The sequence below is a fragment of the Lissotriton helveticus genome, chromosome 5_1, assembly GCF_964261635.1.
Source record: "Lissotriton helveticus chromosome 5_1, aLisHel1.1, whole genome shotgun sequence".
Lineage (NCBI taxonomy): Eukaryota > Metazoa > Chordata > Amphibia > Caudata > Salamandridae > Lissotriton > Lissotriton helveticus.
This window is the reverse complement of record NC_136065.1, coordinates 356,584,184-356,656,272: the sequence shown is the minus strand read 5'-3', so window position 1 is coordinate 356,656,272 and position 72,089 is coordinate 356,584,184.

The window sequence follows — 72,089 nt, the reverse complement described above, 5'->3', positions numbered from 1 at the left end:
TGCGGTGGACCGGGGCACCAAGCAAAAACAGTCAAGTAGGTGTTCAGGGCAGTGTTTAAAAACAATGCAATAGATTTTTTTTTAAACGAATGAGCCCTCCACCCACTGCTGTCACGAGGTGTGCAGGAACTTAGGTGTTACTGTTTGTCTCCCGTAGCAGCAATCAACGAACTAACTGCTGTTCAAAACAGTGTGGACGCGTTTCAATGCAATTTAAATAGCAAGAACAACTAGACCGCCGACCAAAATGGCGGGTCAGTGCGCGCTACCGGAAGTGAGTATTCCGGGGCTCGCTCCTCTTTCAGCCCTCCACATCAATCAGCCACAAGGCTGCGGTGGACTGGGGCACCAGAGCAAGCAAAAACAGTCAAGTAGGTGTTCAGGGCAGTATTTAAAAACAACGCAATAGATTTTTTTAAAAACGAATGAGCCCTCCACCCACTGCTGTCATGAGGTGTGCAGGAACTTAGGTGTTACCGTTTGTCCCCTGTAGCAGCAATCAACTAACTAACTGCTGTTCAAATGCTGAGGCGTAACAAAGAGAATTATCTTTATTTCTCCTCTATTTTCCTCTTTCTATGTGTGCTGCATTCTGCAGAACACTTAGAAAGAGGAAAATGCAGCAGAGGATTTTTTGTGTAGGAAGGTACCCCTTCCTGCACACAAACAATCCTGTCTGCAATGCAGGCACCATGGTGCAAGGGTTCCTGCATTGGTGCTAGGCAGCCGTTTGTGCACCAGTGCAAGGAAAGGATGGGAATGCACCATAAAATGTTAAATATGGCACATTCCTGCCCTTTCCCTTTCACACAGCCCACCAAGGTGGCTAGCTGCTCTGCGTCAAAGCATGATCACAGGGATGGTGACCTGCTGCTGTGATCAGCAGACCACCATGTTTATGATTGCTTTTTAATTAATAAAACTTTTTTATTTTAAAAGGCAGCCCGTTTTCCTTAAAGGAAAAGAAAATGCATGTAAACTTTGAAGTTTATTTTTTATGAGTCGGCAGTGGTCCCCTGGACGACTTACTGCTCTTAAAAATATTTATTTCAACATTCACAAAGTGGAAGGGATCCAATGGGTACCTTTTTCCCATTTGCGAATGGTTAACACCAGTGAGGTGCTGGTAAAAAATGTATGTTTTGCAATCCTTATTTAGTAGCAAAACATTCAAGCATACCATTGCAATTCGGCATTTAGGAAGGGACACACTAAACACTAACCCTGGGCGTAGTGGGCGTAGTGGGGCTCCGCGGAGCTATGCGGAGTGGGCGAGAAGCTACGCCCACTCCCGCACTCCGTGTAGCCCCACTACGCACCTCCCTCCTGCTCTTCCCTACATACATTATTTAAGCAACTAGCCTTAATAAAAACAATTTTAAAGCACTTACCGTGTCCAGGGCTCGTCCGGGGCTCCCTCTTGGAATAGCGTCCTTTCCTGGATACCAATGCGCATGCGCGGCCGCCCGCGCATGCGCATTTCTCCCGAAAAATGCGCATGCGCGGGCGGCCGCGCATGCGCATTGGTATCCAGGAAAGGACGCTATTCCAAGAGGGAGCCCCGGACGAGCCCTGGACACGGTAAGTGCTTTAAAATTGTTTTTATTAAGGCTAGTTGCTTAAATAATGTATGTAGGGGAGGGCGGGAGGGAGGCGGGTGGCGGCCGACTCGGCTACGCACACGGAGTGGGCGTAGTGTTGCCGGCTACGCTGTCTATGCAAAATGCGTAGGAGGCAACACTACGCCTACTCCGTGGGCGTAGCCGATTCGGACATCCAGGGTTACTAAACACGCCCCTTTCAAATATTGAATCATTAAACATAAATTGTGATTCGGTAACATGTTACTGACTCATGATTTGTGTTGTGAACATGTGGAAAAGCATTATTGCGGTGTGGTAATGGCCTGATTCTGCAAATGGGGCTGTTTTCTAACGCAAAAATGCTTTCGTATATATGTCACCTAGAAACACTCAAATAAAATTAGCATAAACATAGCATAGCCTCATCGCCAGAACATTGGATCATACAGTACCCACCTGGGCTGTGAATGTTATATACAAGACACCATGTTGTGACCGGGCAATAGCCAATTGTGACAAAACGGAAAAGTGCTTTTCCACACCCCTACATATAAAAGTCGTGTTACTTTCACATTGCCACAAACCATTTAGAAATGTAAAACTAAGCAAATGCTCTATTAATCACACATACAACACCGACATACCCTTTTAAACAATGGGTCTTCTGGTTGAGCGTCATTCCATAACAAAAGTTGAACGCAATGTAACACGTGTCAATAACGTAACATACAACATAACACGTTTAACCTGAAGATGAGCTTTAACTACGATGACAGCCCTGTGCAACCGTGTGTTTTCTTTCTAGAGTGAAACTAGAGAATTTGTTGGCTTCTCTAACAAGTGAACACTGTTTGGAAACGTACTTGTGTTTCTCTGGTTCACGCTAGCCAAGTGATTACGTCATGTGTGACACCCTCACCATGCCTGGTTTCCCCCCAAAAAACTCACTACATTCTGGGAGCTGCAGTTTAACATATACTCCCTCAACCCCAGTATAAGTGCCCGCTTGAATTCCCCATGAATTAAAAAGGCTGCCATTGAAAGAAACAGGACTGAATTATATTGTCACAAATTCCTGGGCGCCGTTTTGCCTTTGGTGAACTGGCTGGTTTTATGAACATTTCCGACAGCAGCATTTCGAATGTAGCTTTCAGCCCGAGTGGGCTGTCTGAATATTCTTTTAAAGGATTGTATCTTCAGACTTAAAGAAACTGACCTTTGTAAAATCAGAGATTTCACTGTCACCGCAACTCACAGAATTTCCAAAGGGTTGGATACTTTGCAGTGCACTAATTAAAATGTTTCAGTTTATCTGACTTATTTATTTTTTAGGTTGTTTTAATTCAGATACATGAAATGTGTAAAATTCTAAAGATTAAATATTATAAAATTCCTGTTTTCTTGGAAAAATATTTTCCTACTGAAAGACACTGCTTGCTAAATGCTGAGATGTTGGAAACTGTGAGCTGCAGTCTCTCATTCAGTGAACTTTTAACTTCAAGATGATGTTTTGGCTATTTTAATGTCGGATGTTTCGCTTGCTAATTACGCATGAATGTGTTTGGTATAGTTATGCAATTACGCCCTATGCATCGCTATTATAATGAAAAAACACATGCTTTCACATGGGTTAGCTCACCAAGAGGCACATGTAGGCTTTGAACACAGCTGTCCACACATGAATGGGAGAAAAGCTGTCACTACTGAGAGTTGCATATCTCCTTTCATCCTATAACATACACACCAGGATTTTATAATTTTGTATAATTGGCCAACATAAAAAATTTACAAGAACATTTTTTAAAAGCCATATAGTTCCTACCATATTATACGTGACCCACGCCGATTGGACACACCACATAAAAAAATGCAGGCCTTTATGGGCGAGATCTGGTGTGTCTGAGAGAAGTTGGACTTTTGTAATATTAAATGGCTATAAATCTTGTAAGCGCATTTTGTTCGGCTGTAATAAGGTAGGTTCTCAGATTTCAATGCACACCTTATACACAGCCCATTCTTTGCAGGTTCTCAAGTTGCCCCCACTCTACACCCTCAGGCCAGGAGACCAAATATTCATTGCCTTTCGAGCCACTTCTTGTTCCCCCAGGCTTTGAAAGAACATTACCGCTGCACACTTCCCACTTGCTTGCTGCTCTGACTTCGCTAATGCAACCCACAAGGGGCTATTGAGCGAAATTAGCTGCCGACGCACCAGTTAAAGCTGCTCCCAAATCAAGACTGTTCCCTTTTATGCGAAAGTCTTTCACTTGGGAACATAGAGCACGTATTCACTTATGTGGAAAACAAAGATGTTGACTTGTGTGGAATCCTGTAGAATATTAAGCAGCATTTCTTATAACTTCATTTTTTATTCCGGTGGAGGAGTTGAGGGTCGTATGTGTGCTGTTTCTCCTCTTTCTTCTGTGAGTTTGTCTAGTTTCCATTTCTGAAAGCACCAAATTTATATAAAGTTTGATGGTCGTTCTGACGTATAAAAATGTTTGACAATGAAGATTCTGATAATCTTGTGCGAACTACCTATTTGGGAAATAAATGTGCTTCCAGGCTGGCATATATACGTAAATTGCCAGTATGGTGATGGGTACACTTTTTTGGCCCCACCTCTAAGTTATGTTGAGTTTGTAGGTTTTTAGTAGAATAAGTATAATGAGTGGCCGAATCCTCTTTAATGATATCTGTAGACATTGTCTTAATAGAAAGGCATAAAAATACATTCAACCATTTTACGTGTTCTGATGGAAGCAAAGTCTACAATTAGATTCAAAGGGGCCATTGACTGTATTTCAGAATACCTATCACAAAACTATTGTGCTAGAAAAATATCGTAGCAAGAATATCGACTCCAAATATATCTTGAAGGAAAGTATGTAGAGTTAAGAATGGATTGCTATATTTAACTCCACATCTATGTATCTTGACAATATACCTGAACAGCTTAGGTGAGAAGTTAAGTATAGTCTTTACTTATACCTTCACAATATTTTTTGATGTCTATGTTCTTTCTATGATATTTTTGTCCCACAATATTTATAACTCGATGGTAAACCCGACCATTTGGTCAGATCAAGGGTCAAACCAGAGTTAAAAAAAATCTAGAGTTGTACACCAGGCACGGAAATTGACCAGGTAGATAAAATGTGTCTGCTAGCTGGATATGTGTGTCTTCCCTAGTTTTGAAATTGCACCAAACAAGACAATGCACATTCAACTCAAAGGAGGGTAGATGATTCCGAAGGATATTCAAGCTAGTGAGCTAAGATTTGGTAAAGCCCTCTGTCGCAATGTTTTAACCCCTTGCGTGCTAATGACGGAACCACGCCGCCATGAGCCACAGGCGGCGTGTGCTCATGATGGCGTGGTTCCATCATGCTGCTCCTCCCACGCAGCACAAATTCCCCACCTGTGGGGGCGAATCAATGAGCGGGCAGTGTCATGACGGAACCACGCCGTCATGAGCACATGCCATCCGTGACTCATGACAGCGTGGTTCCGTCATGAGCACCGCAGCGATGTGCTCACCCCTGAGCCCACTGCACCGTGGCGGAATTTGTGGCGCAGGGAAGGGGTTAACATTGAAGTGATACCTCACAGCGCAATCAGTAACAAGAGCACCATACCGGAAACGTATCATCACAAGTGGACTGAGACTTCGATTCTATGATGGAAAGATAGGAAAAAACTCTTGACAACCAGTAGCGTTGCAAGGACATAATAAAAGTAGACTTACAAATACCAAAAACATAACCTCACATTGCAGATTGCATTGGCGATTCAATGTAGCTTTTGGTGCGTGAGGGATATCAAGTCTGTTTGGCTATTGAATAGACGTGAAGTACCTTCAACTTATCATAGAAAAGGCTTTGGAACTTCACCCCTGGGTTATTGGCCCTGGTGCCTGCACCTCAGATCTCTAGCGCAACTGAAACTTGTTATGTTCGGCCATAGATACTCCCTGTCTCATACTAGGGATAAAATATGGCCAACAAGTTACCCTGTAAAGTATTTAATACTGAGTCTTCCCTTCTTGTTTTGTTAAACCTTGATTTAGCTGCAAGCTGTTTTCATACAGCACAAACTCTCCATATTAACAATTCCAGTCCTATGAGGATTTTCTGTTGTTCTTCCTGAAATCATTATATTTTTACCTCTATGCATTTTAGGCATACAAAATAGTCCCAAGTAAAATATACTTCTGCCTCGTATGACACATAAGACAGTAGGGATGGTGGTACACCACCCACATGTATCTGCACTGCTTCTCCAAATGATAACACGGCCGCCCCACCCCCACACCCAACTGGTTCTCACTAAATTTGCCTGTTTTCCTTTTCATCACCTGTGGCGAGCAGGATGTGGACAGGTCACCTGTATCATCTACCACTATGCTTTCCTGTTCACAAGTGTTGTTACATTAACAAAGGCCCACCCCGTTTGGCAGGGGAATGGGAATGTTTTCCTAACACCAGGGCCTACCTTTCAGGAACCTAAGATAGCTCAACTTGTTACTTTGTTTATAGTTTCTTACTTTATAAACTCATGATCTACTACTCCTATGCAATGTTGTAATCTACGCAGGAGATGCGGATATTGGTACCACAATATGTTATTTACTGATCACGACGTACAACCCCTATAATCACCTTGTCATTTCAACATATAATGAGAATTTTATGGGAGTCTCACGAATGACTGTTGTATTGCAATAAACATGCTCTCAATAAAAAACATAAATAAAGACAGCAGGGATATCAAATGTTAACGTGTTGTACTTGTTCATTTTAAGAAGTCCTGTGTGAGGATCTTGCTATTGTTTTGCCACAAGCTTAATATGCTTGATACTCAAAGCCTTTTTACACCTCTTGGTTCAAATAGGTGTAAAAGCATTACATGCATGTATGAAGCTGGCTCTGTATATACAATACCAAAATGAGGTATAGTGTGCACAGAGTCCAGTGGAACCCCAAAGGTAGGCAGAGGTAAAAGTGGATAGTACCGTACTCTCTATTTGTAGTAGTGTGGGCGAGCAGTAAGGCTTTATCAGAGTGTAGTGTTCAACATTTGTTGTACACACTCAATCAGCAAATTATGTCACTCACTCAAAGACTTAACTCAGACCAATTTGATTTGTATAAAAATATTATTTAGTTGTATTTATTACCTAGAACCAAGCAAGCCTGACACAGGTAAGTGTTTTTGATAATTTTCAAGGCAGGGTGAACAATACAAGCAAGCTGAATGAAAATGACTTTGTTACAGGTTTGTAAATGCTTTCAATACAGTGGAAATTACTGTCAGATTACTTTGAATTATTTTGCAGATTACGTTCTGGATTACCTTTTCTTCTCAGTGTAATACACCTAGATATCACACTTGGACATTTCCTGGAGAAAAGGTAAATAAGCAATTTTTAGTTCTTTGCAATTTTCCTAAAGTTCAATACAATACCAACTCCACACAACATTTTTCAAGGAAAAACAGTCAATGTATCCCTACGGAGAGAAATTAAGTTATCGGTTAATAGGTAAGATCTTTGTTGTGGCAGTTGGTATTCTGGGGTTAGAACCAGGGTTCCCCCAATGTCAAGGATGCACTCTCAAAACACCTTCAGTAGCACTAGGGCGGGCGGGTGCAGAGTGCTGAGGCCCAGTGTTATCCAATGGGGATAGGGGGCCTCTGGATGGTGGCTGCTGCTCACGAGCAGGCCACAAGGTTGTGGGAGCAAAGCTCTTGAAGTTTAGCTCAGGGGAAAGGGGGATCCGATCTAGCACCCAAACTACATCTAAAGTACATCTGCAGTGGTGCAGGGGTAGCTGGGTGCAGGTTGCTGGCTAGGTGTTGGGTGCCCCTTTGATTTCAATTGGGATTCTCCGGTTTCAACAAAGACTGCAGGCTTGGGGATGAAGGTCTTCTGGAGGTGAACACCGGTTGCGATGCCTGGGGATGCTGGAACACCGTCGGTTGGGCCACCCAAGGCCGTGGAACTTCGGGTGCAGGGGTGTCTTTAGGCATCAGTTTTCCTACCAGCTCTGGTCGTGGTCTGAGGGATCCTCCAGAAAGAGACTGCAGGAATCATCAAGAGTGTTGAGGCAGGCCAGAGAACACCAGATCTCAGGTCAGGATCCCTGGAGAGACCTCCTCATTGTGTTGGTCAACTCAAACTCGGGCTTTGGGCGTCGGTGCAGAGTGGTGCAGATTCGCAGATTTGGCTGGAGTCTGAGTCTGTTGGTGAGCAAATACGGTGCTCACAGGAGACAAAGTCTTTTCAGTGGAAGGCTGGCAGGTCCTCAGGGTTCTTGAGGCTGTTGGCTGCAGGACGCATGGGAATTCCTCTGGAGCAGGTTCGATGTGGGACAGGCCGGTAGGGCTGGAGCCAAGTCAGTGGGTGTCCTCCTCTTCTTAGTTTCAGCACTGCTCTTCGGTCCTTCTTACAATTTTCTTCTTAGTCGGTTCTTGTCTGGGGAGGCAACGTTCAGGGTGGCTTCTAAATACTAGATTTAGGGGCGTTACAGGTAGGTAAGGGTTGGGACCAATGGGTCCCTTCCTTGTGGCGGGGATATCCCCTATAATTTTATTTATTTACTTAATTAATTTTATTTAATGTGATTTTATATAGTGCAAACTTTACCAGAAGGTGTCAGAGCGCTTTACATAAGAACCAGTTGCAAAACATAAGGATTTAGGATTACATGCGTTACATAAAAGATACAAACAGAAAAAATTGCACATGTACAAGATGTAAAGTCACACAAGGAAGAGATACAAACAGAAAGAAAAATTGCAAATGTACAAGTAGTAAAGTCACTCAAGGAAGAGATACAAATGGATATACTCTAAGAGTCACATAGGGATGGTAGAGAGTACAAAGGTAAAAAAAAATCAGGAGAGCAGAGTTCCATTAAGTGGGGTCGGAGGGGGGACGCAGTCACAGCACCAAGGGAGGGTGGGAGGGATACAAGGGTATGGAGATAAGACAAAACAGAAAAGGGAAGAAACATTTGAGGATCGTCAAGGGGGAAACAAGAGAAAAGGGTAAAGGATGAGGGAATAGACAAGATGGTGGGTCAGGGTCCAGAGAAAGCGGCCAAGAACAGCAGCAAAATGGCAGCCAGGACAAAAGAAAAAGTAAAGAAGTCCATGAGAGTCTGTGGCGGGACAGGCCGCCCCGATGAAGAGTGTTCTCTGGGGGCCTGGCGTGGGTATGTTCCGGAAGGGGCTGCAGTGTGCCCAGCAATGTAGGTCGGGACTGGAGGGTAGACATGTCCAGGGTTAAATTGCAGGACCGCCATCACTTACTGCAGGCTCCGGTTTCCAAAGGCTCCAGTTTCCAGCCATGGATTACACTGGAGCTGTTCCTCGCAGGCTACTCGCCGCAATCACCACTCCTCCTGGTCGGAGGGGGGAGAGCTGCCAGCTCAGACTCCACAGCAGAGAGGCTTCTCTGCCAAACCAGCGGCCATGTTGGTAAAAGCTCCATGGGTGCTCCCTCCAGAAACTCGGAGGGTGCAAGCAGGCCATCCGAATTGTTCCTGGGGTCCGCAATGTGAGGGTAAATGGGTGAAATCCTTGAGTAGGGTGGCGGTCGGATGGGGAGAGCCACTAGCTTAAACTTTACAGCAGTGAGGCATTCCCGCCGAGAAGGTGGCCGTGAGGGTAGAGGCTCCGTGGGCACTCCATCGAGAAACTAGGCAGGACGGTGGCAGTGTCTCTCCCGATCCGTTTTGCGCTACAACAGACTGTAAGAGCTCTCCTTGCTTGTTGCTAAATTTTAAACATTTTAAACCTGAAACATTACTGTGTGATAATTGAATTTTAAAAATAGCGACCTGTGCCTTATTGGGAATTTAAAGGGGGGCCTGGCACTCACTTGCTAAGGAAGCCTAGGCTCAGTGTCTGCTCCTGCCCGCCCCGGTCCGACGCGGTAGTCAGTACCGTTGCATGAAGGGCGGGACAGGGAGACCCAGGTTCTTCCGCTTTACCACTGGAGCGGTTAGCGCTCTAGTTGCAGGAAGAGAAGGGCTATTTAGGCGGAGTGTATCTGCAGGCGCACTGCGGTAGGGAGGACGGTGGCAGTGTCTCTCCCGATCCGTTGTGCGCTACAACAGACTGTAAGAGCTCTCCTTGCTTGTTGCTAAATTTTAAACATTTTAAACCTGAAACATTACTGTGTGATAATTGAATTTTAAAAATAGCGACCTGTGCCTTATTGGGAATTTAAAGGGGGGCCTGGCACTCACTTGCTAAGGAAGCCTGGGCTCAGTGTCTGCTCCTGCCCACCCCGGTCCTACGTAATAGCCAGTACCGTTGCGCGGAGGGCGGGACAGGGAGAGCCAGGTACTTCTGCTTTACCACTGGAGCGGTTAGCGCTCTAGTTGCAGGAAGAGAAGGGGTATTTAGATGGAGTGTATCTGCGGGCGCGCAGCGTTCGCGCGCAGCGGGAGCACCGTCAACGCGCCAAAGAGAAGCCCGTCTGCGCCCGTCCGCGGCCAACCTGGGCCAGGGGCCATAAACCCTGGTTGTCCGGTTAGAGATTATAATTCAGACAGACGCCATAGTTATACAATACAGAAGCTACTGAGTCTGCAGACAGTACCTATTCCAGGTTGTGCCCCTGAAACATGGCCACATCTGGAAGGCTCGTTCTCATGCCGGCACTGTCAGTTTCAGGCTTCTTATGTAAGTCATCCCAAATCTTCCCCTATGGAAACCACACTGAGAGGGTGGAAGAACTTGCCATACAATATTCGATCTTCGCCCAAACTTTATGCAGAGGTATGGGATCTCATCTCCACTGTTCAGCCTGAGCTATGTTTCTTGACCAAGGCTTGGCTGGAGCCACACTCGGTCCCGGCAATCACCCTGGGTATTCCAGAGAGATTTAAAATGCTGAGGCTGGATAGACCTGTTAAAACTGGAGGTGGTATTGCCATTATTTACAAGAGTGGGATTACTGTCTCCATACTGGATCAGAGTAGTACTGCCAGTATGGAAGTAATGCTCTTTAGGATCAATACTCCCTCAAAGGCCTGCTGGAAGGGGCACTGGTATACCGTCCACCGGGTCCAATTACTAATTTTGCTATCTCGTTAGTCGAAATGTTGGCCCCACATATTAAATCCGGCAATTACTTTTTATTGTTAGGGGATTTTAATGTGCATAGTGATTTGCCGGAAAACCCTGATGCTCAGTCCCTTCTGGCGGACCTATCCCTATTAGGACTAGTGCACCATAATAAGGGCCCTACCCACTCAGCTGGCCATACACTGGATATGATTCTCTCCAATTCATCGAAGATTGTACGTAACCCTCCCATGCAGGTGAACTGGTCGGACCACTCTGTTATTGAATTCGCCATGCACGGCATGGTAACATCCAGTAATTGGACTCCAGCTTCATCTTCCTTGTGTAGACAGTGGTACAAAATTACATTGGAAAGTTTCCAAAATGAATTAACCGAATACCGAATTGAAGCCTCAGAAAACACCGAGATGGCTTTATCTAAATATAATTCTGCTATCATCACTGCGGTTGACTCCATAGCTCCCATGAAACCTGGAAGGAAGCGTCCCACACAGTGCCAGGAAGTTTGGTATACAGATCAACTACTCTCGCAAAAGCAATCATGTAGAAAGTTATTAAAGGTTTGGAGGAGAACTCACTCTGAGGAGGACAACAATTGCTATCAAGTCGCCCTGGCCAGTTACCATAAAAACATCAAACTCGCCCGAAAAACCCATATTGCCTCACAACTAACCGAGGCTGGTAATTCTTCCAAGGTATTGTATCAGATTTTACAATCCTTTACTAAGCCTAAGGCTTGTGAGAGTCTTGATTTGCCCTCACAACAACTATGTGATGACATCTCTCTATATTTCACCAATAAGATAGAGATGATCTATGATAAGATCACTAGGACGAGCAATCCTATGAGCTGCCCTGCGTTGTCATCAAAGAATTCTAATTCTACGGCTACTAATCCCATCTTGCTTACTGCGTTTCCTGCTATTAGCCTGGGTGAGGTTGAAGCTTCAATTGGCCAAGTTAAGTCTGTCTCCCCCTCAGACCCTATCCTTGAAAGAGTCATCCCATATTTGGTCAAGTTACTTGGTCCCATGATCCAGTCCCTTGTCAATCTCGCCCTCTCTGAGGGCCAGGTACCACAGGAGTGGAAGGCGGCTCAGGTGAGACCTGTTCGTAAGAACTCTAGCATCACCTGGACAGAATTGTCTAACCTCCGACCCATCTCTCTTCTTCCGTATTTGAGCAAGCTAATGGAGAAGCATGTTAACATCCATTTGTCGAACTTCATTGAGCTAACTGGAGGTTTAGATCATTTCCAGTCCGGATTTAGGCCTAACTATAGCACCGAATCAGCGCTCCTCTCGGTGACTGATAATATCAGAATGTCCCTGGATAAAGGGAATTCTATGATCCTGGTTCTGTTGGACCTGTCCGCTGCATTCAACACGATTTCCCATGATATTTTGCTCAGTCGTCTGGAAGAGGTGGGGCTCGGGTGCTCGGCACTGTCTTGGATAAGTAGCTTTCTATCTGGCCATACGCAGAGTGTCAATATTGGCTCATTCCACTCTGCACCTGTGGAGCTGACCAAGGGGGTGCCGCAGGGCTCCTGTTTGAGCCCCACACTTTTCAACATTTATGTGGCCCCCCTTGCTAGTCTTATGAGGTCATACGGTTTCATCCCTGTGTCGTATGCTGACGACACACAGCTTCTCTTCCCATTTAGGACATTAACCACGGCGGTTAAACAGTCCTTTTCCAACGGTATGAGGCTGTATCACAATGGATGGCCTCGAATTTCCTGCAATGTAATGTAGGGAAAAGGGAGGTGATGCTTTTTGGGGAAGCCCCACTGTTGTGGACTCCGGACTGGTGAAAAACCTGGGTATTTGTCTGGATCAAGGTTTAACCCTAAAAGAGCAAGTTAATCAAACAGCTGGCTCCTGTTTCCATGTGATTGGATTACTACGAAGAGTGTTTCCACTACTTCCGGACTCTACCAGGAAAACCCTTGTACAAGCTCTAGTGCTCTGTCGCCTGGGTTATTGCAATGGGCTACTGATCTCAGCGAATGATAGCTTACTTAGCAGACTTCAGGTGGTCCATAACATTGCTGCGAGGTTAGTTTGAATGCACCACCCAGATTGTCATCGCGACCCCTTTTGGAAAAGCTCCATTTGCTGCCCATCTGCCAACGGATTAAATTAAAAACTTATTGTGTTATTCATAAGAGTCTGCAAAATCTGGGCCCCACGTATTTGGCGGAGAAGTGTGTTCCTTACATTCCAGCACGTGCTCTTCGCTCCAGCAATCAATCCCTTTTTCAAGTTCCCCCCATCAGAAGGGCAAGACTGGGAGGAAAGGCTTTTTCCTATCTTGGCCCCTGCCTTTGGAATAAATTCCCTGCCACTCTCAGGTTGTGTACGGATCACTTCACTTTTAGGAAGCTGTTAACAACCTTTCTGTTCCAGACTTAGTAACTCTCTAGGACCTCAGGACCTTCTACTCCTCCTCTGTTGATTGAGCGCAGAGATACTCTTTCGGGAGTCGATTCTAGCGCTATACAAACCCATAAATAAATAAATAAAGTCTGCAGGTGTGTTGCAGGCTACCCGGATAGGTCCATGAGGAAAGGAAGGCACTGGAGTGCAGGCACAAGATCCACCGTTATGCCACCCTCCAGTGGGAGGGGGGCATATACCTCACTCTGGTTGACTGGGTCCCCCCATCTGCAAGAGGGCATGGACTGGCAGTTGTGCTTCACCTCGCATCGCCCACCTGAGAGGTGGTGTTGGCAAAGGTGGGCACACCTCCCTTCATCACTTGAGTTTCCTGCCGATTCTCCCACCGAAAGAGGGGGTCAGTACTGGTGGGGGCCAGTTGCTGGAAGCAGCAAAGGCCTGGGGAAGCTCACAAAGGTGGCAAGCCTTTGAAGCTTCCCATTCGTGGACCCTGCCCATCCTGGGGAGGAGATTTGGCACCTCGTCCCTGAATGTGCATTGGTTCAGACCCCCAAGAGTAGCAGGCTCTCGACCCAGGGGCCCACAAACATGTCTGGTGGTGACAGCTGGTGAGCAGCCACTTAGCCTGGACACCAGTGTTAAGTTGTTTTTCAGGGGGCATCTCTAAGATGCCCTCTGTGTGCATTTTTCATTAAATCCCACACTGGCATAAGTGTGGTTTTAATGTGCTGAGAAGTTTGATATCAAACTTTCCAGTTTTCAGTAAAGCCATTATGAGACTGCGGAGTTCGTAATCACAAACTCCCAGCACCATATACTCTTAATGACATTACTGCACTTACAATGCCTAAGAATTGACTTAGAAACTGTAGGGGTATAGAGCTCATGCACCTGTACCTTCACCACTGGTATAGTGCACCCAGCTAGAGGGGTGGCTCACATATGCCAGGGCAGTGGGTTGTAGTCATGGCACACAGGGATGTTCACTTTGTTCTGCACCAAAACTCGCAACCTGCAAAGGCAATGTGTGTGTAAAGGTTTAGGTCCTCTAAGGGTGGCACAATAAGTGCTGCCGCCCTTGGAGGCCTTCCCTGGCCACAATGCACTTGGTACCCATGGTACCATTTACAAGGGATTGACCTGTGACCAAAGAGTGCCAATTGGGTTTTGTTTTCAATGCAGTCTTAGGGAAAGAACAATGATGTCAAAGAACATGTCATCATAGATGTAACATGTGTTGGCCATAGGGCCTGGCCTTAGGGACCCCATCACTGAGGATGTTTGTTTTTTAATTAAAGGCAGAGGGGGTATGAAACCCCCTCCTCTAGCTTTGTTAGGCCCGGGGAACACCATCCCCTAGGGACATTTCTAAACATAAATGGGATTGAGGCCAGGCCCCACTCCCCCTGAGCTGTTATTGGTTCTGTGGATCTCATCCCCCCGTGGCCACTTATTTAAATAAAGGGAAGGGGGCCCACATGGTACTCCCGGGGACTCCATTACCCAGGGTCATCTTTAAAAATAAAAGGGTTTGGGGCCTCACTCACATAGCCATTACTGGCCCACAGACTACATTCCCCGGGCACACGTACATAAATCAAGGACAGGGGGGCACACAGTCTCCATCCCGAGCCTCTTTAGGCCCTGGGGACCCCATACCCCAGGACTAAACATAGATCTAAAAAAAGAAGGGGAGGGGCACATGGCCCCATTCCTCAAGCCTTGTTAGGCCCTGGGGACCCCATAACCCAGGGCAGCTTGTTTTTTAATTATAGGAGAGGGTTATGCAGCCCCCCTCCCCAATCATTGTTAGGCCCTGGAGGCTCCATCCCCAGGGCTATTTCTAAAAATAAAAGTGGATCGGGCCCCCTTCCCAAGCTATTATTAGCCCCGGGCACCCCATCTGTATGACCTCCCCCTCCTTGAGCCTTACTATACCCTGGAGACCCCATCCCCCAGGGCCACTCTATTAAATAAAGGGGAGGGATTGCATGTGGCCCCATTCCCTTGGCTAATTTTGGCCCAGGAGATCTCATCTCCCAGGGCCTGGAATAATTTTTAGGGGGAGGGGGGTACACTGCCCCCCTCGGCCGATTTCATCTCCAGGGACCCCATCCACCTGTGTCATTTTCGGGCAGAGGGGGACATGTGGCCCACCTCTCCAGGCTGATTTTGTTCCCAGAGATCCCATCCCTTGGGCCCGAAGTATTTGTTAGGGGCAGGGCGGCACACGGCACCTCTACCCAGTCAGATTTTTGTGTTTTTTTTTGTTCCAAAATGGGATCCTGCACAGTTAAAGGTGGGTGCCCTTGTGCCCACACACGGCAACCTCCACAATATTTTTGTGGGCTACGAGGGGCTCCAAGGCTCCTACAGCCCCAGCCAACTATCCGCATTCAGCGGGAGCCAGCATTGCTCCTGCATACAGGAAGAAGCTCCTAATGCTTCTCTCCCTGGGCCGGAGCAATATTTTGATCTGTTTCCTGGCCGCTTCTGTGTGGGCAGGTAAACAGATAAAAAGTCTGCACTCAGTGGGTGGGAGCATTTTCAATGCTTCCGCCTGGTGGGAGCGGACTTTGTGTTTGTTCCCAGTTGGTAGGAAATTCACAAGTGTTTCTGTCAAGTGAGAGCAAACACAGGTTTCCTTGCCCATGCCACTAAGAGCAGGGGAAACTGCTAGGCCCCACGTGCTGCACTCCTTGGAACATAGCTTGAAACCTGGCCTTGAGGGATGGGGTCTATGGGTGGGTGGAACTGGTGGTGTTTCATTCCATGGCATTCCCCTGAATTACAATAAAATTCTGTGGAATTTCAGGAGGGGGCAGAGTGGGCACCGCTATGTACAGTGTATACTCTTTGGTACCCTTACATATGTGTGTAAGGGCACCAAGGGGTATGCAGGGCACTCCAAGGAAGTGCATACCCCTCAGTACCCTTGCATACTCATGTAAGGGCATTGAGGGATATGCAGTGTACTCCAGTGCAGTACATACCCCTCGGTGTCCTTACATAAGTATGGAAGGGCACCAAAGGGTTTCCACTCCAATGCGCACCCCTCGGTACCCTTACATATTTATTGAAGGGCACTGTGGGATATGTGCACTGCAGTGGTACTTAAACGGGGTTGGAAGAGGGAGCCGTTCCTCTAAGTTTAAAAATCACTGCATTTTAAAGTTTAATATGCAGGGGTTTTTAAAATTGGAGGGATTGCTTCCTCTCAGCACTGCTTAAGTATCATTACAGTGCTGATTAATTTCTGCTGGCTGACCAGTCAAATTAATTAGTAATTCCACATTACAGAAGTAACGTGCAGTTACTAAGTTACTCCAATTCCACTGGCAGAATTACAAAGTCAACTCACCCCAAATATGGTCCCCTGGGCCTTTAATAGCTCAGTGACGGGGTTTCCCTTAAAGTAACCAGTCCCATGGGAGGACTTCTGGGGGTAGTTTGAGGCTCAGGGAGAGGGGACCCACATGGCACCCCACCCCATATTAAGTAATTTCAGCCCCGGTGAGCCCACACTGGGGCCTGTGGAGGCTCGAGATGGGGGTCCACATGGCCTCTCCCCATATAAAGGAATTTTGACCCTGGGATTGAGCTCTCCAGTGCCTTTGCGGGCTCAGGGAGGGGGTCCTCTCAGCCACCCTCCCATTTATGAACATAGCCCCGGGGTGGGTTCGATCCCATGAGAGTCTTGCAGGATCACAGCATTGATTGCCAATTTTCATTTTTCTTTTTGCCCCATTGACACCCTCTGGGTTTCCCCACATGGGGCATAGGAAGTCAGAGTATCGCTTCCCTGCCCTTTATATTAGTTTCTTTTTTAAAGAAGTCTATGGAAAATGTATGGGGATTTTGTGTTTTGGGACCTTCTTTTTTCTCATCCCGGCATGGCGGTTGACCCCCTGAGATGTCATCAGTGATGTCATCAGTGATGTCACTGACCATGTCATGAGTGATATAACATGTGAGGTGATAAGCAGTGGATTGCCCTGGCGTAAGTTATTGTTAGCTCAGGTAAGTATTACTTCTGAATTTCACTGGTTGTGTATGAGTGAAATCTGAACCTAATTATAACGTCCCTGTAACCTTTGTTTTTTTCAGTGAATTTCTAAAGTGTTTTAAATTTTATCTCCTAACTATAACTTCCCTTTAACCTCTGGTTTTTTCAATGATTTTCGACTTTTTAAAATGTCCATTCCTCACTATAATGTCTGTGTAACCTTTGTTTTTTTTGTGAATTTCTGTTTTTTTCCTGTTATTTCCTGCCTATAACGCCCCTGTAACCTTTGGCATTTTAGCAAATTTCAAAGATTTTTGTAATTTTATTTCTTACATGTAACCTTTGTGAGTGGGTGTGCAATTGGCTGTATGGGTCTGTGAGTGGGTGCCTGAGTGATTGTATGGGTCTGTGAGTGTGTGTGAGTGGCTGTATGGATCTGTAAGTGGGTGTATGAGTGGCTGTATGAGTGTGTGAGTAGATTTCTGGATGTGTGAGTGGGTGTGTGAGTGGCTGTATGGAGATTGTAAGTGGGCTTATAAGTGGTTGTATGAGTCTGTGAGTGGGTGTGTTAGTGACTGTATGGGTCTGGGAGTGGGTGTGTGAGTGAATGTATGGCGTTGTGACTGGGTACATAAGTGCTCTTTAGATGTGTGAGTGGGTTTGTGGGTGTGTGAGTAGCACTATGAAATATCTCCACTGGCTTCCCGTCAACAAGAGAGTAACGTTCCGTCTCCTCACCCACGCACACAAGGCCCTCTACGACCTAGGACCCGAATGCCTCAACAAACGACTGCCCTTCTACTCACCCACCTGCCAACTACGCTCATCCAATCAAGCCCTCGCCGCAATTCCGCGCATCAATAGATCCACCATGGGAGGAAGATCCTTCTCCTACTTAGCGGCCAAAACCTGGAATTCTCTCCCCACTCACCTCCGCCTTACACAGAACCACCTCTCCTTTACAAAGCAGCTAAAAACCTGGCTATTCTATAAGTAATGCACCCACCCTCCCCCAAGCGCCTTGAGACCCTCTGGATGAGTAGTGCGCTATACAAATTACTGAACTTGAACACTATGGGGCTCATTAGGATGGCGGACGGAAGAGCCACTGTGGCCCTGGAGTACGCGGAAAATGCCTTTTCCGGGTCCGCCTCCCGCGGACACTCCGTCCGCCATATCAGGATAGGAAAACGCGACGGAAAAGCACGCACCGCCGCCGAACTACACACGACCACGCGGCGGACGGAACACATCCGGAGGCTCCGCCGTACCTACTGACGTCTAAGACCGTCCCCCAAATCAAGATGGCGGAAAATACACATAAAACCGCTGCGGAAAAACAACCTGTCTGAACACGGCGGATTCCCCACAGCGAAGAAAAGATACATAGCAGAGAGACCCACCACAAGCTGCTCGCCACCATGGACCCAGCGCTACACGCTTTCCCGATGCTCTTCGCGATCCACCACGTCCTAGTCTTGGCCCACCATCGACGCCGGCGCAGGTAAGGCACAAACCATTGGCTGCATGGAGGGGAATACCTGCAAGGGTCGTGACGTAGGGAGGGGGAGTGTCATGTTACCGAAACCACTGATGAGAAGCAAATAGAAATACACATTTGTAGTACGCTAACATGAATGACAACGACAAACCACGAGACATGATGGACTACCTTTATTCCACATAATAGGGGTATAATCACAGTGTATGCGTGAGCATGGGCAAAGTGGGCACCAGAGCATGAACATCAGAGGCAGCACACCAGAGGGCAGAATGCAGTATCAGAACATCAACAGGGCATTGTGGAGTACAGAGCAGGTACATCAGAGGCAGCACGTGAGAGTGCAGAATGCAGTATCAGAACATCCACAGGGCATTGTGGAGTACAGAGCAGGTACATCAGAGGCAGCACATCAGAGGGCATAATGCAGTATTAGAACATCAACAGGGCATTGTGGAGTACAGAGCAGGTACATCAGAGGTAGCACATCAGAGGGCAGAATGCAGTATCAGAACATCAACAGGGCATTGTGGAGTACAGAGCAGGTACATCAGAGGCAGCACGTGAGAGGGGCCAAGTGCATCAACAGTCCATAGCACTGAACATGTCCATCAGAGGCAGCACGTGAGAGGGGCCAAGTGCATCAACAGTCCATAGCACTGAACATGTCCATCAGAGGCAGCACGTGAGAGGGGCCAAGTGCATCAACAGTCCATAGCACTGAACATGTCCATCAGAGGCAGCACGTGAGAGGGGCCAAGTGCATCAACAGTCCATAGCACTGAACATGTCCATCAGAGGCAGCACGTGAGAGGGCAGAATGCAGTATCAGAACATCAACAGGGCATTGTGGAGTACAGAGCAGGTACATCAGAGGCAGCACGTGAGAGTGCAGAATGCAGTATCAGAACATCAACAGGGCATTGTGGAGTACAGAGCAGGTACATCAGAGGCAGCACGTGAGAGGGCAGAATGCAGTATCAGAACATCAACAGGGCATTGTGGAGTACAGAGCAGGTACATCAGAGGCAACACATCAGAGGGCAGAATGCAGTATCAGAACATCAACAGGGCATTGTGGAGTACAGAGCAGGTACATCAGAGGCAGCACAAGTACGTGTCCCAACCAACCCGTCCCAGGGACCACAAGAGTGCAACGCAGTTCTCAATGGACAATGGACACACCATGTGAAATAACATGTGAGTGAAGTGATCAGCACCTCACATCACAGAATCAGGTGGACTGCGTGAACTACCTGCCTCGGACACACTGCCAGCACCAGCACCAGGAATGTGAGACACAGCCACAGCCCGAGTGACAGACACATGGGCCACGGACCCAGACACACTGCCAGCACCAGCAACAGGAGTGTGAGACACAGCCACAGCCTGAGTGACAGACACATGGGCCACAGACCCAGACACACTGCCAGCACCAGCAACAGGAATGTGAGACACAGCCACAGATGTAGTCACTGACACGTGAGCCACTGACCCAGACAGACTGCCAGCACCAGAAACAGGAGTGTGCAACACAGCCACAGATCTACTCACTGACACGTGAGCCATAGACCCAGATACACTGCCAGGACCTGCAACAGGAGAGGGCAGAACTGAGACTGTGCCACAACATGATGCATGACAGCAAACAACAGACACAGTGCCACTATCTGATACATGAGAGTCAACTGCACCTGCGCCACTGGGACCACTGAAATGATGAGCCACAGGGCTGTATGGGCCAGGAGGCAGGGTGGCCCTGGGAGCTGGGGATAGCTGACCTTGAGCGACATCGGTGTGGGCAGGTGTCAATGGTGTGTGTCTGCGTTTCTTAGGGATGTGTGAGTGCACCCTGGACTGGCAAGTGGTGGTGACTCTAAACAAATATCACCCACCATAGGTGGAGCATCTGCAGCCGGGGATCGGGTTTCTGGGGACGTGCTGGAGCCTGCTTGTCGTTTGCTGTGTGCCTGCCGTCTGGACTCAGAATCATGTGTAATGGGGGATGCAACAACGGGGGACTCCCTCCTCTGCTTCTGACTGGGCTGGATGGGAGTGGAGGTATGGGGGGACTCCGCCGCGGAGACATCTGTTTGGCGTTCAGTCGAAAACATCAGCCTCAGTGCAGCCAGGGGTGAAGTATGCCTGTCCTTGATTGCCATTGTCCATGGTAGAAGCCTTGTCCGTAGGATGTGCCTTATTCTTAGGTGGAGGGTTGTCTCTGGATTTTGCCTGTGCCCTGGTCGGCGCCCTGTTCCTGCCAGCAGACTTGTCGTCTGTGGTGTACCTGTCTCCAGTAGACACCTGCTCTCTGTATGTGTCCCTGGCCTTGGGAGATGGACCTTGCTCTGTTGTGTGCCTGCCCTTGGGAGTCTCCCTGCTCTTAGGAGGTGCCTTTGTCTTTTGACTGTCCTTGTCCTTGGGAGGGTCCCTTTCCTCTGTTGTGGGCCTGCCCTTGGGAGTCTCCCCGCTCTTAGGAGGTGCCTTTGTCTTTTGACTGTCCTTGTCCTTGGGAGGGTCCCTTTCCTCTGTTGTGGGCCTGCCCTTGGGAGTCTCCCTGCTCTTAGGAGGTGCCTTTGTCTTTTGACTGTCCTTGTCCGTGTCCTTGGGAGTGGCCCTTTCCTCTGTTGTGGGCCTGCCCTTGGGAGTCTCCCTGCTCTTCGCACTTAAAGCTCTTACCAGAAAATAACTATTTTCCAAGTGATTGTAACTTGTTCTGTAATTGAAGCTTTAAATGATGTACATATTTTCATGTATGCGCCACTTATGCTGTTTTTAAAAGCACTTGCACTTTTCATTTCACTTAAAACTGTATATAGCACCTTGCACCAAGTGCCACTGGGTTGTCACAAGATCTAATCTTTACAGTGCTGTCTTAACTGTAAATGCATTACCCCTTGCCCTTGGTGAATAATACCACCCTTTTTTCAAACCTTTGACTCCTTGTGTTCTGTTCTTAGTAATGCCTGTGGCATACTCCTTTGAAACAGTCTTTTAAATAATACCTGTTGGGACCTGTTTTTGTTTACATAATACACCCATCCCAACGTGGTTTATGGGTTACCTCCTGTGCTTCCTACAACTGACGTGCTGTCTGACGCTGCTTCTAGTGCAATAACCTGTATTTGAGTCCTGCTCAGAATAATCACTACCCCCTGAGACATCCAGTGGTGTAGATGGGGAAACAGAAGTAGCACCCTGTCCATGCGACTGTACTATTGCAGACGACACACTGCTTGCCAATGACTGCACTGTCCTGTGTAGACCAGCAAGATCGCCATGCATCCCTTCCATGAATGCCACCACCTGCCCCAACTTCCTATCATGGTCTTGGAAAGCATTTGTCATATTGGTCTGCCCCACACACAGCTGTCGCAGCAGATCAACGGCCTCAGCACACAGTGCATTTTGGCTCACCGTGGCAGGGGCAGCGGTGCCTGCACCGAACGCCACTCTGCTCCCCCTACTCCTGCGGGCACGAACAGTACATGGTGCAGTTGGCGGAAGTGTGGGCCCTGTGTGCTGTGTTCCGACAGAAGGTGATGATTGCCCACTCCCAGTCTGTGACAACAGTGCAGGCTCACCAAGATTTTCCGAAGATGAGGACGATGGTGTCTCCACATGCGAGTCCTCAGGGACGGTCCTGTCCCCCTCTCCGGCGCTGCCCTCCTCTGTGTCAGTCTGCGTGTGTGCGAAGTCTGACCCGGACTCATTTCCTCGACTAATCTCCTCCGTCTGTGGCTGAGTGTCCTCTGTCATAGCTGAAATGCACATAAAAGAGGTGTAAGTCATGGGCACACTCACGTACAGAAGGACAAGGATTCCCAAATTCCATAGCTGACAAAGTTCTTGTAGCACCCATCCTGCACACGGCCCACCTCTACCAGTCATCCTCACATTACATAAGCGTTGGTGGCCGTGACACATGTACAGCATGCGGACAGGGCAGGAGCACGTACATCTGCACACATTTCCTGCCATGGGGCCACGGACCACTAGGGGATGTGCTTCAACACTCAACTACTAAGCAAGTGGCGTGTCAACATGGCGGACCTGGATGTCAAATGACACCCACCCAATGGGACCAACATGGCATCACAGAGATACATACGCACCACGGAACTCAATACTGTGTCTGTGCACCAATACATGCATTGCACTCACAAGTGTCCTACACAGACAGTATGCTCACCACTAGTTTGCTGTTGATCGACACTCAGATGTTCGGACAGTTCAGGATGCGTCACTGCAATGATACGGTGCATGAGAGGGGTCATGGAGCGTCGGGCCAGACGTGGCGTCCTTGGAATCATCCCCAGTGTCACTTCCGCTACATTCTTGCTCAGCCTGGAAATGTCGTCCCAGCGTTTGTGGCAGTGTGTATGTCGTCTGTTGCACACCCCCAATGCCCGTACTTCACGTGCAATGCTCCTCCACACAACCTTGCCAAGGTGCAGCTTGACCTACCATGATGGGAGACAAAAGGGTGTAAGTCAGTGGACAGTTGGCCTGTCACACACATAGGGGCAACACGTATCTGTCAGCAGCCATGCACAATCCGGAACATATGTCGAGCCCACACTACACAGCTAAGATTGCAGTAGGCAGGATTATTTTGCCCCCTCATGCACACCAACATGTCCCACACTGCACTTACCACCTGTCCGGGTGCGCCGTAGAGGCGTCCATAGTTGCGGAGCACACCGTCCACGAGGACATCAAGCTCCGCGGCGGTGAAGGGACGAGACCGGATCTCTTTGCCTCTCGACATGGCAAGATCACGGAGTATGGCACTAGAGCAGCAGTCGGTGGTCAGCTCAGCAGCAGCAGCAGGTCGAGGTGATGGTCACAGGCAGCAGTCGGTGGTCAGCTCAGCAGCAGCAGCAGGTCGAGGTGACGGTCACAGGCAGCAGTCGGTGGTCAGCTCAGCAGCAGCAGCAGGTCGAGGTGATGGTCACAGGCAGTAGTCGGTGGTCAGCTCAGCAGCAGCAGCAGGTCGAGGTGATGGTCACAGGCAGCAGTCGGTGGTCAGCTCAGCAGCAGCAGCAGGTCGAGGTGAACAGGCAGCACTGGTCCCCAGGGTAGGATGTGTGCTTTTGGACAACACACATATATAGGGCCCTCAGCACGTGTCAGTGGCATACGTCGCCAGCAATTGGACAGCCCTGGATGCGTGTTCGTGAAATGGGCCAATGACTGGCCCTGGTGTTGCGGTGCACTGCTTCCGCTACTTTTGATTGGGCATATGCGGCCAGTGTCCCTCTTCCCATTGGCAGCATGTGCACGGACCGTCACGGGCACACATCGGCAACCGCACGTGCAAGCTTCAGGCACGGATGCTTCAGTTGCAACAATGTTCTATCACTGGCGCCACCATGGCGGTGCACGTACTCAGCGGGGGAGGTGCAGGCATATACACCCTTTAGATGTACTCAATGGACATGCCAGTTCATGTCCCCTCTTACAGTCACATTGTATCATCCACCGTACACCGGCCGGAGCGGCCGGGCCTAGGACGGCCGTGCCGGCCATGTCCACAACCGCCGTGCCAGGCAGGGCCTAGGACGGCCGTGCCGGCCATGTACACAACCGCCGTGCCAGGCCATGTCCACAACCGCCGTGCCAGGCCGGGCCTAGGCCGGCCGTGCCGGCCATGTACACAACAGCCGTGCCAGGCCATGTCCACAACCGCCGTCCTAGGCCCGGCCTGGCACGGCGGTTGTGGACATGGCCGGCACGGCCGTCCTAGGCCTGGCCGCTCCGGCCGGTGTACGGTGGATGATGCAATGTGACTGTAAGAGGGGACATGAACTGGCATGTCCATTGAGTACATCTAAAGGGTGTATAGGCCTGCACCTCCCCCGCTGAGTACGTGCACCGCCATGGTGGCGCCAGTGATAGAACATTGTTGCAACTGAAGCATCCGTGCCTGAAGCTTGCACGTGCGGTTGCCGATGCGTGCCCGTGACGGTCCGTGCACATGCAGCCAATGGGAAGAGGGACGCTGGCCGCGTATGGCCATTGGGAAGTAGCGGAAGCTGTGCACCGCCATGGCGGCGCCAATTATGTTATCTTGTCAGACGCTGCACCGTGATGTGTTGTCTGCAGTTGCGTCATGAGGGTTGTGAGCGTGATAGGGAAAGTTCATATGTCATACACTATTGCATGTGTGTCCATACTATGCCCATCGGTGGGCACACAATGGGCAACAGATGTGCATTTGGACGTGTTGACGTCGGGTGTAACCCTACAGACGTTATTAAATCTTCACAACTACACAGTACATCACGGCTGTATGGCCAAATTATGAATCTGTTGTCAGTGTGTGGTTCTGGCGAGGTGACTACAATGGTGGTGGTACACATGCATTCAGTGTATGTGTTTTGGACGTTGTGTCACCATGCATGTAATTACTGTATGCACAACATTATTGGTGTTGGCATTGGTGCATGATGACATGGTGTGTGTGTATCATTATCGTTTGTGTGCATGCACTTGCATGTGTGTCTGTGATGTGGCTACTAAACATTAGGGTAAAGACACACGTATTGTCAGTAAGGTTCACATGTGACTACGTTGCGTTGTACGTGTTGACACACTTCCTGTTGCAAGTGGCTGCACTTTGTTAAAGGGCCACTCCGTATTGTATAGACTATCAGAGATGTCACACATATGACCATTCTCCCTAGAAAATTTGTTGTTGCTAATGTTGGCTTACATGTGATGGAGTTGCACACGTATGCGTCGTTTGTAAGTTGACTCAAGTTACATTTCTCTCCCACACAGGAGGGCTCCAAATGTGCATCGGCCATACACTGTGCTGGAGGATATGGTTGACGAGGAGGTGATTAGGAAATTCCGGCTGGATCGACGTCGGTTGATGGAGCTTGTTGCCCAATTGTCTCCTCATCTGCAGCCACGTAGGACGTATCCTGGTTCTATTACACCCACTGCAAAGGTTATGGCGGCACTACATTTCTTTGCTACTGGCACCTTTCAGTACACAGTTGGACATGCCGGGGGGATGTCACAGGCCATGTTCAGCACGGTACTTCGGGATGTTTTAACAGCTATGATGCTGTACAAGAATGACTACATCCATTTCCCACGGCCGGAAGAGTTGCCAGCAGTCAAAGCAGACTTCTATGCACTGGGCCACATACCACACATTGTGGGTTCAATTGATGGCACACATATCGCTATCATTCCACCACGGGCACGTGAGCAGGTTTTTAGGAATCGCAAACACTTCCATTCGCTGAACTTGCAGGTGGTGTGCCTGGCAAATAACATCATCTCCCATGTGTGTGCAAGATTTCCTGGCTCCGCACATGACGCCCACATCATGCGGAGCAGCATTGTCCCCCAACTGATGGCAAATCTGCGACCCGGTCAAGCGTGGCTTGTTGGTGAGTGTGCAGTGGGGACTCTTGTGATCTCTGTGTGGCATGGGGTACCCACCATATCTTGTTGTGATGTTTGTGTCTGTCATCCCCCTACATAGGCGACTCGGCGTACCCAAACCGGCCCTGGCTCCTCAGTCCAATACGTAATCCTACTACAGCGGGTGAAATGCGCTACAATGATGCACATGGAAGGACACGGAGAGTGATTGAACGTACCTTTGGACTGCTAAAGTCTAGGTTTCGGTGCCTGGATAAGACCGGAGGGGCCCTGCCTTACTCACCAGGAAAAGTATGCAGGATCGTGATTGCCTGCTGCATGCTCCACAACCTGGCCGTGCGCAATGACATTGAACTGCTCTTGGACCCTGAAGACGAAGAAGTTCCTCGGCCTCCCATCCCACCCATGTCGACTGATGAGGATAGTGGTGAGGAGGAAGGTGTGGACCAGAGGCGCCAGCTCATTGATCGCTACTTCCCTTGAATGTGAGTAACTACCTCTTGTGCCAGTTGACAATGCCTTATGTATGTTTGCTGGTGTTGTGTGGATGTGGGGTGCATCAGCTGTGTGTTCTTGTTTGTGATGGTTGCATATGTGTGTCTTCATTTCTTTGGACATACAAGTCTCCATGATGTGTGTCCTCTCATCCCATGCTTTTGTGATGAGTGTAGTTTGTGTAATGTTGCTGTGCAGTGTGTTGTGATGTGTGTGAATCTGTTTCCTGACGTGTGTTTGCTGTCTCTGATTTTCCCTAGGTCACTCCCGCAGCACCATGATTTTGTACGACTAGGATCCCTGAACCTGTTTACTTCTGTTTCTGAAGGCAATCATGTGAATAAACATGGAGGCAAAACATCATTGAGTGTGTAAGTGACATTTATTTACAGGTTGCGCATTTGTGCTGGTGATTATTTACAAGTAAGTGGGGGGGAGAGAGTTGGAGTTGAAGGTAATGGCAGATGAAATGTCCGTGCTGACACCACATTGGGGGGTGTCAGGCTAGTCCAGCAGACCAGTGGCAATGATTGTCTATGTGGGACAGGATACTTTGCAGGGTGAATGTCTGGCACAGGCAGTGACAAAGTCATTGGCGGCCCCTCTTGGAGCGTGTGGATGGCGCTCCAATACTGCTCTCACCTACTTCCAGCCTCGGCCGGCCCCTCTGTCTCTTAGGTGGAACAGAGTCAGCTGGGGGTGCAGGTTGTTCATGGGCCACATCCGTCGCCAGGGGCACAGGTGGTGGTGGTGGTGGCGGCGGCGGTGGAGGCGGAGGTGACGGTGGCGGTGGAGGTGGAGGTGACGGTGGCGGTGGCGCTACGACAATTGGTGGAGGGGAGGTTGTTCCGGCCAATCCATTCCCTCCACATTGTTGTCTGCTGGCCCATGATGTGCACTATCTGGCCAAGGTACCCCGAAATTTCCCGCAACATGTTTGTGTTGTCCACCGAGTCCTGGTGTGCACGATCTGCATGTTCCTGGGAACGGTCGTATGAAGCCTGGCACCTGGCTAGGGCTTCAAGGGACTGTGCCACAGGATGGGGTAGGTGTCCTTCCTCAGTGCGGCGGAGTGTGGGTCGCCTGATTGCCTGATGTGCCGTCATCTCTCTCCTTTGTGGCCCACTCACCCTGCTTGGGTGTGAGGCCGATGGACCTGCGTCGTGCGCTGGGTTAGGCAGGGTGGCACAGGCAGGAGTCGTGGTACTGGTGGTACTGGTGGTACTGGTGGTGGTGGTGGTGGTGGTGGTGGGGACTCTGCAGATCACTGAGGCAGGTGTCGCTGGAGCCACACATGCGACGGTTGTAGGGCCCGGGAGTCCCTGTGAGCCAGATGGCCCTGGCTGTCTGCTTGGGCCCGCTCCATCCTCCGCACCGGAGCTGCCTGTGTCATCGTCACCAGAGAGTCCGGTATGTGTGGGAGGCGAGGCTTGCGGCCGGGTGCTGGTTTCCCCAGTCAGTTCACGATCACCTGAGGGACAAGATAGAGCTGGTCAGTAATGTGGACATTACATGTTCATATAGATTTGTACACATTTCTGTGTCCTGTCGCACACACCCCACACACCCCATCCTCCACCACCACCACCCTCCCCGTGAACATGGGGGCCTGTTGGGAGTTGTAGTTGTGAGCTCTCACACACCCCACCCTCCACCACCACCACCCTCCCCGTGAACATGGGGGCCTGTTGGGAGTTGTAGTTTGGACCTCTCACACACCCCACCCTCCACCACCACCACCCTCCCCGTGAACATGGGGGCCTGTTGGGAGTTGTAGTTGTGAGCTCTCACACACCCCACACACCCTACCCTCCACCACTCTCCACCCACCACCACCACCCTCCCCGTGAACATGGGAGCCTGTTGGGAGTTGTAGTTTTGACCTCTCACACACCCCACCCTCCACCACCACCACCCTCCCCATGAACATGGGGGCCTGTTGGGAGTTGTAGTTGTGAGCTCTCACACACCCCACCCTCCACCACCACCACCCTCCCCGTGAACATGGGGGCCTGTTGGGAGTTGTAGTTTGGACCTCTCACACACCCCACCCTCCACCACCACCACCCTCCCCGTGAACATGGGGGCCTGTTGGGAGTTGTAGTTGTGAGCTCTCACACACCCCACACACCGTACCCTCCACCACCCTCCACCCACCACCCTCCCCGTGAACATGGGGGCTTGTTGGTAGCCATGTACATGTTGGTGAGTAGGTGTCCGACGTGCATGGGTTGGGGCGTAGGAGATGTGTCTTCTCAGTTGTGTGAGCCTGACCATGTCGCACTGATCGTGGTGCTTGGTTTGTACTTACCAGCCTCTTCTCCTTCATCAAGTCCGTCTAGGCTCTCTGGGTGAAGTATCACCAGCACCTTCTCCTCTCAATCGGTGTAGGGTATGGGCTCCGGGGGTGTTCCGCCGCCAGTATGATTGGCTCTTGCATAGTTTTTGACGCGGATGCCTTTCACCCGGGTCTTCAGGTCATGCCACCGCCTCTGAATTTCATGCTTCGTCCTCGGCACGGTCCCTGACGCATTCACCCGACTGACGATCCTGTCCCACATGTGGTTCTTTTGCGCCACGGACGTCTGCTGGACTTGGGCCCCGAAGATGTGGGGCTCAACACGGATGATTACATCTACCATTACCTTCAACTCGGTCTCCGTGAATTTAGGTTTTTTTTTGGGTGCCATGGTGTGTGGTGCTCAGTGTGTGGGTTGAGTGAGTTGGGGGTGCAGGTGTGTGGTGTGTGATGTGTAGGAATGGTGTGGTGGGTGTTTGTGTGGTGGGTGTGGTAGGGTGGTGGTTGTGTGTCTTCTATTTGAGTAAGCTGTATATCGATTAGGGCCTCTTGCTAGCAGCAATGCTGTGATGCAAAGGATTGTGGTAGTGTGTGGGTGTCATTTTATAGTCGTGTCTCAATGGTTGTTGCCAGTCAGGTGGTAGGTGGGCGTGTTGACTGGTGTGCATTATCGGGTACTTGGGGCGTGTCATGGTGGCTTGTGCTTGGTGTTGGTGTATCGGGGGGGCGTTGTCAATGTTCGTATGTTTGCTTTGTACTTGCGGTACACTTTCTGACATTTGTTTGACGTTAGGGATGTTGTGCGTGTTGGCCTTCCGCAGTGATGCACTGTTTATCGTTGCATTCTTTCCGCCGCGGACGTGGATGGCTGTGCGTACCGTGGTACAGGCGGATTTATCCTAATTGCGGACACGGAGTATTCACAGGTATGGCGGTAAATGTGTCTTTTTCCACGGTCATTCCCGTCCGCGGCGGTGGCTGTTCATTAGGCTGCGTCCGCCGTGGACGGAGTTAGATGTGTTCCGTCCACCGCGGACGGTGTTTGTTATGATCCGTCCGCCGCGGTCGGAGTTTCGTGACATGAATATCCTAATCGCAACCGCGGATTCTCCGCGGCGCAGTCGGGAGTAAAATTTCCCAGACCATGGCGGACAGTACCCATTTCCGTCCGCCATCCTAATCGACCCCTATGTGTCTGTTAGTCTCATACTACTAAGGAGGATGAAACGGGCCAAATGGGCAATGCCTCCAGGTGATTTTGCACTTTTGCATACTCGTAGTCATTTAAAAAGAGAACCATAGAATCTGCTCTCACCAGGAGAGCCCAAAAGAGGACCTTCTCCTCACAGTCACTACAGATTGCACTTTGATAGATCAACAACGCATTCACCTTCACCAAGGATTTCAGATCGTTTTTCAATGTGGAATTGCCCAGAAAGCACACTTGGTTTGCCTTTCTCCAAGCCCATGAAGTTAGGATCATTTGACTTTTAAAGAAGTGGAGCTTCAACTGAGGCACCTGTTATATTTATATTTGTTAGTGTTTCCTGTTGAAGTTGAATCTCTGTGAAATGAGCATCAGGGCCAGAAAGGAGCCTCACCTGACCTTTTATCCAGCAAGCGTTCACAGTTTTGCACAACATGTCTACCCAACTGATGTAGTTTCTACTGGTAACTTAAGAAGTGCTACGTAGTTGGATAAAAGTATAGGACGTATTCCACACTACTTCTGTGTAATGGACCACAAGGAAATGTCCCCAGTGAACTTGTATACATTTTGCCAATGTGACTGTTCCTCATGCATCTTCATTGAGCAATCTGTGATAAACGTGAATCCTCATATAGGGAAAACAACAAAACTACAAAGAGGTGAATCTCCACCAAACAAGGGTACTTCCTCTTAGCTATATGACGCAAGTGCTTCTTAGTTTGGTGGAGATGGTCTCATATTCTTTGACATCAAGAAGTCGTTACAAAAATTGTCAGGAATCCTGCTGGGTGGCTTTTTGGTGAGGTATCCATCATTCTAGTAAATGGTGGGAAGACCTTTGCAAACTACTAACGTAGATGGGGCGAGGCTATATAGGCAGAGCTTCAGGTGATTTTGCACATTTGAATATTTGTAGCCTTTTAAAGGGATAACCATGGACTCTGCTCTCACCATGAGAGGGTAAGAAAGAACCCATTCATGACAGTCACTACGAATTACAATCTGATAGATCAACGATGCACTCACCTTCACAGAGGATTTCTAACTGTTTTTCAATATGGAACTGCCTAGAAAACACACTTGCTTTGCCTTCACCAAGCCCAGGAAGTTAGGGTCATTTGTCCTTTACAGAAGTGGAGCTTCATCTTATGCACCTGCTTTTCTTATATTTGGAAGTGCCTTCTATTGAGGTTTAATTTCTGTTAAATGAGCATCAGGACCAAAACGGAAAGGGCAAAATTTAATTGGGCAGAGCATCACGCTGCCCCCCTCCCGGACCGATTTTGACCCTGGGCATCCCATATTCCGGGGCACGGCCAGCACTTAATAGGGAGAGGGGTGCATGGCCCTCATTCCTGGGCTGATTTCAGCCCTGGGGCCAGCCCTGGGGCCAGCCTCTTTTCCCAAACAGATGAAAAGTCCACTCCCACCTGGTGGGAGCAGTTTTCCAGCTCCCACCCACTGGGAGCGGACTTACTGTTTGTTCTCGCTTGGTAGGAGCTGTCAAATCTCCTGCCAAGCAAAATCAAGCTGCTATCTCCTGAGGGTGGACACCTCAGGAGATAGCAGGAGCTGACCCTGGTGGATGGTGATCCCCAGGGCAATTAGTGGTTCCATGAGGGGGGCTGCAATCCTCCTCCTTTAATTTTTAAGGGCCTGCCCCAGGGAGATGGTGGTCCACGGATCCCTTAAATGGCAATTGAAGGGGGTCCACGTGTCATCTCTCCAATATGTTTATAAAACCCTAGGGAGGTGGTGGTCCCCAGGGAGCTTAAGAGCCACCGTAGGGGGACTATGCGGCCCGCTTCAATATATTGATAAATTCCTCGGGAGGTGGTGTTTCCCTGGGCTCTCAAGAGCTGCAGGAGGGATGTCACATGCGCCCCTTTCCCATTGTTAAGTGTGACGAGACCCCGCTTCTTTCTTTTTAGCAGCAAATATTGCGAATTTTCACGATTTAGCATGAAAAATAAAAGAATGCTTTTTGCCCCTTGTGGGGTCCCTGGGGGACAACAGCACCAGGGCTAGAGGTCAGGGTATTCCTACCATGAACCTTCTTCTTTATTTTTTACGTTTAGTTTTCGTACTCAGCTGAGTCCAAAGATGGTGGCCAGAACTTACTGGTTGAAGTGTTGGGAGCCAATCGATTCTCTGCACAAGATCATCAATATTCGTGGAGGTGTTGCAACCCAATATATACAAATTTGTATTTTCTTTAATATCTCCAAAACTACTGAATGGATTTATTCCAAATAACAAAAGGGCTCTTTCTGGAACAAGTGCTAGCTTTCTGCCAAATTTGGTGTAATTCCGTCCAGCTTTAGGGAACACACTTTTTTTAGCCTCCTTTTTCTCGGCCCCTATTTGACGGATAACCCCAAAACTTTCCATGCACAACAAGACCCACTGCCACACTATTTCTGGAAAATGTTGTGAAAGATTTGTGATCTGGCATCCATACAGGTAAGTCAAAACACACTTTCCCTATGGAAACTAGGTCATAACTATAAGGTGACATATATATATACATATATATATATATATATATATATATGTATATATATATATATATATATATATATATATATATATATATATATATTCACTGAAAAAACCATAGGTTATAGACCATATATAGTTAGGAATTAGCATTTACAAAACCTTGAAAATTCACTGAAAAAACCATAGGTTATAGACCATATATAGTTAGGAATTAGCATTTAAAAAACCTTATTTTACTCACACAAAACCATTGAAATTCCATATATAGTTAGTTGCACTAACTATATATCGCGCACCCGCAATCCACTGCTGATGATGTCACATATTACATCATTCATGACATGGTCAGTGACATCACTGATGACATCACTGATGACATCTCACTTGACATCAATGATCACATCACTGATGATATCATTCATGTGATAATACAATGCATCTCCTCACACTCTAATATAACCTCCGTTACACCCAGTGTTAAATAGAGAGTATCATTTTTGAAACCATTGACACACCAATACTAGTTACTACATACGCACTCACTGATTCCTATGTCTACACACACATTCACTCATACAATCATTCATACATACAATCACTCATCTTTACAACACTATCATATGCACTCATACACCTATACAGACACTCACACTCTGCCACTCATCCATGGAGTTACTCACACACCTAGTCAGTCCTGAAAAGAATCAATCACACTTCCATTTTCTCATCTATACAGTTAAACACAGAACACCTTACATTTTTGAAACATATACTAACACATAGTTACTCTCTTATAGAATCACTGATACAAGTACACATTGATCTGCACAGAGTCACACACCTCCCAGCCAGCCATACACACACTCAGTCTCCCATACAAATACTTGTGCAACCAATCAATAACCCATATAGCTACTTATATAGCTACTGATCAACACATGCAGCAGCTTGCACAACAACAGACATACTGATGCACACTTTTAGACAGTTTAGTCACTAACCCGTGCATTCAGTAAGACGCATTTAATCACTCACTCATACAGTCAATCACGCACCTACTAAAACCTTCATTCAGACACTTATACATCCACTCATTCTTCAATATGTAAAACATATTTAAACTTTACAGAAACACATAATCACTGGATGTTGTCATCAGTGATGTCATCAGTGATGTCACTGACCATGTCATGAATGATGTAATATGTGACATCATCAGCAGTGGATTGCGGGTGCGCGATATATAGTTAGTGCAACTAACTATATATGGAATTTCAATGGTTTTGTGTGAGTAAAATAAGGTTTTTTAAATGCTAATTCCTAACTATATATGGTCTATAACCTATGGTTTTTTCAGTGAATTTTCAAGGTTTTGTAAATGCTAATTCCTAACTATATATGGTCTATAACCTATGGTTTTTTCAGTGAATTTCATTGGTTTTTTAACAGCTAATATCTGTAGCTGTAAAATGTATTCTTCTTTAAATCCAAAAATATATTTTATATGTTTATTAATAACTTTTTTTTTAAATATTTTTTTTTCTTCGTTCCCGCTTCGCGAATCGGGAAGCTTCCCGTTAGCTGACCTTGATGCCGCGAAATAGACCGCGAGCCGGTAAACGTTTCTTTACCGCAAGTGCCGCGTTAGAAAACAACATCGTGACGCCTCCCGTCCGCATGACGTTCCACGTTGTCGCGTGATACGTCATATGACGTGCTACGTTAGCGAACTGGTACGCGAAGCGAGTGCCAAAGCGCAGGTTTCTGGAAGCAAACCGGGAGGCCCTGCAAAGCGCTTAACGTAAACACAGCAAGTCATGTGACTTGGTAATAACACTTTTCATTGGTTCATTTCACTTTTGGTTTCCTAATGATGTAAGACTAGGTCATATAATCTAAAATGAACACTTTTGATTGGTTGAGAACTCTTGTTTTTCCCAAATGATGAAAATCCCTCCTTCTTTCCTCACTCTGACTTTCATCATTGTGAGAGAAAGACCCTTTGTGATCACTGAGCAATGGCTTCTTTAGTAGCTTCAGCTGGTGCTTCCCCACCACCTCCACCACATCCAAGGAAGAGTGGACCACCTGCTCAAGTTGTAATTCAACAAGAAGAAGAAGAAGAGGAACAGGAGGACGAGCACGAAGAGAGGCAGTTTTTGCCTGAGCAGCCCAAGACGTCTCACCGGAAAGAAAACTTCATTTGGCAATTTTTTAAAATTCCCAAAGGTCAGAAAAAAGTAAATGCAAGATACGTTACTTGCCTTATATGTCAAGATAGACTGTCCAGAGGGACCGACAAAAAATACAGTTTCGGAAACTACACAATGCATCGCCATATGACTAGGTGGCATCCTAACAACTACAGTGCTGCACAGTTTCGGAACGACCTAGATAATCTCCCTATTATGGCCAGAAGATCTGTTGTACCGGAAGTAACGGGACCAGAGGGCAGGGAGATGGTGCCAAATATACAAATGAGATTTGGTGAAGTAAAACACACCTGCGTATTTTGCGATGGATTCATTTCCTACGGAGAAAGAAGCATCACTCTGATCAACAGAGCTATTGACTATCATATGCAAGTTTGTCCGAAACGCCCAAAATAATAAATACTTCTTTTTTTTGTTTTGTTGCTCCTGTTGAGCCCTTTACAATGAATCGTTTTCATTGCCCCCTCCAAGAAAAACCCAAAAAAATATAAAACTGTTCCGAAAAATTCAAAAACATTAAAAAAATGTTCAGAAAAATAAAAAAAAAAGTTCTTTTCAGAACTACCTCCCCGTTATTAAAAAATTGGTACAATATTTGGAACTGTGCCAACCTCTATTTCTCTTAGTTCGCTTCCTAGTTCGCTCGCTGGTACGCGAACTGGAAGCGAACCAAAAACAGTAAGTATAAGGGAAGGAAACACACACTTATGTTAAAAGAAAGACAGCTATAGGGGAGTAAACTAGAGATACTATTACCCATAATCCACTACTGATGATGTCACATATTACATCATTCATGACATGCTCAGTGACATCATCAGCAGAGGATTGCGGGTTTTTTGGCAACATGCCTTATCCACGGTTTAATAACGCTGCCTTTTGCTTTATATAAGTTTTCAAATTGTATGAAATATATACCAATAGGTCTTTATGAACCTTTAGGTAGTGCTTTTGTTCATGAGGTCTGGTCGCTTCCATACACATACAGATGTTTCAAAGATGATCAAGAAGTTTATCTGAATGGAGAGGAATGCACTGAGACGCCAGATCATTCACTAATGTGTAGGCACATACAGTTACATGATTCATGCAACAAACACCGACCAAATATGGCTTGCGTGTTGCAAGGCACGCCAGTTCCTGCTATCATCCCCACGTTCAAGTTGTTGGAAAATGGTAGTTATTTGATGCTCAATAATGAAGATTGTTCTGAGTTAATTAAAAGTATTCCTTTTATCGTAACAGTAAGTGAACGGGTTATTTGCTGCAGAAATGTTCTATTTCCTCCCACACATGAACATAGGGAGTTTTCAATCTGGCCACAAATACCAACCTTGGGACACGTTTCAACGGCATGACAAGAATAAGAGCTCTTTTGTCTCAGAGAGAGGTGGCCTTGAGTTCGGCCCGTGAAACTTTCGTACTTCACATAGCGAACACCCGTACACAGATTTGCCTTTCAATTTCAGCAACATGTTTCCGACTATCTTTAACGCATCCTCCACAAAATCCCTGGCACACTTTTTTAAAGTTGTTACCAGTGGTCTCGTAACTTCATTTGAGAAAATCTTTGGAGTCATCCCTGCTCCCTTTCATTCCATTTTCTCCACTCTGGTTCGTGGATTGCATTTTTACTTGCATTACCAGCGGACGCTCTTGTGCTTTTTTACATTTTTAAATATGGATGTCCCTCCTATGCAACCTCCGACCCTGCAGCTGCTGACACTGTTCCGCAATCGCATGCTAGAATATTATGGCACAATGCCGTTGGCGATATTAAGCACGGCATATGGATTATCTTTTCGGTTCTCCTACTTCACCTGTGTCCAGCCTGTATTTCACTGCCTGACCTGTGATTTCGATTGGGCCATTGATTTGTGTCTCTGCGGACCGGTTTCTCCTGACGTCGACTTTAATCAGCTGATGACTCCTATCATTACTCACGAGTTGATTTGTCCTGGCGAAAGGATTATGGCTGTGGCATTGATGCATGGACTACTTGGTCCCTGGAATTTACTGGCGGCAGCACAGTCTTTCTTGGAACACAGCTTTCTTGAAAACCCACCGAGCTGTCCTCTGATGGTGATAGAGGATCCGGTGCTGGGAGAGCACGTATGTTCTTTTCCGCTTTTAAATTGGATGGCTGAACTGTTTTCGGATGAAGACGGTGACTTCCTGTTGGAGGCTGTTGCAGCTTATTTTGCATACACAGTTATGTCATAGACCTTTTTCATGTTTCATATGCTGAGTACTAGAATTTCATTGACAATTCATTGACTTAATTGTCAAGTTTTTATTATTTACCTTGCCTATTGGCTTAAGACTCGATAAAGTACTTGGCTGTTTTATTTTTCTTTAGCATTGAATTTTCCTAGTTTTTAATGCTTTACCTTGCGGACCGTCCACATATAAACTTGCAATCTGCTCTCATGAGATGGCACTTCTATTATCTTATTCAGTTCGTTTCCGGATCATGAGGAGGTGTCATCTAGGTCCTGGATATCTTTACACCGTGTTAAGTTAGCATGGGCTCATTACCGGTTTAAACGCCATTTTTCCTTTTTTGCAACTTCTGCACACGACATTTAGTTGTTGCTTTAGCTTTCCACCTAGTAGTTCATCGTGGTTTACATGAGAATAATATGTTATTGGTCTACTATCTGCTTTACTTGTTAAACTATATCTGTACAGCGAGTGCTAAAGTTTCAAGAACAACACGATACAGAATTGTTATGAGGTCTGATCTCCACGACTTCATACTCATAACATAAGTGCAACTTCTGCCAATTCTGGGCATGAGGCGGGTTTTATATTGCTTTGCCGAACACACATACACAACAGTTGATGCGGTTCACATGAAGAGAGAGCTGGTGTATGCTGATGTGATTCCTTCAAATCTAAGACACTAAAGTATGGGCACGCCCTAAACCAACACAAAGAGACCTTCTTAGCAAATAATATAATATGTGTATTAGGGAGGGTGAGATATAAGCAGCCGCGGGCCGTGGAGGGAGTTACGGTGAGGCAGGGAGGCGGGGAGGGGGAGAAGCAGGGTGGAGCCCTCTCTACCTTGCCCCTCCCCCTCCCCGCCTCCCTGCCCCACCGTAACTCCCTCCACGGCCCGCGGCTGCTTATAAGTGTTGCTAACTCTTATTCATTTACAGCATGTTAACATACTGTCACCATTCGCTTTTTATGTACTAGTAACTATGCTGGTAATTTTGCTACTGATAATATGTGTACTTGTATTCTCCACCCTGCTTCTCCCCCTCCCCGCCTCCCTGCCTCACCGTAACTCCCTCCACGGCCCGCGGCTGCTTATAAGTGTTGCTAACTCTTATTCATTTACAGCATGTTAACATACTATCACCATTCACTTTTTATGTACTAGTAACTATGCTGGTAATTTTGCTACTGATAATATGTGTACTTTTATTATCTAAGGTACTACGCCTGAGAAGACGGCATTAGTAAATAAACATTTCAAATACACATGTGTTCTTCTTAACTCCATGTTCTGGTTTCTAAGAAATATATAACGACCGACTGTTCATGAGTTCCACGTATCCTGAGGTACTATAAGTTCATATTCTGGATTGTCTAAACATTGAGAGTTTGTTATATCCAATGTGACACTGTACCTAGCTTGCTAAATAGTTTTTGATTACTAACGTGAGTTTTGGGACACCCTAATTCGCCGAGGTTCCAATCCTCTGTCCACAGTTCTGTGTGAGAACAGAAACCCTGCGACAGGGGCACCCCCGACCCTTGCTGGACCTTCATCACACTTGCGATACAACTCCAGCAATGCGCCACCTTTACGGCACAGATACATCACGCATCTGTGCTGTTTTTGCCCCGTGATGCGCCGCATTGTAAATGCAGCACACCATAGGTGACGGAACAGCGGCACAGAATGACTAACACATCCCTGGTGATGCGCCAGTCATCATAAATCTATCCCTATGCTTCTTATCTTGTTAGAGATGAACCGCCATATGTATCATCAAAGTTATTTGCATTTCCTAAATAGCGAACTTTAAGGAATAAATAGCGATTCTTTACCATTCCTAGTTTGCGATGAGCTATTTGCTAATTAGCCGAATGTAGCCCAATGAAGCCCAATGTAGCCCAATGTAGCCCAAAGATGGCCGCCAGACACACAAAAAAACAAATGTAGCCCAAATATCAGCCAGATGTAGCCCAACTATAGCCCAGTGACAGAATGACCAATCAGCTTCGCAAACCTCCGTTACGCGAAGCGGAGCGCTGTTACAGATATATATCTTTTTTTGAACGTTAATTTCTCAAAATCCACTGGAGCACATATATTGAGACCTAGCAAAGGCACATCGGGCTACCAGTCCCTAATATTTTGCCAAGTTTCGTGCAAATCCATTCAGCCGTTCAATTATTATTTTTATTATTTTTTTTTGCCCCGCGGGGCCCTTTTAAAACCTCCACATCAAACCTAGGGGGTCAGCGAGGATCTACTATGCCCCCTTATAGTTATTTCCCCCTTTGTTTTGACCTCCTCTTGTCTCTCGATCCTACCGAGAGACAAGATGGCGGCCGCTACGGACTGTTTGGAATGTTGACAGACGCCGGAGAACCAATCAGCTTCGCTTCACAAAGCTCCGTTGCGCGAAAAGTCCGCGAACCAGAGCGCTAACCGGTCCGCTGTTACAGATATATATCTTTTTTAAAACGTTAATTTCTCAAAATCCACTGGAGCACATATATTGAGACCTACAAAAGGCACATCGGGCTACCAGTCCCTACAATTTTGCCAAGTTTCGTGCAAATCCATTCAGCCGTTCGGGCTAAAAGTGAGGCCAACCGCCCTATGGAAAACTCAATGTTAAAAACACGTTTTGGGACCCCCCTTTTTTCTCGGCCCCCACTGGACGAACCCCCCCCAAATTTTCAAGGGCTGCTCAGAAACAAAATGTGCCATTTTCCTGAAAATTTCAGCCAATTCCGTCCACAAACGCCAAAGTTATTAGACATAGAATTTTCAAAAAACCCATAGAGAAAAAATCCTAACTATATATACCTACTGGCGACCGCCAGTAGGTATATATATATATATATATATATATATATATATATATATATATATATATATATGCTTCACCAAAGGACGCCAGAATAAACACACGCACTCCACGGACTTCGAAATAAACGATTTATTTCAGTGCCATTTCCCCTTCACCAACGCGTTTCACCCGACAGGGTTTGTTCACGGTGCAATCTATCAATAGTCCATTGTCTCTTTTTACATTAAATACATTTTTCCACAGTTACACATTAGGATGCATTGTGGGATATGTAGTGTCAAGTGTATACACCCAATTTGTGAAAAATTAAATTACTTATTTTTTTCTTTTTGTTTTTTCATTTCTAAGTTATACAGTTATACTTGTAATTCACAATGTCATTTAGGGGTAGAATTTTATGTTTTATATCAGGTGTTCTAGTTAATGTCCACTCTATTATTCTGTATATTGTCTGGCCTCCTCGTAATGGTCTCAGTGACCCATATATTCGTTATAGGATAAACAAATGTCCGAATTTTCATGCATCCATTCTTTTGGATGCATGAAAATTCGGACATTTGTTTATCCTATAACGAATATATGGGTCACTGAGACCATTACGAGGAGGCCAGACAATATACAGAAAAAAAAAAAAAATATATATATATATATATATATATATAAATATATATATAAAACACCAACAAGTCCTGGATCTTCCATGGGTAATAAAACACAGGTACGGACAGCAAATGTGCATATTTTCAATAAAGTGCTTTATTGTGCCAATTCACTCAGCATGCTTAAAAACGGTTCAACTCATTTAAGTACAATGTAATAATAAATACTAAATAGTAATTATATACTATATACATTAAAATACGTAAAATCACTAAATAGCATAATAAAAGCAGTATATCAGACAACACGTGTTGATTGATTTAAAGCCAAGTGGCTACAATTATGCATCATGTCATACGAGAGAACCATTACTAGACAGGAAGCCCTTGTCCTAATGAGACCAAATATGTCTGAAATACAGTGCAACTGCAAAAGAACAAAATAGGATACATCTGTGCAAACTGTGCAGAATTGTCCCTAAATAACAGATATTAAATTCAAATATAATTCAGGATATATTCTGTGAAATAAAAAGGCAAAAATTGATGCTCATAATTATTCTACTGAATAAAGTGCAAGTGAGTTAAAATCATGAATTTCATATCAATAGAAATTTTCAAAACGTGGAAGAATGTAAAAAACATAATCTCCTATAGAAAACAGTCCAGCACATAGCTCATCTTGCATGACCCATCCGAGTCATACACTGACATGATATAGCCTTGATTAATAATTAATTTAATTAAATTCATATTAAAACATCAATTAATGGTAAGAACACAGGTTATAGTATAAAGAGCAGCCTAAAAAAGAACCCTCTAAAATCCTAGCATGCGTACTCGCAGTCACCAAGACTAAAATCATGGTTAAAATCACGGTACAAACGAGACCCAAACCAGTCTAAAAGAAAGGTCAAAAAAAGGCTACTCAACCACAGTTCCATCTCCCAAACTAGAGTGCAGAATATTGACATAAACAGACAATCAGAAACATGTGCCTCTAACATAATTATAAAGAATGTATAAAAAAAATATGGAGATCTTCCCCTGTATTAGGACCTTTAGGAATTCTAGTGTCTAATAATATGATGTATTTAGATTCCAATTGTCTAAGTTGTTTCTCCATGTTCCTTCCTCTGATATTTTTGGGCACAGAATTGACCAAAAACAAAATAGCTCAAGTCATTTAAGTTTTTTTTGCGTACTAATTTAAAATGATGAGCTACTGAATAACTTTCATCTGAATTAACTGTTGTCCGCAGATGATGTAAAATTTGGTTGAATACTTGTAACTTGGTACTGCTGATATGCCTCAGCTTACACGTGTATTCAAGTACATATACCACAAATTCAGTGTGGCAAGTAAACAACCCCTTGATTTTGACGGGATTAGGGTCAAAAGCACTCCTATAGTCTGTGGTGTTGATGCCAAATTAGCAAGCTTGACACAAAATACATTTTTGGAACCCTGTTTTTGTTGATAGCCAATTGGTGGAAGCTACCACCTCTGGACTTGATTTAACCAGGGCATCCCTCATTGAATGCCCGTCTAAAGGTAATGAGTGGTTGGTCAGGTAAAAACTGAGAGAGAGTTATATCTGTTTTAAGTATGGGCCAATGCTTGTTACTAATGCCCCTAACTTTTTACTCTTCATTACTGAAAGTGGTTATCAGTCTCACCTGGTCATCACATTGATGGGGATCAAAATTTCCTCCACCAATTATTTTACTCCTTGACTGGTAGTATCCAAACACTATTCTCTTGTATGGCTATTGGCCCAGGTTTTTGCCAATTCTAACATTTTAGGACAGTATCCACTGGCAATAAATCTATTTTGGGTTTGCACTTGGCATTCGACAAGATCTTTTTCTGAACTGCAGATTCTCCGCATTCTTAACAATTCCCCACGGTATACTTTTAATTAGGTGGCATGGGTGGGAACTAGTTGCATGGAAAACTGCATTTCCTGAGGTTTTCTTTCTATGTAATCTAGTCTAAGCACATTATCCTCTATGTGGATCTCAAGTCTACTAAATTGTAGATTCAAATCATTTTCATTAATAATCTTTACAAAATCTTTAGCAGATTCCACAGTTCCTTTCCAAATAATACATATGTCATCGATGAACTGCCATATCTCAACCACATGGGAGTCAAACTGCAAACCGTGGGTGCCCCTGAGGACATGTTCCTCCCACCACCCCACATGCAAACATGCATAGCTTAGGGAGAAACATGCCCCCATTGCGACACCCCAAGGCTGCTGAAAGACTTCCCTATCGAACATAAAGTATTTGTTTTTCAAACATAGTTCTATCATTCTAAGAAGCATAGTATTGTGTTGGCTATAGTTGATGTTACTTTTATCTAGAAAATGTTTTACTGCTTTAAGCCCGTCTACATGATGGATGCTGGTATACAGGGTACAAAAGTCCATAACAATGAGTGCATAGTCCTCTTCCCACTTGATGGTATTCAGTTTAGACAGAAAATGACCTGTATCTGTAATAAAAGCTGGAAGATTTTTCACAAATTCATCAAGGAAATGGTCCACATATTTTGATAGTGGTTCAAGGAGGCTGCGTTGGGCTGAAATTATTGAGCATCCTGGTATAGGCAGTACCTGTTTGTGAATTTTCGGGATGAAATATAAAGTTGGAATAACTGGAAAATAGTTTTTCAAAAAATAATATTCATGTTTGCTCAGCAAACCATCCCATTTCTACTGACCCAATTCCTTGATCTCTGTGTCCTTTAGACATCTTATATCATTAAATGTACCTTTCGTATAGCATGTGTTATCACTAAGATGTCGCTCTGCTTCTTCCAAATATAAAGATTGAGGCCAAATTACGATGTTTCCACCTTTGTCCGCTTTATTGATGATCAGGCTGGAATTGTTCATTAGCTTTTGCATGAGTTTCGGACCAGCATGTCATTTAGCCCACTGGGCCGGGACTCTCTATTTAAATAAATCTAATGTTCCTAATTCCGTTTCCTGTCTCCTTGCCGCCTGTGAGCAAGAGCTAGTGTGAGCTCGAAATACGTATGACTGAACTTGTGCTCATTGCTTGGCTGCTACTTACCTGAATATACGGATTATCACGCCGAGTAGTGGCTTCATCATTTGGAGGCAACTTCGGGGTTTTGGGTTTGGAAGCTGGCCCGGCTGCGACAAAGCCCCACTGCACATCATGCGGGACCTCTATGCAGTATACCAAGAGACACAGAGGCACAGCGTGGTCTATTCAGGGAAGGCGACATGATGCAAGCCAGGCAGATAAGAACATACCCTACTGGGTTTCAATTTTTCAACATCGAGGCAGGTACGGAGCCACTTGGTTAATGAACTTTGAGTTGATTGGCACCTATGTGGACTACCAGGACCAGCATGCTATTTAGCCCACTGGGGCGGGACTCTCTATTTAAATAAATCTAATGTTCTTATTTCCGATTCCTGTCTCATTGCCGCCAGTGAACAAGAGCTAGTGTGAGCTTGAAATGCATATGACTGAACTTGTGTGCATTGCTTGGCTGCCACTTACCTGAATATATGGATTACCATGGCGAGTATCGGCGTCATCATTTGGAGGCACAAGAAAGACGACCATACATACATATATATTACATGTATATATATATATATATATTCACTGAAAAAACCATAGGTTATAGACCATATATAGTTAGGAATTAGCATTTACAAAACCTTGAAAATTCACTGAAAAAACCATAGGTTATAGACCATATATAGGGGCCGATTAGGATGGCGGACGGAAATGGGTACTGTCCGCCATGGTGGGGGAAATTTTACTCCCGGCTGCGCCGCGGAGAAACCGCGGTTGGGATTAGGATATTCATGTCACGAAACTCCGACCGCGGCGGACGGATCACAACCAACACCGTCCGCGGTGGACGGTGTACACAACCAAGTCCGTCCGCGGCGGACGGAGTCCAATGAACAACCACTGCCGCGGACGGAAATGACCGCGGAAAATAAAACATGTACCGCCATACCTGAGAATACTCCGTGGCCGCAATTAGGATAAATCTGCCCGTACCACGGAACTCACAGCCATCCACGTCCGCGGCGGAAACAATGCTACGAGAACCACAGCATCAGGGCGGAAGGCCAACACGCACAACATCCCTAGCGCCTAACAAATGTATGAAAGTGCACCGCAAGTCCTAAGCAAACATACGAACATTGACAAGGCCCCCCCCCCCCAAGCACAAGCCACCATGACACGTCCCAATTATCCAATAATGCACACAAGTCAACACGCCCACCTACCACCTGACTCGCAACAACCATTGAGACACGACTACAAAAAGACACCCCCACACAACCACAATCCCTTGCACCACAGCATTGCTGCCAGCAAGAGGGCCATTCGAGACACTGCTAACTCACATAAAATCACATAGAAGACACCCACCCACCACCCTACCACACAAACACCCACCACACAAATCCTACACATCACACACCACACACCTGCACCTCCCAACTCACTCAACTCACACACTGAGCACCACACACTATGGCACCCAAAAAAAAACCTAAATTCACGGAGACAGAGTTGCGGGTAATGGTAGATGAAATTATCCGTGTGGAGCCCAACATCTTCGGGGCCCAAGTCCAGCAGACGACCGTGGCGCAAAAGAACCACATGTGGGACAGGATCGTCACTCGGGTGAATGCGTCGGGGACTGTGCCGAGGACCAAGCACGACATTCAGAGGCGGTGGCATGACCTTAAGACCAGGGTCAAGGGCATCCAAGCGAAAAACCACGCCAGAGCCAATCTTACTGGCGGTGGCACACCCCCGGAGCCCATACCCTACACCGATTGGGAGGAGAAGGTGCTGGTGATACTACACCCAGAGAGCCTAGACGGCCTTGACGAAGGAGAAGAGACTGGTGAGTACAAACCAAGCACCACGATCAGCACGACATGGTCAGGCTCACACAACTGAGAATAAACATCCCCCACGCCCCAACCCATGCACGTCGGACATCAACACACTAACATGTCCATGGCTCCCAACAGGCCCCCATGTTCACGGGGAGGGTGGTGGTGGTGGTGGTGGTGGAGGGTGGGGTGTGTGAGAGGCCCAAACTACAACTCCCAACAGGCCCCCATGTTCACGGGGAGGGTGGTGGTGGTGGTGGTGGTGGAGGGTGGGGTGTGTGAGAGGCCCAAACTACAACTCCCAACAGGCCCCCATGTTCACGGGGAGGGTGGTGGTGGTGGTGGTGGTGGAGGGTGGGGTGTGTGAGAGGCCCAAACTACAACTCCCAACAGGCCCCCATGTGCACGGGGAGGGTGGCGGTGGTGGTGGTGGTGGAGGGTGGGGTGTGTGAGAGGCCCAAACTACAACTCCCAACAGGCCCCCATGTGCACGGGGAGGGTGGTGGTGGTGGTGGTGGTGGAGGGTGGGGTGTGTGAGAGGCCCAAACTACAACTCCCAACAGGCCCCCATGTGCACGGGGAGGGTGGTGGTGGTGGTGGTGGTGGAGGGTGGGGTGTGTGCGACAGGAAACAGAAATGTCTACAAATCAATGTAACCATGTACTGTCCACATTACTGACCAGCTCGATCTTGTCCCTCAGGTGATCGTCAACTGACTGGGGAAAGCAGTACCCGGCCGCCAGCCTCGCCTCCCACACCTACAGGACTCTCTGCTGACGACGACACAGGCAGCTCCGGGCAGAGGATGGAGCGGGACCAAGCACGCAGCCAGGGCCATCTGGCTCACAGGGACTCCCGGGACCGACCAACGTCGCATGTGTGACTCCCGCGGCACCTGTCTCTGTGATCTGCACAGTCCCCACCACCACCAGTACCACCAGTACCACCAGTACCACCAGTACCACCACTACCACCAGCACCACGACTCCTGCCGGTGCCACCCAGCATGACCCAGCGCGCAACGCTGGTCCAACGGCCCCACACACAAGCAGGGTGAGTGGGCCACAAACACAGGCAACGGGACAACTGCCAATCAGGCGAGCCACACACCGCCGGTCAGAGGAGGGACAGCTACCCGAGCCAGTGGAACAGTCCCTACAAGCTCTTGCCAGGTGCCAGGCCTCATACGACCGGTCCCAGGCAAACGCTGATCGTGTTCACCAGGACTCAGTGGACAACACCAACATCCTGCGCGAGATCTCTGGCATCCTTGGCCAGATGTTGGTGATCATGGGCCAGCAGGCAACGATGTGGAGGGAATGGGTTGGCCGGAACAACCCCCCCCCCTCTCCACCAAGTGTGTCAGCGCCACCGCCACCGTCACCTCCGCCTCCCCCGTCACCTCCGCCTCCGCCTCCACCGCCGCCACCACCACCTGAGCCCCTGGCGACGGATGTGGCCCATCACCAACCTGCCCTCCCAGCTGACTCTGTACCACCTCCGAGACGGAGGGGGCGGCCGAGGCAGGAAGTGGCTGAGAGCAGTGTTGGAGCGCCAGGCACACGCTCCAAGAGGGGACGACCTTGACAATGCCACTGCCTGTGCCAGACATTCACCCTGCAAACCATCCTGTCCCACATAGACAATCATTGCCACTGGTCTGCTGGACTAGCCTGACACCCCCCAATGTGGTGTCAGCACGGACATTTCATCTGCCATTACCTTCAACTCCAACTCCCTCACCCCCACTTACTTGTAAATATTCACCAGCACAAAAGCACAACCTGTCAATAAATTGCATTTACTCACACAATGATGTTTTGCCTCCATGTTTATTCACATGATTGCCATCAGATACAGACGTAAACAGGTACAGGGATCATAGTCGCACATGATCATGGCGCTGCGGGAGTGACCTAGAGAAAACCAGAGACAGCAAACACACGTCACTAAAGAGATTCACACACATCACAACACAATGCACAGCAACATTACACTAACGACAACCATCACACAAGCATGGGATGGGAGCACACACATCATGGACACTCCTATGTCCAAAGACATGAAGACACACATGTGCAACCATCACAAACCACACCCAGCTGATTAACCCCATATCCACACAACACCAGAAAACATACATGAGCCATTGTCAACCGCCACTAGAGGTACATACTCACATTCAAGGGAAGTAGCGATCAATGAGCTGGCGCCTCTGGTCCACACCTTCCTCCTCACCACTATCCTCATCAGTCGACATGGGTGGGATGGGAGGCCGAGGAACTCCTTCGTCTTCAGGGTCCAACAGCAGTTCAATGTTATTGCGTACTGCCAGGTTGTGGAGCATGCAGCAGGCAATCACGATCTTGCATACTTTTCCTGGTGAGTAAGGCAGGGCCCCTCCGGTCTTATCGAGGCACCGAAACCTAGACTTGAGCAGTCCAAAGGTACGTTCGATGACTCTCCGTGTCCTTCCATGTGCCTCATTGTACCGCATTTCACCCGCCGTCCTCGGATTACGTAGGGGACTGAGGAGCCAGGGCCGGTTTGGGTAAGCCGAGTCGCCTATGTAGGGGGATGACAGAGACAAACATCAGAACAAGATATGGTGGGTACCCCATGCAACACAGAGATCACAAGAGTCCCCACTGCACACTCACCAACAAGCCACGCTTGACCGGGTGGCAGATTTGCCATGAGTCGTGGGACATTGCTGGTTCGCATGATGTGGGCGTCATGTGCGGATCCAGGAAATCTTGCACACACATGGGAGATGATGTTGCTCGCCAGGCACACCACCTGCACGTTCAGCGAATGAAAGTGTTTTCGATTCCTGAACACTTGTTCGCGTGCCCGTGGTGGAATGAGCGCGATGTGCGTGCCATCAATTGAGCCCACAACGTGAGGTATGTGGCCCAGTGCATAGAAACCAGCTTTGACAGCTGGCAACTCTTCCGGACGTGGGAAATGTATGTACTCATCCTTGTACAGCATCATAGCTGTTAACACATCCCGAAGAACCGTGCTGAACATGGCCTGTGACATACCCCCGGCACCTCCAACTGTATACTGAAATGTGCCAGTAGCGAAGAAATGTAGTACCGCCATGACCTTTGCAGTGGGTGTAAACGAGCCAGGATACGTTCTACGTGGCTGCAGATGAGGAGACAATTGAGCCACAAGCTCCAGCAACCGACGTCGATCCAGCCTGAATTTCCGAATCACCTCCTCGTCTACCATATCCTCCAGCAGAGTGTATGGGCGATGCACATTTGGAGCCCTCCTGTGTGGGAGAGAGATGTAACTTAGGTCAACTTACAAACGACGCATACGTGTACAACTCCATCACATGTGTACCTTACTGACAAAACTTCAGTCGTCACCCTAATGTATCGTAGACACATCACAGACACTCATGCAACTGCATGCACACAAACGATAAGTTTACACACGCCATGTCATCAAGCACAAATGCCACCACCAATGATGATGTGCATACGGTAATGACATGCATGGTGACAGAACGTATAAATCACATACACGGAATGCATGTGTACCACCACCACTGTAGTCACCTCGACACAACAAGAAACTGACAACAGATGCATTAATTGGCCACACAGCCGTGATGTACTGTGTAGTTGTGAAGATGTAACAACGTCTGTAGGGTCAAACCCGACGTCAACACGTACAAATGCACATCTGTTGCCCATTGTGTGCCGACCGATGTCCATTGTATGGACACACATGCTATATTGTATGACATATGACCTTTCACAATCACGCTCACATCCCTCATGACGCAACTGCACACAACACATCACGGTGCAGCGTCTGACAAGATCACATATTTGGCGCCGCCATGGCGGTGCTCAACTTCTGCTACTTCCCAAAGGCCATATGCGGCCTGCGTCCCTCTTCCCATTGGCTGCATGTGCAGGGACCGTCACGGGCACACATCGGCAACCGCACGTGCAAGCTTCAGGCACGGATGCTTCAGTTGCAACAATGTACTATCACTGGCGCCTCCATGGCGGTGCACGTACACAGCGGGGGAGGTGCAGGCCTATACACCCTGCAGATGTACTCAATGGACATGCCAGTTCATGACCCCCCTTACAGTCACCTTGCATCATCCACCGTACACCGGCCGGAGCGGCCGGCCCATGAACAACCGCCGTGCCCGGCCATGAACAACCGCCGTGCCCGGCCATGAACAACCGCCGTGCCCGGCCATGAACAACCGCCGGTCCCGGCCATGAACAACCGCCGTGCCCGGCCATGAACAACCGCCGTGCCCGGCCATGAACAACCGCCGTGCCCGGCCATGAACAACCGCCGTGCCCGGCCATGAACAACCGCCGGTCCCGGCCATGAACAACCGCCGTGCCCGGCCATGAACAACCGCCGTGCCCGGCCATGGCGGTTGTGTTCATGGCCGGGCACGGCGGTTGTTCATGGCCGGGCACGGCGGTTGTTCATGGCCGGGACCGGCGGTTGTTCATGGCCGGGCACGGCGGTTGTTCATGGCCGGGCACGGCGGTTGTTCATGGCCGGGCACGGCGGTTGTTCATGGCCGGGACCGGCGGTTGTTCATGGCCGGGCACGGCGGTTGTTCATGGCCGGGCACGGCGGTTGTTCATGGCCGGGCACGGCGGTTGTTCATGGGCCGGCCGCTCCGGCCGGTGTACGGTGGATGATGCAAGGTGACTGTAAGGGGGGTCATGAACTGGCATGTCCATTGAGTACATCTGCAGGGTGTATAGGCCTGCACCACCCCCGCTGTGTACGTGCACCGCCATGGAGGCGCCAGTGATAGTACATTGTTGCAACTGAAGCATCCGTGCCTGAAGCTTGCACGTGCGGTTGCCGATGTGTGCCCGTGACGGTCCCTGCACATGCAGCCAATGGGAAGAGGGACGCTGGCCGCATACGGCCAATCGCAAGTAGCGGAAGCTGTGCACCGCAACAACAGGGCCAGTCATTGGCCCATTTCACGATCACGCTTCCAGGGCTGACCAATTGCTGGCGACGTATGCCACTGACACGTGCTGAGGGCCCTATATATGTGTCTTGGCCAAAATGAAACTTCCTACCCTGGGGACCAGTGCTGCCTGTGACCATCACCTCGACCTGCTGCTGCTGCTGCTGAGCTGACCACCGACTGCTGCCTGTGACCATCACCTCGACCTGCTGCTGCTGCTGCTGAGCTGACCACCGACTGCTGCCTTTGACCATCACCTCGACCTGCTGCTGCTGCTGCTGAGCTGACCACCGACTGCTGCCTGTGACCATCACCTCGACCTGCTGCTGCTGCTGCTGAGCTGACCACCGACTGCTGCTCTAGTGCCATACTCCGTGATCTTGCCATGTCGAGTGGCAAAGAGATCCGGTCTCGACCCTTCACCTCCGCGGAGCTTGATGTCCTCGTGGACGGTGTACTCCGCAACTATGGACGCCTCTACGGCGCACCGGGACGGGTGGTAAGTGCAGTGTGGGACATGTTGGTGTGCATGAGGGGGCCAAATGATCAGGCCTATTTCTATCTTAGCTGTGTAGTGTGGGCTAGACATATGTTCCTGATTGTGCATGGCTGCTGACAGTAACGTCTTGCCCCTATGTGTGTGACAGGCCACCTGTCCACTGACTTAAACCCTTTTGTCTCCCATCATGGTAGGTCAAGCTGCACCTTCGCAAGGACCTGTGGAGGACCATAGCACGGGAAGTACGGGCATTGGGGGTGTGCAACAGACGACATACACACTGCCACAAACGCTGGGACGACATTTCCAGGCTGAGCAAGAATGTAGCGGAAGTAACACTGGGCCTGATTCCAAGGACGCCCCGTCTGGCCCGACGCTCCATGACCCCTCTCATGCACCGTATCATTGTAGTGACGCATCCTGAACTGGCCGAACGTCTGAGTGCCGATCAACAGCAAACTAGCGGTGAGCATACTGTCTGTGTAGGAAACTTGTGAGTGCTATGCATGTATTGGTGCACAGACACACTATTGAGTTCCGTGTTGCGTATGTATGCCTGTGATGGCATTTTGGTCCCATTGGGTGGTACTCATTTGACATCCAGGTCCGCCATGTTGACACGCCACTTGCTTAGTAGTTGAGTGTTAAAGCACATCCCCTAGTGGTCCATGGCCCCATGGCAGAAAATGTGAGGATGACTGGTAGGGGTGGGCCATGTGCAGGATGAGGGCTCATGAACCTTTGTCTGCTATGTGATTTGGCTATCCTGTTCCTTCTGTACGTGAGTGTGCCCATGACTCACACATCTTTTCTGTGCATTTCAGCTTTGACAGAGGACACTCAGCCACAGACGGTGGAGAGTAGCCGAGGAAATGAGTCCGGCTCAGACTTCGCACACACGCAGACTGACACGGAGGAGGCCAGCGCCGGAGAGGGGGACAGGACCGTCCCTGAGGACTCGCATGTGGAGACACCATCGTCCTCCTCGTCGGACACTCTTGGTGAGCCTGCACTGTTGTCACAGACTGGGAGTGGGCACTCATCACCTTCTGTCGGAAGACAGCACACAGGGCCCACACTTCCGCCAACTGCACCATGTATTGTTCGTGGCCGGAGGAGTAGGGGGAGCAGAGTGGCGTTCGGTGCAGGCACCGCTGCCCCTGCCACGGTGAGCCAAAATGCACTGTGTGCTGAGGCCGTTGATCTGCTGCGTCAGCTGTGTGTGGGTCAGACCAATATGACAAATGCTTTCCAGGACCATGATAGGAAGTTGGGGCAGGTGGTGGCATTCATGGAAGGGATGCATGGCGATCTTGCAGGTCTACACAGGACAGTGCAGTCATTGGCAAGCAGTGTGTCGTCTGCAATAGTACAGTCGAATGAACAGGGTGCTACTTCTGTTTCCCCATCTACACCGCTGGATGTCTCAGGGGGTAGTGATTATTCAGAGCAGGACTCAAATACAGGTTATTGTACTAGAAGCAGCGTCAGACAGCACGTCAGGGCACGCAGGGCACATACCCCATCCCCTAGATCAGCTAAATCTGTTCACGTAGACGACGTCAGATGCACTGGAGTACACACACAGGATCCACAAGTGTTGTTGGGGGACATGCCTTCCGGAGCTACACAGGCATTCAACACGAAAGGTACTCTGAAGGCAAGGGATACTCACATGTCCATGGACTGTTCCTTGGACAAGGCCAGTCAGAAGACAAAGGCACCTGCTAAGAGCAGGGAGACTCCCAAGAGCAGGCCCACAGCAGAGGTAAGGGACACTCCCAAGGACAGTGAGAAGACCAAGGCACCTACTGAGAGCAGGGAGACTCCCAAGAGCAGGCCCACAGCAGAGGTAAGGGACACTCCCAAGGACAGTGAGAAGACTAAGGCACCTACTGAGAGCAGGGAGACTCCCAAGAGCAGGCCCACAGCAGAGGTAAGGGACACTCCCAAGGACAGTGAGAAGACTAAGGCACCTACTAAGAGCAGGGAGACTCCCAAGAGCAGGCCCACAGCAGAGGTAAGGGACACTCCCAAGGACAGTGAGAAGACTAAGGCACCTACTAAGAGCAGGGAGACTCCCAAGAGCAGGCCCACAGCAGAGGTAAGGGACACTCCCAAGGACAGTGAGAAGACTAAGGCACCTACTGAGAGCAGGGAGACTCCCAAGAGCAGGCCCACAGCAGAGGTAAGGGACACTCCCAAGGACAGTGAGAAGACTAAGGCACCTACTAAGAGCAGGGAGACTCCCAAGAGCAGGCCCACAGCAGAGGTAAGGGACACTCCCAAGGACAGTGAGAAGACTAAGGCACCTACTAAGAGCAGGGAGACTCCCAAGAGCAGGCCCACAGCAGTGGATAGGAACACTCCCAAGGACAGTGAGAAGACTAAGGCACCTACTAAGAGCAGGGAGACTCCCAAGAGCAGGCCCACAGCAGTGGATAGAAACACTCCCAAGGACAGTGAGAAGACTAAGGCACCTACTAAGAGCAGGGAGACTCCCAAGAGCAGGCCCACAGCAGTGGATAGGAACACTCCCAAGGGCAGGGACACACACAGGGAGCAGGTGTCTGCTGGAGGCAGGTGCACCACAGACGACAAGTCTGCTGGCAGGAACAGGGCGGCGAGCAGGGCACAGGCTACATCCAGAGACAACACTCCACCTAAGGATAAGGCACAACCTACGGACAAGGCATCTAGCATGGACAATGGCGCTATCAAGGACAGGCATACTTCACCCCTGGCTGCACTGAGGCTGATGTTTTCTACTAAACGCCAAACTGATGTCTCCGCGGCGGAGTCCCCCCATACCTCCACTCCCATCCAGGCCAGTCAGAAGCAGAGGAGGGTGTCCCCTGTTGTTGCATCCCCCATTACACATCATTCCGAGTCCAGGCGGCAGGCACAGAGCAAACGACAAGCAGGCTCCAGCACCTCCCCCGAAACCAGATCCCCGGCAGCAGTTGCTCCACCTATGCTGGGTGGTGATTCTTTGGAGTCCCCACCACTTGGCAGTCCTGTCCTGTCCAGGGTGCACTCACACCTCCCTAAGAAACGCAGACACACACCATTGACACCTGCCAACCCAGATTTGGCTCAAGGTGAGCTATCCCCAGCTCCCAGGCCCACCCTGCCTCCTGGCCCATACAGCCCTGTGGCTCATCATTTCAGTTGTCCCAGTGGCGCTGGTGCAGTTGACTCTCATGTATCAGATGGTGGCACAGTGTCAGTTGTGCCCTCTCCTGTTGCAGGTCCTGGCAGTGTATCTGGGTCTATGGCTCACGTGTCAGTTAGAAGATCTGTGGCTGTGTTGCACACTCCTGTTTCTGGTGCTGGCAGTCTGTCTGGGTCAGTGGCTCACGTGTCAGTGACTACATCTGTGGCTGTGTCTCACACTCCTGTTGCTGGTGCTGCCAGTGTGTCTGGGTCCGTGGCCCATGTGTGTGTCACTCGGGCTGTGGCTGTGTCTCACACTCCTGTTGCTGGTGCTGCCAGTGTGTCTGGGTCCGTGGCCCATGTGTGTGTCACTCGGGCTGTGGCTGTGTCTCACACTCCTGTTGCTGGTGCTGCCAGTGTGTCTGGGTCCGTGGCCCATGTGTGTGTCACTCGGGCTGTGGCTGTGTCTCACACTCCTGTTGCTGGTGCTGCCAGTGTGTCTGGGTCCGTGGCCCATGTGTGTGTCACTCGGGCTGTGGCTGTGTCTCACACTCCTGTTGCTGGTGCTGCCATTGTGTCCGAGGCAGGTAGTTCACGCAGTCCCCCTGAATCTGTGATGTGAGGTGCTGTACACTTCACTCAAATGTTACTTCACATGGTGTGTCCATTGAGAACTGCGTGGCACTCTTGTGGTCCCTGTGACGGGTTGGTAGGGACACATAGTTGTGCTGCCTCTGATGTACCTGCTCTGTAATGCACAATGCCCTGTTGATGCTCTGATACTGCATGCTGCCCTCTCGTTACCTGCTGTGATGTACCTGCTCTGTACTGCACAATGCCCTGTTGATGCTCTGATACTGCATACTGCCCCTCTCACGTGCTGCCTCTGATGGGCCTGTTCTGTGCAATGGACTGTTGATGCACTTTGCCCCTCTCACGTGCTGCCTCTGATGGGCCTGTTCTGTGCAATGGACTGTTGATGCACTTTGCCCCTCTCACGTGCTGCCTCTGATGGGCCTGTTCTGTGCAATGGACTGTTGATGCACTTTGCCCCTCTCACGTGCTGCCTCTGATGGGCCTGTTCTGTGCAATGGACTGTTGATGCACTTTGCCCCTCTCACGTGCTGCCTCTGATGGGCCTGTTCTGTGCAATGGACTGTTGATGCACTTTGGCCCTCTCACGTGCTGCCTCTGATGGGCCTGTTCTGTGCAATGGACTGTTGATGCACTTTGGCCCTCTCACGTGCTGCCTCTGATGTACCTGCTCTGTACTGCACAATGCCCTGTTGATGCTCTGATACTGCATACTGCCCTCTCGTTACCTGCTCTGATGTACCTGCTCTGTACTCTACAATGCCCTGTTGATGCTCTGATACTGCAACCTGCCCTCTCGTTACCTGCCTATGATGTACCTGCTCTGTACTCTACAATGCCCTGTTGATGCTCTGATACTGCAACCTGCCCTCTCGTTACCTGCCTATGATGTACCTGCTCTGTACTGCACAATGCCCTGTTGATGCTCTGATACTGCATGCTGCCCTCTCGTTACCTGCTCTGATGTACCTGCTCTGTACTCTACAATGCCCTGTTGATGCTCTGATACTGCATACTGCCCTCTCGTTACCTGCCTATGATGTACCTGCTCTGTACTCTACAATGCCCTGTTGATGCTCTGATACTGCATGCTGCCCTCTCGTTACCTGCTCTGATGTACCTGCTCTGTACTGCACAATGCCCTGTTGATGCTCTGATACTGCATGCTGCCCTCTCGTTGCCTGCTATGTTGTACCTGCTCTGGTGCCCACTTTGCCCATGCTCACGCATATACTGTGATTTGACCCCTATTTTGGACAATAAAGGTAGTCTATCAAGTCTCGTGGTCTGTCGTTGCCATTCCTGCTTGCGTACTACATGTGTATTCGTATATGCTTCTCATCAGTGGTTTCGGTAACATGACACTCCCCCTCCCTACGTCACGTCCCTTGCTGGTATTCCCCTCCAGACAGCCAATGGTTTGTACCTTACCTGCGTCGTCGTCCATAGTAGGCCATGACTAGGACGTGGTGGATCGCGAAGAGCATCGGGAAAGCGTGTAGCGCCGGGTCCATGGTGGTGGTCAGCTTGCGGTGGGTATCTCGGCTGTGTCACCTATGTTCGCTGTGGGGATTCCGCCGTGTTAAGACAGGTTGTTTTTCCGCTGCGGTTTTATGTGTGTTTTCCGCCATCTTGATTTGGGGGACGGTCTTAGACGTCAGTGCGTACGGCGGAGCGTCCGGATGTGTTCCGTCCGCCGCGTGGTCGTGTGTAGTTGGCCGGCGGAGCGTGCTTTTCCGTCGCGGACGGAAATTTGACACGTTTTCCTATCCTGATATGGCGGACGGAGTATCCGCGGCAGGCGGACACGGAAAAGGCTTTTTCCGCCTACTCCAGGGCCGCGGTGGCTCTTCCGTCCGCCATCCTGATCGACCCCATAGTTAGGAATTAGCATTTAAAAAACCTTATTTTACTCACACAAAACCATTGAAATTCCATATATAGTTAGTTGCACTAACTATATATCGCGCACCCGCAATCCACTGCTGATCATGTCACATATTACATCATTCATGACATGGTCAGTGACATCACTGATGACATCACTGATGACATCTCAAATGACATCACTGATGAGATCACTGATGACGTCATCCAGTGACTGTGTGTTTCTGTAAAGTTTAAATATGTTTTACATATTGAAGAATGAGTAGATGTATAAGTGTCTGGACGAAGGATTTAGTAGGTGCATGACTGAATGTATGAGTGAGTGATTAAATGTGTCTCACTGAGTGCATGGGTTAGTGACTAAACTGTCTTAATTTGTGCATCATTATGTCTGTTGTTCTGTAAACTGCTGCATGTGTTGATCAGTAGCTATATGATTAACTATATGGGTTAGTGATTGATTGTCCAAGTATTTGTATGGGAGACTGAGTGTGTGTGTGGCTGGCTGGGAGGTGTGTGACTCTGTGCAGATCAATGTGTACTTGTATCAATGATTGTATAAGAAAGTAAGTATGTGTTAGTATATGTTTGAAAATGTAAGGTGCTCTATGTTTAACTGTATAGACAAGAAAATGGAAGTGTGATTGATTCTTTACAGGACTGACTAGGTGTGTGAGTAACTCCATGGATGAGTGGCAGAGTGTGAGTGTCTGTATAGGTGTATGAGTGCACATGATAGTGTTGTAAAGATGAGTGATTGTATGTATGAATGATTGTATGGGTGAATGAGTGAATGTGTGTGTAGACGTAGGAATCAGTGAGTACGTATGTAGTAACTAGTATTGGTGTGTCAATGGTTTCAAAAATTATACTCTGTATTTAACACTGGGTGAAACAGAGGTTATATTAAAATGTGAGGAGATGCATTGTATTGTCACATGAATGATATCATCAGTGATGTGGTCATTGATGTCAAATGAGATGTCATCAGTGATGTCATCAGTGATGTCATTTGAGATGTCATCAGTGATGTCATCAGTGATGTCACTGACCATGTCATGAATGATGTAATATGTGACATGATCAGCAGTGGATTGCGGGTGCGCGATATATAGTTAGTGCAACTAACTATATATGGAATTTCAATGGTTTTGTGTGAGTAAAATAAGGTTTTTTAAATGCTAATTCCTAACTATATATGGTCTATAACCTATGGTTTTTTCAGTGAATTTTCAAGGTTTTGTAAATGCTAATTCCTAACTATATATGGTCTATAACCTATGGTTTTTTCAGTGAATTTCAATGGTTTTTTAATAGCAAATATCATAAGCTGTCGAATGTCAAGTACGTGGTAAGTGAAAACATTTTCGTGTTTATGCACACTGATCTGCTTTGAATGGTGCCCCCCCCCCCTCATTTCTATTAGGAGTACTCTCTCTTTGCAGATAGTGAAAGGTAGTTAACGCAGGCCTTTGCCCCCGTTGTAATCCGTCGTGCCTGCTTCTCTCTCCATTTGATTGATTGTTATCCAAGTATTTACTGTTTTAGAATTAGTTCTCTTTGGTTCATTCTCTATTTACAAACAAACACAGAGTCGCAATACTCTGTTTAGTCTTTGCAGATAACGAAAAATCGTGTAAAAAAAAAGAAAAGGAATCGAGCAAAATCAGTAGGCCACTAATGGGATCTCTTTTTGACCTCGCTAAAATAGAAACATTAGGAACAACCCCTCATGACAAATACAAAACTAGTGAGATGAACTGAACTCCACACAATGATGGCTGCAAAACAGCTCGGCTCCGCCACCCACCCCGCCCAAAATAACGATAAAGAGCGGCTGCCATGATTGGTTGCGGAATGGCCACAACGGAGCTACGAAATGGTGCTGCTCTCATGCTAACCCCAGCTTCGGTCTGAAACATCCAGAAACACTGTAGACTACCAATTCGATCAGTTCCGGTAGCGCCCCAATGTAACCCGGTAGAGAAGAACTAGCCCTCCCCTCTTTGACTGATGGTTCTTGTTGCCTGTCCCTTCTGTTGTCATTTAACAGAACTATTTAGCCTGCTGAAAGGGGTTGTGTTTCGACCGCTGGTTGGTGGAGACATTTTGACTATATTCTGGACCTGCGTTGTCGCGTAATGCGTCATATGACGCGCCGCGTTAGCGCATCCGGAAGTCATCCGGGGCGCGCAGCGCGTAACGTAAGCATAACAAGTCATGTGACTTGTTAATAAAACTTTTCATTGGTTCATTTTACTTTTCTTATTCTAATGATGAAAGCCTTGGTCATATCACCTAAAAATTACGCTTTTAATTACTTCCGAACATTATTTTCTCTTAAATATATGTTATAATGTTCCAGGCTAATGTACTTTCCCGGAAATTTTACAACTGTCCTGCAAGTAAAATATATTCTTTTTTCGAGAAAGAGCTTTTCTTCGTCCCATGACGGAGCCGTTGAGCAAAAGAGGGTCGACCTGCTGTCTTAGTCGCCGATACGCCTGAATATGAGATTCTTATCGATCACTTTATGTTGCAGGAATAGAAAACACAACAGCCCTTGACCATTTATCTTTACTGCGTTCCTTCGTATTATACCTTTTACCCTTCATGTAATTGGTCTGCTTTATTTCACTTGCCTTTTAATGATTCTAAAACAGTGACTATTATTAAAAACTTTACCAATGTATACACTACTACCATGTTTTCTTTTAAAAACCTTTATTGTGAAAATTTCATTATACAAATACGAGCCTATAACCACGTGGGCCTGCCACGGAGCAAACTGTAATCGTATATGATGAATAGACATTTACACTGTAGAGGAACGTAACGGGCGGGCCATTAGGTTGCAAAAACTAAGGTGTCTAACAGTTACGGAATCGGTGGACGTACATTTTATAATTAAAATACGACAGGGCCAGTTACAATAAAATTATCTAGATATACATTTGCGGGCAAGTACCATGGGTGACGTTAATTCGAATTTTCAACAGTACAGTAATCAATAACACATCAGAACTTAATATCAATAGGGATGTCGAAATATTCAATCAATTCTCGTCCCCGCCCGCCATGTGCTTCAAAACTGCATACGTATCTCGTGATTTCAAGGTTCTGCAACCAGTACACAACAAGGAGTTACGAGTCCCATTTATTCCGGCGCCATTTTGGGCGAGGACGGGCAGGTCCAGGATATAGTCAAAATGTCTCTACCAACCATCGACTATGATGATGTTCATATGCTGTATTTATTAGAGTAACACTCATCTGCCCACATGAAATTAATTTACCACAATCTAAACATGTCATTTTAATCTTTCCAAAGTTCTTCTAAATATTTGGGACCGTTTCCCTTGCCTCTGAAGCTCTCAGTGCCACTTCTTTGATGAATGTACTAGCAGGTCAGGGGTTCTCCTCCAAATCTCTCTTTTATGCAGCACTATAATTAATTGGTGCCACCTCTCCATATGACGATGCATGGTATAGTTACCACAACTATATTTTTTTTCGGTTCCTCTGGAGAGTTCATCGTGGCAGATGAAGCGTGTAACATACCGGGCATTTACCTTTTTTTGCATGTACAGGAAAGGAAAAAAAAATCGAGCGTCCGAGTTCTAAGGTGTCCCAGGGCCATTTTAGTGGACCAGGCCCAAATCCAAAGAACAGTCCTCTTGCAGCCGCCTGTCGCTGTAGCATCAAGAGCAGCCGAAACTCAGCTGAATGGCAACTGAAACGGTAAATGGGCGCCCCACTACATTTCAGCATTGTAGGATGACCACACCAGTACAGCAACTTGCTAGACATCACCTCGGTGCCATCCGGATCTCGGCGCCCCACTGCAGATGAAGTGCCTCTCAACTATGAAACCACCACGGTGACATCCGGATCTTGGCGCGTTGTGCTGCCTTCGGCCTATTCGCACATCGGTCCGCTACTGACGCCATCTCACAGGCTAATGGGGTGACCCACGCCGAGTTTCAGCATTGTAGGATGACCACACCAACTTGCTAGACATCACCTCGGTGCCATCCGAATCTTGGCATCTCAACGCCTAGTGGTATCTTCCATACAGAAAATATTGTTACGCTGCCTTTGGCCCCATTCGCACATCAGTCCGCAACTTAGACATCACCTCGATGCCATCCGGATCTTGGCATCTCAGCGCCTTGTGGTGTCAGTCAGAAAATATTGTTGCGCTGCCTTTGGCCCCATTCGCACATCAGTCCGCTACTGACACCATCTCACAGGCCAATAGGGCGCCCCACGCCGACTTTTACCATTGTACGATGGCCACACCAGTGGCACAACTTGCTAGACATCACCTCGGTGCCATCCGAATCTTGGCATCTCAACGCCTAGTGGTATCTTCCATACAGAAAATCTTGTTACGCTACCTTTGGCCCCATTCGCACATCGGTCCGCAACTTAGACATCACCTCGGTGCCATCCGGATCTTGGCATCTCAGCGCCTTGTGGTGTATTCTCTTCAGAAAATATTGTTGAGCTGCCTTTGGCCCCATTCGCACATCGGTCCGCAACTTACACATCACCTCGGTGCCATCCGGATCTTGGCATCTCAGCGCCTTTTGGTGTCTTCTACTCCGAAAATATAGTAGAAAATATTGTTGCGCTGCCTTTGGCCCCATTCACACATCAGTCCGCTACTGACACCATCTCACAGGCCAACAGGGCGCCCCACGCCGACTTTTACCATTGTACGATGGCCACACCAGTGCCACAACTTGCTAGACACCACCTCGGTGCCATCCGGATCTTGGCATCTCAGCGCCTTGTGGTGTCTTCAAATCAGAAAATATTGTTGCGCTGCCTTTGGCCCCATTCGCACATCGGTCCGCTACTGACGCCATCTCACAGGCCAACGGGGCGCCCCACGCCGACTTTCAGCATTGTAGGATGGCCACACCAGTGCGGCAACTTACTAGACACCACCTCGGTGCCATCCGGATCTTGGCGCGTTGTGCTGCCTTCGGCCTATTCGCACATCGGTCCGCTACTGACGCAAACTCACAGGCCAACGGGGCGCCCCACGCCGACTTTCAGCATTGTAGGATGGCCACACCAGTGCGGCAACTTACTAGACACCACCTCGGTGCCATCCGGATCTTGGCGCGTTGTGCTGCCTTCGGCCTATTCGCACATCGGTCCGCTACTGACGCAAACCACAGGCCAACGGGGCGCCCCACGCCGACTTTCAGCATTGTTGGATGGCCACACCAGTGCGGCAACTTACTAGACACCACCTCGGTGCCATCCGGATCTTGGCGCGTTGTGCTGCCTTCGGCCTATTCGCACATCGGTCCGCTACTGACGCAAACTCACAGGCCAACGGGGCGCCCCACGCCGACTTTCAGCATTGTTGGATAGCCACACCAGTGCGGCAACTTACTAGACACCACCTCGGTGCCATCCGGATCTTGGCGCGTTGTGCTGCCTTCGGCCTATTCGCACATCGGTCCGCTACTGACGCAAACTCACAGGCCAACGGGGCGCCCCACGCCGACTTTCAGCATTGTAAGATGGCCACACCAGTGCTGCAACTTGCTGGACACCACCTCAGTGCCATCCGGATCTTGGCGCGTTGTGTTGCCTTCGGCCTATTCGCACATCGGTCCGCTACTGACGCCGCCTCACGTGCCAACGTATTTTCTCCGCATTTTACACCCTATGCCGCATAACAGGTCATGTGACTTGTTTATAAAACTTTTCATTGGTTCATTTTACTTTTGGTTTCCTAATGATGGAAGGCTTGATCATGTGACCTAAAAACAACACTTTTCATAGGATGAAAACTTTTTTTTTCCCCAAACGATGAAAGCCCCACCTTGTTTCTGGATGTTTCAGACTGAAGCTGGCGTCAGCATGAAAGCACCACCATCTCGTAGCTCAGTCGTGGTCATTCCGCGAGCAATCATGGCAGCCGCTCCCCACCAGAAGCCTGCAGGAGTCGGAGCCTCCAAAACTTTTGATGAATTCTCAAGGCGGAGGGGACGCTTTCGAGAATGGGGTCCAAGACCTAGCAGACAAGCGTCCGATTTCCAAGGTGTCCCAGGGCCATTTCAGTGGACCAGGCCCAAAAAGGAAACAGCCTGCCGCCATTTTGAGAGTCCTGTGACAGCCGCCTATCGCTGCACCGCAAGAGTGGGCGCAACTCAGCTGAATTGCGGCTTTTGACACAGTGGACCAAAAACGGACGGAATGGCAACTGAAACGGTAAAGGGGCGCCCCACTACAACAGATGACACTCCACCTGGAGAGGCCCGTTCACGCCGCCTCCCCCGGGGCGCTCCACGCCGTTATTCGGAGCAGCATTGTAGGATACCAAAACCAGTGCGGCAACTTACTGGACATCACCTTGGTGCCATCGTTCTGCTGCCTTGGAACTATTCGCGCAACAGTTTGCTACTGATGACCCACCCCCCGCGACGCCCCATGCCGTTATTTGCTGGGTGGCAACTTACTAGACATCACTTTCGTGTCATCTAGATTTCGGCGCGTTCTGCTGCCTTGGAACTATTCGCACAACAGTTTGCTACTGATGACCCACCCCCCGCGACGCCCCACGCCGGAAATCTGGACGTTGTGCTGCGTTGGGACTATTCGCACAGCCGACCGCTACTTCGTTGTTTTTCCCTAAAAATGTTTATATGTTATTACTATTTTTGTTTTCTTGTATATATTTATAAATTATTAAAGTTTTATAATCTTACTACTTTGTCGGAGTGCTATATATTTTTAATGTGACACATAATTGTAAAAACTTTGATGTACAAACAGTCATCCCTGGAATCTTCCGCTTCAGGCTCGGTCCCCTCCCCAATCACAATACAGGATGGTTTTCAGATAATAGCAACGCTTCTGCTGTGACGGATCTCATCGAGTGTGGGCCTTGATCTACTATAACTCCTTTGAAGAGGGGTGATTCTTTACAGCTGTGGCCATAAACTACATCTGCAGGGCTAGCTGATACCCTAGGACCAGCCTGGACAATCGGACACAGAGGAAAAGGAGTGTCAGAGGGTGCGGTAGTGAATAGGGCGAAAGGGAGGTGTCGGGCGGGCACAGGGTGTGATTCTCAGGGAACAGCAGCGCAGATGGGGGAGGTTTATTACCCATGCATAAGACAGAGAGCGGGGGTGACCACTGCCTGGGGGAGATGCTTGCGAGGGTGGGGAGCCATGCTAAGGATCGACAGCGTGCACAGAGTGGGTCTGGTCAAGGCATCTAAAATGGCTGCCGTGCACGACAAAAGTGTGGCATTTGAAAAAAGACAAGATGGCGCAGACAATGTTTTTCAACACTTCCTGATTTCCTTCGAATCGAACGTTAACAGACGTTGGGGCATATTACCAAAGTTAAGCGATATTTATCCCTAACGATGCTTAGCAACGATTTTTTTACCGTCAGAAATTATCGCAGATAAACCTTGCTATTATCAAGGTTTATCGGAAATACGATAAAAAACGACCGCAATGCATTAATATCGCTGAAAACTCAGCGATATTCATGCATTACCGAGCTAATGCTCTTAGCCATGTTATCCACCTCCCATTGGATAACATGGCTAAGAACTGCTCAGGGCAGGTGGTAGCTTTTGGAGATATTCGCCCTTATCTCGAATATTTCCAAAAGTTGATAATAGGAGATAGCGATGTTAGCGACTGTTTCCAGTCGCTAACATCTTGGCATGCCCACTTTGCATGTCATTAGTGATAAATATCACTCACATGCAAAGTGGGGCCCAAGATGGTCGCTATCTTCTACTAGCCGTCGCTAACTGGTGTTAGCAACAGCTAGGTAATACACATATAATTTTATCTCCGCGAAGCGGAGCGCTGTTACAGATATATATCTTGTTTCTGAACGTTAATTTCTCAAAATGCACTGAAGCACATATATTGAGACCTAGCAAAGGCACATCGGGCTACCAGTCCCTACAATTTTGCCAAGTTTCGTGCAAATCCATTCAGCTGTTCGATCCTACCGAGAGACAAGATGGCGGCCGCTACGGACTGTTTGGAATGTTTACAGACACCGGAGAGCCAATCAGCTTCGCTTCGCAAAGCTCCGTAACGCGAAAAGTACGCGAAGCGGTGCGCTGTTACAGATATATACCTTTTTTTGAACGTTAATTTCTCAAAATCCACTGGAGCACATATATTGAGATCTAGCAAAGGCACATCGGGCTACCAGTCCCTACAATTTTGCCAAGTTTCGTGCAAATCCATTCAGCTGTTCGATTATTATTATTTTTATTTTTTTTTGCCCCGCGGGGCCCTTTTAAAACCTCCACATCAAACCTAGGGGGTGAGCGACAATGTACTATGCCCCCTTATGGTCATTTGCCCCTTCGCTTTGGCCTCCTCTTGTCTCTCGATCCTACCGAGAGACAAGATGGCGGCCGCTACGGACTGTTTGGAATGTTGACAGACGCCGGAGAACCAATCAGCTTCGCTTCACAAAGCTCCGTTGCGCAAAAAGTACGCGTAGCGGAGCGCTGCCCAGTCCCCTGTTACAGATATATATCTTTTTTTGAACATTAATTTCTCAAAATCCACTGAAGCACATATATTGAGACCTACAAAAGGCACATCGGGCTACCAGTCCCTACAATTTTGCCAAGTTTCGTGCAAATCCATTCAGCCGTTCGGGCTAAAAGTGAGGCCAACCGCCCTATGGAAATGAACATGGGAAAAACGCGTTTTGGGACCCCCCTTTTTTCTCGGCCCCCCCTTGACGAACCCCCCCAAAATTTTCAGGGGCTGCTCAGAAACAAATTGTGCCATTTTCCTGAAAATTTCAGCCAATTCCGTCCACAAACGCCAAAGTTATTAGACATAGAATTTTCAAAAAACCCATAGAGAAAAAATCCTAACTATATATACCTACTGGCGACCGCCAGTAGGTAATATATATATATATATATATATATATATTCACTGAAAAAACCATAGGTTATAGACCATATATAGTTAGGAATTAGCATTTACAAAACCTTGAAAATTCACTGAAAAAACCGTAGGTTATAGACCATATATAGTTAGGAATTAGCATTTAAAAAACCTTATTTTACTCACACAAAACCATTGAAATTCCATATATAGTTAGTTGCACTAACTATATATCGCGCACCCGCAATCCACTGCTGATCATGTCACATATTACATCATTCATGACATGGTCAGTGACATCACTGATGACATCACTGATGACATCTCAAATGACATCACTGATGACATCATCCAGTGACTGTGTGTTTCTGTAAAGTTTAAATATGTTTTACATATTGAAGAATGAGTGGATGTATAAGTGTCTGAATAAAGGTTTTAGTAGGTGCGTGATTGACTGTATGAGTGAGTGATTAAATGCGTCTTACTGAATGCACGGGTTAGTGACTAAACTGTCTAAAAGTGTGCATCAGTATGTCTGTTGTTGTGCAAGCTGCTGCACGTGTTAATCAGTAGCTATATAAGTAGCTATATGGGTTATTGATTGGTTGCACAAGTATTTGTATGGGAGACTGAGTGTGTGTATGGCTGGCTGGGAGGTGTGTGACTCTGTGCAGATCAATGTGTACTTGTATCAGTGATTCTATAAGAGAGTAACTATGTGTTAGTATATGTTTAAAAAATGTAAGGTGTTCTGTGTTTAACTGTATAGATGAGAAAATGGAAGTGTGATTGATTCTTTTCAGGACTGACTAGGTGTGTGAGTAACTCCATGGATGAGTGGCAGAGTGTGACTGTCTGCATAGGTGTATGAGTGCATATGATAGTGTTGTAATAATGAGTGACTGTATGTATGAGTGATTGTATGGGTGAATGTGTGTGTAGACATAGGAATCAGTGAGTGCGTATGTAGTAACTAGTATTGGTGTGTCAATGGTTTCAAAAATGATACTCTCTATTTAACACTGGGTGTAACGGAGGTTATATTAGAGTGTGAGGAGATGCATTGTATTATCACATGAATGATATCATCAGTGATGTGATCATTGATGTCAACTGAGATGTCATCAGTGATGTCATTTGAGATGTCATCAGTGATGTCATCAGTGATGTCACTGACCATGTCATGAATGATGTAATATGTGACATGATCAGCAGTGGATTGCGGGTGCGCGATATATAGTTAGTGCAACTAACTATATATGGAATTTCAATGGTTTTGTGTGAGTAAAATAAGGTTTTTTAAATGCTAATTCCTAACTATATATGGTCTATAACCTACGGTTTTTTCAGTGAATTTTCAAGGTTTTGTAAATGCTAATTCCTAACTATATATGGTCTATAACCTATGGTTTTTTCAGTGAATTTCATTGGTTTTTTAACAGCTAATATCTGTAGCTGTAAAATGTATTCTTCTTCAAATCCAAAAATATATTTTATATGTTTATTAATAACTTTTTTTTTAAATATTTTTTTTTCTTCGTTCCCGCTTCGCGAATCGGGAAGCTTCCCGTTAGCTGACCTTGATGCCGCGAAATAGACCGCGAGCCGGTAAACGTTTCTTTACCGCAACTGCCGTGTTAGAAAACAACATCGTGACGCCTCCCGTCCGCATGACGTTTCGCGTTGTCGCGTGATACGTCATATGACGTGCTACGTTAGCGAACTCGTACGCTTACCGAGTCGCAAAGCACAGGTTTCTGGAAGCAAACCGGGAGGCCCTGCAAAGCGCGTAACATACACACAGCAGGTCATGTGACTTGGTAATAACACTTTTCATTGGTTCATTTCACTTTCGGTTTCCTAATGATGTAAGACTAGGTCATATGATCTAAAATGAACACTTTTCATTGGTTGAGAACTATTTTTTTCCCCAAATGGTGAAAATCCCTCCTTCTTTCCTCACTCTGACTTTCATCATTGTGAGAGAAAGACCCTTTGTTACCAGTGAGCAATGGCTTCTTTACTAGCTTCAGCTGGTGCTTCCCCACCACCTCCACCACATCCAAGGAAGAGTGGACCACCTGCTAAAGTTATAATTCAGCAAGAAGACGAAGAAGAGGAACAGGACGACCTAGATAATCTCCCTATTATGGCCAGAAGATCTATTGTACCGGAAGTAACGGGACCAGAGGGCAGGGAGATGGTGCCAAATAGACAAACGAGATTTCGTGAAGTAAAACAAGTCTGCGTACATTGCAGTGGATTCATTTGCTACGGAGAAAGTAGCATCACTCTGATCAACAGAGCTATTGACAATCATGCTCATGTTTGTCCGAAACTCCCCAAACAATAAATTCTTTTTTTTTGTTTTCTTGCTCCTGTTGAGCCCTTTACAATGAATCGTTTTCATTGCCCCCTCCGAAAAAAAAACAAAAAAAATATAAAACTGTTCAGAAAAATTCAAAAAAAGTAAAAAAATGTTCCGAAAAATAATAGAAAAAATATAAAACAACAAAAACAATAAAAAAAAAGTTCTTTTCAGAACTAACTCCCCGTTATTAAAAAATTGGTACAATATTTGCAACTGTGCCAACCTCTATTTCTCTTAGTTCGCTTCCCAGTTCGCTCCCCGGTACGCGAACCGGAAGCGAACCAAATTTTTTTTTTTTTAAAAAGAACAGTAAGTATAAGGGAAGGAAACAGACAGTTATGTTAAAAGAAAGACAGCTATAGGGGAGTAAACTAGAGATACTATTACCCGTAATCCACTGCTGATGATGTCACATATTACATCATTCATGACATGCTCAGTGACATCATCAGCAGAGGATTGCGGGTAACAGTATCCCTAGTTTATTCCCTATAGCTGTGTTTCTTTTAACATAACTGTCTGTTTCCTTCCCTTATACTTACTGTTCTTTTTAAAAAAACATTTTTAGATCAGTCAGAAACAGTGAAAGTAATGAAATATAAAAGACTACGTAGAATATGAGCACTGTATGCAACAACTTTGACACTTACAGAAGACTCACCTTCTCCATGCCTCCTACACAGTTCTACATGTACATCATAAATGCAAACAGAACAGAATTAATTATACATGTTAAATGGTTTATTTTTGCTGTTCTCAGAATGTATCAAATTTCACTAAAACAGTGACTTGAAGGTATTCATCATATAACAGCGGGGAAAAAAAACACAATCAAAATGATTGTGTTTAAAAAACCCAAAAAACATTACAAATCAGAATTCAGAACTCCTTAAAGTTAACTTACTTTCCATGACGGCCAAGGATGTCCTATGAACAGCTTACACTCTGTTGTGCTGTTATTACTTTCAACCCGCCACTTTCTGAAAGAAAACCTCCATCGTTTTCAAAAACATGTTACATACAATAAATGACTTCTTGCTCTCTACCACAATTTTCCACAAGGCCAAATCTTGTCAGAGCCATGTATAACTCTTGGATTTCTTGTTAGCCAATCCCGTCTTTTCGCATTTCCGCAACTTTCAGAATTAAAATGTTGAAGATCATTTACACAATCCTGGACTAGTAATATCTTCCCCTTCTTGCTCAATCATGTTCTACATTTCCTATCACACTGATACTGCTTACTATGAAGCAGACTTACACTACCTTTATGACTAGTACAATTATTTAATTCTCTACATCACTTTTAATCACAAAGCAATGTAAAACAGTAGACAGCATTGCAGACTTACATTCCCTCTACTCCATGTTTTGATTGGCTGCTTCAATTAGCTTATAAAAAGAAACAGTTTTTCTGAACTCATTCAAAGTGCACGTATTTCTCCATAAAGTCCAGTGTTATGGTAAGAAGTTATGTCTCTGTACTACACTTATCCTCAAGGCCAAATCGTGTAGGAGCCATGAGAACTTCTTGAAATTCCTCAGAGCACATCCCGAGATTCTTTCCCTAAAATTTTGGTTTTAAAAACACCAGGTAAGAGTTTTTAAGGTCAAACGGCAATTTTTTTTTGAAAATTAAAACAGAATCATTGCAGAATGACCAGCCATTTCTACACTTTAAATAAGCTGTATAATGTCCTGATGTTATTGAAGGACCATCATGATATATAATTGCTACAGTTACAAAAGTCCTTCCTGATATTGACAACTGTGAAGCCACAAAATTTTTAATTAAAGTTGTCAATTTTGTTCCATCAGGCCTACATCGTTGGAACATTAAAATGACATACTGGCCATATGTTCGTATAAATAATGTGGACATCATTTCAGATTTACATTGGCTACACTCCATGTTGTGATCAGCTGCTTTTACTAGCTTATTAAAAGAGACTGATTTACTGTCTGGCAAAGTTAAATATATAAATCTTTCTGAGTCTACACTAGTAGTACTTGATACCCTACAGTTCTCGCAGTCATGCTGCCATTGATAAGAAAGCCCAAACAGGTGATCTACATCTACACCTTCATCATGCAATACATCAAGCATGTACATTAAAAACTCCTGACAATCTTGCTGACTATTTTGAGAGAATTGTGTTTGGCCTGAACATCTGTCTAACAGATTTCGAATTTCAGACACACTTTCTATGTTTGTTCTATCAGTGCTACATTTCTCTAACACAGAATTTAACAAACTGCAAAATCTTTGATCAGAATTGACCACAATCTCTTCTTTTACATTTTCTAGAGAAAACAAAACATTAACTACTACATTAGCATAGCAGTTGACACCAGAACTGTTTTCAAATTGAAAACCAACAACATCTTCAACAGAATCCTTTTTGTTTCTGCTTATAATTTCAGGTTCATCGACTTTTCGTCTTTTTGCTACAACCTCCCCAGTATTGGTCACATTTCTTCATTTCCGGCCTACCACACGTTTCTCAAACAAAGGATACTGAGGCAAATGTGGCGCATACTCTCTTCTCAACCTATTGTATTCCTTAACACAATCTAGATCCGCACAAATGTTTGTGACATCACACTCAATCAAGTACAATCCCGATAAAGTCCTAACTCGTGACAATGCCACATATGCCATACCCTCCTTGAACACAGAACTGCCAATATTCACCAATGCACAGTCTACACTTAAACCTTGCGATTTATGAATTGTCACCGCATATGCCAAGCAAACAGGAAACTGCTTACGACGAACATATAAGTCTTTTACAAGCAAAAATCTAGCAGAACAACGAGCAATTAGCTGTACTTCCTCAATGCCATCAAATTTAATTTTTAAAAATTCAATTCCATCTCTATTTCTGTATTTCACAAAATCAACAACATTACCCATTGATCCATTTACCAGACCTCTTTCAACATGTAAATTCCTTCTTAAAATTATACGGCAGTTCAAGCACACATTCAGAGTCTTTTCAAAACCCGCAGTTTTAGATATACTCTTCTCTAATGAATCCAATTTTGTTTTCAGATTCTCAGACAAAATAATTGTTGATCCCATATGCTCTACTCTGTCAATAGCTTCCAATTTCACAATCTCTTGCTTTTCTAAATGCAACATTTTGTTGTTGAATTTGGCACATTCTGCAAGAGTTGGCATCAAACATATTCCAGATTTTTTCTCAGTAACTTTCTGAAAAATATTCTCAGGCACAACATCTTCGTCTGGATATAAATTTGTCAGTAATCGTGCATGTAAAGCTTCTTTCCCATGCTCGGTCACTTTTCCAATTCTAACATCTTGTAGAATAGTCTTGTAAACTTCATCCTTTGCCTGACGCATATTTTCATGCAGTTCAGCATAATTGAAGTTTAACCATATATTGACGTTGCCAATACTCCCTAAGCACTTCCTGGTATCTTCATGCGTGAGCATTTTGAACACAGGTTGCCCTTTCACTGGTGTCAGCTGCAGAAGATCTCCGAAAACAATGATGTGTTTGCCACCAAATAACACATCATACTCTGTTTTGAGAACTTCTTGCATTCTCAAATGCACAAAGGCAAGCATGACATTGGAAACCATGCTTACTTCGTCAATGATAAGAAGTTTCATTTTCCTCAAGACTCTTGAAACTTCAAAACAAGCATCTCCAGATAGCTTGTGATATTCTAATTTGTTGTCATGCTCCACTGGCAGCATCAGTAAACGATGTAAAGTAATCCCTTTAATGTTATGTGCTGCCAGTCCAGTTGGAGCGGTGACAACACAAGACAGCGATGACTTTGTCCTTTCCTGCAAATAACATGAAATTGCTTTAATAAGGAAACTTTTTCCAGTTCCCGCTTCTCCACTCACGTACAGTCGGACAGGCTTCAACGACGTACATGAGCACTCTTTCTTGTCATGACTTAATCCATGATCAATTTGCATGGTAAGTTCGTCATATATTTTCCTCTGCTCAACGTTGAGTTGTCTTTCCAACTCTTCTAAGTTAACCGCATCCTCCTGAGCATGTGCCATGGCTCTTTCCACTTCATTCATAGCAGTGGCAGCTTCATTTTCGATAAGAGGTCCTCCTAGTGGATCCTGACTCAATGAAGCAGAACTCTGACTGTCCTGAGAACTGTCTCTGGCAATCTCGGCTGCAATCGTTGCTTCCTGCTCAATTTCCACATTCAACATTTCTACATATTTGGGAAAAGCAGGACATTCTATGGTCTCCTTGGCAGCATTGAATGAGTCTTCGTAACAAAGGAAATCTCCAAGCAGTTCCTCTTCTGCACGCCAAGGCTTAAAAAGTTGCAAAAGTGCTAAATAGAAAAACTCCTTTTTTTCAGGAGATTCGCCACTCAATTTTCGATGG